The sequence below is a fragment of the Lontra canadensis genome, unplaced genomic scaffold (assembly GCF_010015895.1).
Source record: "Lontra canadensis isolate GAN:19392208 unplaced genomic scaffold, GSC_riverotter_1.0 scaffold44, whole genome shotgun sequence".
NCBI classification, from domain to species: Eukaryota; Metazoa; Chordata; class Mammalia; order Carnivora; family Mustelidae; genus Lontra; species Lontra canadensis.
Genome location: NW_022631038.1, coordinates 1,862,670 through 1,934,758, shown reverse-complemented (window position 1 = coordinate 1,934,758; position 72,089 = coordinate 1,862,670).

The following is a 72,089-nucleotide window of genomic DNA, read 5'->3' as shown; positions in this document are numbered from 1 at the left end:
TTTTCCTTATCCATTCGTCTGTCAAAGGACACTTAAGATGTTTCCAGGTCTTGGCTATTGTGAATAACGCAGCAATGAACATGGGAGGGCCCCTGTCTCTTTGAGATACTGATGTTATTTCCTTTGCGTAAATACACAGAAGTGAAATTGCCCTATCCAAGGGCATTCTTACAGCAGAAATCAAAGGAGGGGAATTAACATCACAAAAGCATAGGAATGTGTAAAACTCACTGGTGATGTGAATATGATCAAGTATGTTAGGTCAGAGGCAAATTCTCTAATACTGTAATGGTGCTGGGTAATTCACTTGCAGTTCCAGATTAAAAGTTAAAAACCAAATATGTTAGGGCCCCCTGGATGGCTCAGTCAGTGAGGCATCTGCTGTGGCTCAGGTCATGATCTCAGAGTCCTGGGATTGAGTCCCACATCCCGCTCCTTGCTCAGCCGAGAGCCTGCTTCCCCCTCTGCCTCCCCTGCCCCCACTCCTACTCTCTCACTCTCAAATAAATGAATTTAAAAAATTTTTTCAAAACCCAAAATTGTTAGAAATAACCATAACTGTGTAATTTTCACACCTAAACCTTGGTAATTATTATTATTATTATTATTATTGTTTTAAATAAGAGCTATGCAGGGAAACAAAACACATCTGTGAGCTGAGTTTTTACCCCATGTTCTTAGCTCTTTGCCAAGAATCGGAGCTCTTTAACCCAGTCGTGGTCCACAATGACTCTTCTCTCACGCAGCAGTGTTCTGTAAGTTACAGAATGTGTCTCCTGAGCACCGATTTGCATGGAATGAATGATTTTGCCGGTGACGCATGGAGAAAAAAGACAAGGCAGTAGCGGAGTTTCTCTGGATGCCTTGCTGGGTCCCTCAGCACAGGGTCCACGGGAGCGATGGGAGGGCCGGCCCGCACACTCCCCATCCCTGTGCCCTCCGCTCGTCTTCGCTGGGATGCGTTGCTTTTTGAGCAAATCTGTGTTCTGTTGGTTTAACTGATGAGGACGTCACCTCTTCCCCAGTTAAAAAATACCCTCCTCCCTCCCTCGGATTCCTACTGTTCCAAAGCTGGTGCCCTCTGCGTGCGGAGACACGGCCGGATGCGGGAGAGCACGGAGGCTCGGGGGCTGACACCACGGGGCTTCTCCAAGTGGAGGACAAAGAAAGCCCAGGCCCATCTGGGTCCTTCTGTCTGTGAGGACACAAGCCCCAGTGTCCTTACAACATAGGGCCCCGGATGCTGCCTCCTAACATGTGCACAACTAAATTCAGATTATAACCCCATTCCGCAGGGTCTGCAGGCATGAATTTGTGTATGGAACGAAAGCTGTGTCTAGACACGGGATCCAGTCAATCACTGTACTTCAATGACTAATTAAATGAGAAAAAAACGCAGTCAAATTGATTGATTGGATTCCCCAGGCCTGTGTCTAAATTGACCGAGCTCATTTAAAATGCCTCACGGAGAGCTCTGTGTAGACACAACTCATATCTAGTTCTGTTTTTCAAACCTTCGGGACGGGTTAGCTTCCCGCACTGTCCTGGGAAAGTGAGACCACGGAGCAGAAGACAGCGAGTGGGCTCTTAAAGCCTGCACTGTTGTTGGCTCATTAGTAAAACGGAGCATAACGGGGAGAAGACATGCCTGCAGAAATGCCTTCCCTCAGTGGCTCTGGGCTGGGAAGAAGGAGGAGCCTTCCACTGACTAGGAAAACGGTGTTTAACCTTTATTCTGAGCATAAATCAAGAGGCTCATTTTTCAGGCGATTCTTATAGAATTCAATTAAAGGTCAGATTTGTAATGGAGATCCTAATTATTAATGTGTTGCTATTTTAATTATTAATAAGATGAAATATTTGCATAATGGATCAAGAAATAGCCCAAGAACAACTTTGTGGCATTGGAAGAGTCTTCAAGATGTTTTATCACTCTCTCTTTTGTGGCTTTACAGAGCTCATGGTTCAAGCACACTTACTCAAAATATTATAAGGGTAAAAGCACTGGGACCACCAAGAGACAATATTAAGCAGATGATACTATGGCTCTGAAATATTTAAGAGGTAATCTGTATAGAAGTCATCAAAGAAAAATAGCAGGGATAGTTTTTGTTATGTATCATCCTAACTTGCTAATTTCTAGAGAATATTTTGGTTTAAGTTTTATTTTAGCTGGAACCAATTTTACTGGACTTCCTCCTGCAAAAATACTGAATGTAAACCTCTGAACGAGGTTTGAACACACAGAAACACGTAACGTATGGGAGGTTCTTAACTCTATGCTATTGGGATTAGCTTTCCTAAATACAATTCATCAGACCCTAGAAATATCTATTTCTGATATAAATAATAAATTGGACATTTATTAGGCCAAAATCAAGCAGCAAGTGGATGATTGATATTATAATGCTATCTGTAGTTAATTCAAACTTCAGCTCAGAGGATGTGATTTTCCCAGTTGCTTTTTTTAAAAGATGGCTTTAAGATCAGGTACAAATTTTCTTTTAAATTTAAAGTGTCATTTTAAAAACTCATTATCAGTATGATTGGATTCATAGAATTATAACTGAACAGTGTGACCTCAAATATTGAGGATAATTTTGTGTTATTTATATAAACACGTAAAAGTTATTTGTTGTAAGAATCAATCAATGACCTTTTTACAGGAAAAAGGAGAGAAAGGAAAAGAGAAAGAATCTTTCCGCTCTGGAGAAATAATTTATGCAGATGTTTGAGGACAGGATTAGTGATACTGACGAAAATGAACTTTTCAATAGCTAATGTGATATTTATTAGGGTTCAGTTTAACCAATGTTAGTAATTATAAGAGACACAAAATTCACTATTAATTAGTTCATCATCAATTATTTACAATAGGCCTTTAACTGATGACCACTCTCAAGCCTGTTATCTAGGTTGGGTGAGGGTTTCTCTGCTACTTTCCTCTGTTCAATTTCTTTGCACCTGGTAAAAATTTCACCTTCCTTGTTTATTACTAAGTATGAGCGCAGAGTGTTTTGTTCTCTGCAGGATTGATAGCAGACAATGCACTCTTTATTTGAGGGAACATGTTTCAGAATTTATGTACAAGGGAGTCTGGTTTGAAAGAGAAAGGCTTTTTTTTTGTTGTTTATTTCTTTTCAGCCTAACGGAATTCATTGTTCATGCACCACACCCAGTACTCCATGCAATACATGCCCTCCTTAATACCCACCACCTGGCTTCCCCAACCTCCCACTCCCCTGCCCCTTCAAACCCCTCAGATTGTTTTTCAGAGTCCATAGTCTCTCATGGTTCAACTCCCCTTCCAATTTCCCTCAACTCCCTTCTCCTAACTCCCCATGTCCTCCATGCTATTTGTTATGCTCCACAAATAAGCGAAACCATATGATCATTGACTCTGTCTGCTTGACTTATTTCATTCAGCATAATCTCTACCAGTCCCGTCCATGTTGCTACAAAAGTTGGGTGTTCATCCTTTCTGATGGAGGCATCATACTCCATAGTGTATATGGACCACATCTTCCTTATCCATTCGTCCATTGAAGGGCATCTTGGTTCTTTCCAGTTTGGTGACCATGGCCATTACTGTTATAAACATTGGGGTACAGATGGCCCTTCTTTTCACTACATCTGTATCTTTGGGGTAAATACCCAGTAGTGCAATGGCAGGGTCATAGGGAAGCTCTATTTTTAATTTCTTGAGGAATCTCCACACTGTTTTCCAAAGTGGCTGCACCAACTTGCATTCCCACCAACAGTGTAAGAGGGTTCCCCTTTCTCCACATCCCCTCCAACACATGTTGTTTCCTGTCTTGTTAATTTTGGCCATTCTAACTGGTGTAAGGTGGTATCTCAATGTGGTTTTGATTTGAATCTCCCTGATGGCTAGTGACGATGAACATTTTTTCATGTGTCTGTTAGCCCTTTGTATGTCTTCATTGGAGAAGTGTCTGTTCATGTCTTCTGCCCATTTTTTGACATGATTATCTATTTTGTGTATGTTGAGTTTGAGAAGTTCTTTATAGATCCTGGATATCAGCCTTTTGTCTGTACTGTCATTTGCAAATATCTTCTCCCATTCTGTGGGTTGCCTCTTTGTTTTGTTGACTGTTTCCTTTGCTGTGCAGAAGCTTTTGATCTTGATGAAGTCCCAAAAGTTCATTTTTGCTTTTGTTTCCTTTGCCTTTGGAGACATATCCTGAAAGAAGTTTTTTTTTGTTTTTTTTGTTTGTTTGTTTGTTTTTTAATTCTAGAAGCTCCTAGTTGGATGAAAACGGAGTACAAGATTTCTGCACCGTTTTCTGATGAAAACGGAGTACATGATTTCTGGAGCAAGAATCTCCGGCAAAGCTTCACCTTTCAAAACAGGAGCTGGGTGGCTCAGTTGGTAAAGCATCTGACTTTGGCTCAGGTCATGATCTCAGGGTCCTGGGTTCGATCCCAGCCTTGGGATCCCTGCTCCATGGGGATCCTGCTGCTCTCTCTTCCTCTGCCTACCACTTCCCCTTCCTCTCTCTCTGTCTGACAAATAAATAAATAAAATCTCAAAAAAATTTACAAAATATGAGTTTAATAATAAGTAACAGCATAAATAACTCTTCTAACCTGATTCCAAAGAAAATATTTAGAGATTGTTCCTTCTTGTGAATAATCTGAACAAATCAAAACTTAGGAGAGTATTTGCATCAGGAGAACATCTACGTGATTTGAGGCACTTCCATTGTGTTTATATTTTAGCAGTTTTCCAGCTTATTGTATGAGTTTGTGTACAACACAATGATGTCATATACAGAGATATTGCAAAATGATTACCAAGATAAGTTTAGTTAGAATCCATCGATTTACACAGGTTTTTTGTTTGTTTTTATTATTTATTTATTTATTATGATGAAAGCTTTTAACATCTACTCTCTAAGCAACTTTCAAATATAAATACAGTGTTAATAACTATAGTCCCCGTGCAAAACGTTGCATTCCCAGACTTATTTATCTCATTACTGGAGTTTTTAACCTCTTCAACCCCTTCACACATTTCCTCTCCACCCCATGCTTTTAGCAACCACCAAGCTATTCAGTTTCTATGAGTTTTATTTATTTATTTATTTTTAGATTTCACATGTAATTAAGACTATACAGTATTTGTCTTTCTCTGATTTATTTCACTTAGCAAAAGGCCCTCAAGGTCCATCCATGTCACAAAGGGCAAGATGTCCTACTTTAACAATGTTTTATGGTTGAGTAATATTCCATGACCTCTCTCTCTCTCGACGCACACACACGCACACACATGCACACTCAGCCATGAAATCTATGCATGTATCTCTATATCAGTAGGCACACACATGTGCCATATTTTCTCTATCGATTTGCCCATAATGCACACAGCTTGTGTCCAGGTTGTGGCTATCGTAGACAGCGGTGTGGTGGTCATGGGAATGCAGATGTCTCTTTGTGACAGGGATTTTGTTTCCTCTGGGTGAATCCTCAGGCAGAATTGCTGGACTGTAGGGTAGTTCCATTTTCAGTTGTTTGAGGAACTGCCGTGCTGTCCCAGAGTGGCTCCCAGTTCTCAGTCCCGCTGACAGCTGTGGCTGCACAGTTTGAAATCCGTGTCCTCCACTGACACCTTCACTCACCCCTTCACCCTCTCATAGCAAGCCCCTGACAATAAATACACAGTAGCAACTACAAAACTGGACGCAACTATTTCAAGTTTCAAGGGGAGGAGACAGCAACAAAAGGGGACAAGATGATCATAATGAGTAGAAAGTTCTGGTAAAATTGCTGGGGGGAGGGGGGTTAGAGGGGGTGGGGTTATTATGGACATTGGGGAGGGCATGTGCTATGGTGAGTGCTGGGAAGTGTGTAAACCTGGCGATTCACAGACCTGTACCCCTGGGGCTAATAATACATTATATGTTTATAAAAAATAAAATTAAAAATAAAGTACTCATCTAAAAAAAAAAAGATCTTTTCTTGTCTGATTTTTTATAGGATTGAAATCGCCTATTTATTTATTTATCTATTTATCTATTTGTTGAAAGAGCTCAGACTTATCTGATTAGATTTTTAAAAATAATACATCATGCTAAAGCATACGTTATTGGAAAACATACGTGAAATCTATTAGCACAGCCACATCTTCCCACTTTGGTAATTTCTCCCAGGAACGTTTACTTTCAGAGTCGTGAATGTCCGTGTTTTCCAAGTGACTGCCCCATGCACACTGCTTGTGTGGCACTTCTTAAAACCATGCACACTGATGTCTCTGAGCCTTGCTTTGAAGGTCACTGACGATTCCATCTTCCTCAGTTGTTAAAAACGTAAGGAGACTTTATTTCAGTCAACCCCAGATGACTGGAACCATCACCAAGAAATCAAATTATCTTAAACTAACAGTTTCCATGGACTCTGCAGTTTTGCCCATGCTGCAAGGCGAGGCTCCCCACATATTACAAATACACGGTAACAAGGCCACTGAGATCTACGTTGAGGCCTTTCAACACAGTTCAGTATCACCACTCACTTTTTCTTACTTACAGTGGCGACAATGCAGAACGGAGAGCTTGTGTAGTGTGTCTTTCATCATTCCAAGCCTCCCATTAGTGCCGGAGAGATGCGCCAGCCTACAGCCACTCGGGAGATCAGGTCCTGTGGTCAGGACTACCGCAGACCGCAGGTGTCCTTAAATACCAAGGTCTGTGTAGAGGTCAAGGTCAGAGGAGAAGCAATCGTTAGGGAAGGTAAGAAATTCTTCTCTGAAGAGGAAGGTTATTGATAGCTGTTCTCAGCTGGTTTAACAGCAGCTGTAAAACTCAACAAATTCTATCTTGAGTTGTTTAGGCAGAAAAGGAAACGATATGAGAAACACAAAACTGGAAGGCTTAGGGTCTCAGAGGACAGTGCAGTCTCACCAATTGTATGATTCAATTTAGAAATGCTTACTTCGATTTCAGAAAGTCTCTTCAGGGGAGGGAGAAATGAAAGAAAGGCCACCATGCTCTCAAAATTCTTGTTTGTTCTATGAGAGCTACAGTGACAGTCTCCCGTCCTGAAGGTGTCCTCTGTGCATTTAAGAAATCTGGGATCTGGGTTTGTCTTACAATCCAGGACACGCTTACTGTAACTTACCTTCCACAACGAGTCCTGTCATTAATTTAATGGAGCATCTCATACTCAACAGTTGTGTAAGTCCCAGCAAATGCGAGCGTGATGGGCACTGCCATCGGTGAGTGGGCCCGTGGGTTTGCACGCTTCACATGGGCGCTGTCCGTGCACGAGAAACCCCAGCGTTCTCTCACTGCAATGCACCTTCTTACAGTTGCCATCTGCTCTTGTCAGAGTCTGTTGGCCGTAAGGCACAGAAGCCCACTGCACCTAGCTGGCCCTCAGAAACCAGGAAGGCCATGGTAGAAAGATGCTGGGAAGCACCATGTCCATGATGAAGACCTGGGGCTGGTCCCTCTGCTTACAGGCCTTTTCCCCTCCCCTCTCTGTGTCCATTTCTCCTTACCTTTTCCCCACTCCTCCTCCTCCTCCTCCTCCTCCTCCTCCTCCTCCTCCTCCTCCTTCTTCTTCTTCTTTTCTTTTCTTCTTCTTCTTCTTCTTCTTCTTCTTCTTCTTCTTCTTCTTCTTCTTCTTTTCTTGTTCTTCTTCTTCTTCCTCTTTTAAGAAAAACATGACTCTTCCTTCTCTCACTTTGGATCCCACTAGCTGTCCTCCATGTCACCTTAGAAGAACTGAAGAAGAGATCATGCGTTCACAAGGATGGCGTGAAGTATGACTGTATAGAATTCTGGAATTCAAAGAAACTTTGAAATAATCCAGATAACATCTCTTTCACTGTACAGCTGAAGATAAGACAGCCAGATAGTTTAAAGGAATAACCCAAGGTCTCCTCGATCACCACTGTGTGACCAAGAGTGACACCAGTGCTCTTGTCACTGTCTCTTGGTGGGGATGAGTAGTTATTCAAAGGTGGATAAAAATGGTGAATTAAATTAATTTGAAAACATGTAAAGAAAATAGTACTTAATTAGGAAATTCTAAATTATAGGATAGTTTCAAAAATAGCTGATTATTATCAGATATAAACAAAGTCATGCTAACAACATTATTTGATAGTTGCTTGACATTAAGAAATACAAAGGAGATCATTTATAGACTTTTATTTGCTCCCTTCTGAAGTATTTCTGCTTCTGAAGAATACTTTCTTTTGTTTTGAAATGTCATTGTGTATACCATTTAAGATATTCGCACACACTGTGTAAGTATCAGCTTTGTTTCACTAAAGAAAACTTTGCAAAGAGTAGATTCCAAATGAATGATGCTCCATTTTGATAAGGAATGAATTTAATAATCTATCCTGTCCAGTTCCGCTCTCTCACCCAATGCAGTCATCGGGGACTCGGTGTGTTTCCCTCTGTGCGTGTCTGTGTGCAAATGAGGGTGTGGCAGGACTTCTCACACAAGTAACAGATCCAGTCCTAAAATATTCCCATAGAAAGCTGAATTCTAGGAATGCCTTGGAAAAGTGACCAAGACGTGTAACCTCTAGCTTCTCACTTATAAAGCTTCTCACAGCCCCACTGAGAAAATAAATGGCAAGTTGTGTTTCCCAGCTGGAGTTCCTCAGAAGATAAGTATTAATTAAAGATATTTTGTTCAGTATGAAGAGTGATGCCTGTTTATGGTGCCCTGGAGGATAATTTTTTAAAGCAAAGAAGAAGGCAAAACCTTCCATATTCCACGAAGACCAGGTTAATGAATAAAATTAAATAGAGGTAAAATTAATGCCTAGGAAACATATGAATATTCTGGAAAACAATTTTATACAAAAAAGTCAATGTGATTGGCAAAGAAATTGATGTGTAGAAAAAATTATAATGTTGTCAAAACGCACAGCTACTGGGGTATCCACATCTGTGCATGAAGAGTTTGGGATGCTTGAAAAGTGTCTGTGCTTTGTGGACATAGTTTCATCTCAATACAGCCAATAAAACCCTTGAAGTATGGTAAATTAGGAAAAAGAAAAATGTCAAATTTAAGATTTTAAAGAAAAATGTGTATTTAATGAAGGACATGGAGTAAATTCATTCTTCCCCAGACAAACCTCCCCTTATTTCAGTGTAGTCAAACTACAAACTCAAACTGAATTTTAAAAATAAATACTGATTCTTAAAAGTGGCCTCGTGGTGGGTACTATGGAGGGCACATATTACATGGAGCCCTGGGTGTGGTGCAGAAACGACAAATCTTGGAACACTGAAAAAATAAAAATAAATTTCAAAAGAGTGGCAAATAAATATGACTTCATCTTTGAAAAATAGATAGAAATTAAGATCAATTACAAACCTTTCGATATCAGGAACAAAAGAGAATGAACTCTTTAGACAATTTTCCCATTCTCTTATTTTATTTAAGCATCAATACTAAGAAGAAACATTATTTGTAGAGATAGAATGTAAAATAAATAAATAAATACAATGTTAAATAAAAGTTATTTTATTAAAAATTAAATAAAAAATTAAAGTGTCCTGAAATCTGTCATGAGATGTATTTATCATTTCACCACTTAATAATAGAAGGGTATGTTGTGTGAAGTGATCAAAACATATTTTTAAAAAAGTATTTGTAAAATTAATTAACTATGAGATATGTTGTGAAAATTAAAGGCATTTTAAAGTCTTTCCTTCCTGATGTTGGATAGAAATTTGGATGCTTGTGAAACCATCTTTAAAAGTGAAAATGACATTTTAAGACATTTTGGGCCATTGCTTTGACTTATTTGAATATCACTTAGCATGGAGTGAGGGAAATTATCATATAGAAATATCTTGTAAGAAGTTTAAGAAGCAAATAATAGTTAACTTTTTTTTTCTATTTTTACATATAAACCAATTTTGAAATGTGGTTTGAACTGAAAGAGGAAAAAAAAAAACGCTTTTGGTTTAAGATCTTCCTTCCTGACATTATATTTTCTGGGAAAGCAAATAGGCTCCAGATTCCTATAAAATTAAGATAAAATAAGACAAAATAGAAAAGAACCCCTCAAAAAAGGCAAAGGCTTCTGCTGATTGCATTTCATGGCTTTACTGATGACCCGGTGAGTGATGGGAAACAAGGAGCCACCAACCTCCGAGAGCAGCCATCACCTGTCACTCATGACACTGCGAGCTGACCTAAGGAAGGAGAAGTTCTGCAGCGTGTACTTTGGGGTAAGTTATGGACATTAAATCACTAGGTTCAGGAAGAAGTCATCCAAGTATCCTGAAGGAACAGAAATGGAAGGAAGTAGATCTGCATTTCCCAGAATAGAAACTGTTTCTCAAGAATGGAAAGATACCAACATGGTACCCAGTCATAAGGAAAGACCTCCATAATTACAGATCACTGAGCCAGGAAACTGACAGAGTATAATTAAGGACAGAATAATCTAACTCTTGTATAAAGTACAAATTAATAGGGCCATGTCCCCAAAACACAGCTAAGATTGAAAACCCTAGAGAAGGTCAATGGAGGCAGTTATAGGAATCGCCAGGGAGAAGTTTCATTTAACTTGAAAACAAAATGCCTGCGGGGGCCAGGGAAATGATTAAAATGTGCATTTAGTTAAATGGAAGCTGTCAAGTCGCTCTCAGATGATAAACAAAGACAAAATCAAAGCTGTCAAACTCTAACTATGAGGACTGTCTAGGAATATACATTAAAAGTGTATAGATGCTCGCCAGCCTCCCGACTTCGAGTCACAGAGAACTCGCTGGGGCAGCGCATCATACAGTCAGGCCTTCGTCAGGAGGAAGACCTTATCGATCAATTTTTTAAAGTCAAAATTTCAGTATAACAAGTCTAGGGCCTGACCTTCAGCATGAAAAGTGGGATCATTTCGAGGATGCCTGTTTGACCACTCATGCATGCTCACCGTCTTCCGAGTCGGGAGCGTAGATCTTGATGTAGAGTTAGTGTGACCGACGAGTCCAGGAGCACATCCGATCCCATGAAGCCAATCAGACGACAAGCGGCCCACAGCACACGGAAGCGCACGTTTTTCTCTAACTTACCCCATAGGCTATTTGAAGTAGTTTTTATTTAGCTAGTAGAAGAACACATTTTCTTTCACAATTAGGCAGTATGTTATCTAAAATAGTTTTCGATATGGACCAATGGATAGTGGATTGTCATGACATAGACTTTCCTTTCCATCAACAAGCTGAAAAAAAATTATAAAACAGAATTGCACTGTCAAGATAGCTAAAAAGGCCCATCATAGATGGCTTCCATTCCGAGCAATAAAGTGCGATGACTTTGCTAATGAGAAAAATTGAAGGAAAATAGTTTTCAGGAGTATCCCATTGCCTGGAAAAAAGGTTTTCATCTTTTATGGAAGTGTTACTGCTGATACATAGTTAACTCTTGGTTGTTTTAAAATCTCTTGAGAAGCGATTGGTGAGAAACCTGGGAGGGAGACAAACATGAGAGTCTCTGGACTCTGGGAAACAAACTGAGCGTTGTTGAAAGGAAGGTGGGTGGGGGTTGGGGTGACTGGGTGACGGGCATTAAGGAAGGCACGTGACGTGACGAGGAACAGGTGTTACATGCAACTGATGAATCATTGAACACTACGTCAAACACTAATGATGGGCTACTATGCGTTGGCTAATTGAATTTAAATTAAAAAAAGAAGTGATTGATGAAACTATAGTAAAAGTCTGCAGATTTTCCAATTCAGTGAAGAATCACCTGGAACACCCGAGGCTTCGACAGGCGGGCTTGGACAGCATGGGAGGTTTCCGGAGTGTCTTAAGTCCTTTGTCATACGTTCTGCATTTCATGGTTACTGTATCTTCCTTATTGCTTCCATCAAGTTTATTAAAAGTAGTGTGCAAGAATGCTTCATCACAGAGGAATGCGGTTAACCAACTTTAAAAAAATACTGTAGAAAAGAGTCACAGTATCCTTAAAGGGGCATATTTGAAGCTGAACTTTAATGTTGTTCGGGGAAAGAAGTCATTTGATAATAGGGATCTATGCCAAATAAGGGACAGTCAAAATAATGATAAGACTTACACTGAGTTGAAATCGTTATTAATACAAATGAAAATTTGGAAAACAGAAATAAGAAAGATTCTTTCTAGCCTGCCCCACCTGCTTCATTAATTGTGCAAAGATACTGATCATGTCTGCGTGAATTTGTAGGATACGGATGATATAATTGGGTTAAACAGAGAGCATCTGCCAGGATTCTGAGTCCCTGGCAAGCACACTGGAGCCCTTCATGTGGAAAAGTGCAAAGCTCTCAGAGAGGCTTCCCCAAGTAATTCCAACAACATTGGGAAGGATCCCATGTTGACACGTACTCAGCCTAAGTGTTAGAGAGAAGGGGTGCACTCCCCCCACCCAGCTGTGGAGACCCCACACGGTGGGAAACAGGACTGACCAAGATTCAGTGCAGTAACTAGTCTGGCTGACATTGAAAGGGGAGTTGGGTAGTTAAAATTTTATATATATATATATATATATATATATATAGACTGCATTCGTTCTCATGACGAGAACAAGAAGAACGTCTTTGGATGGCAGTGTGAGAGTTTGAGGTTGGAATATGGCCAAGACCTTGACATAAACACTGGAACAGGTTATTGAAAGATGTTTTGGAGTCTCCTTCTTTAGAGTGCTAAAGCAATGCCAGAATTCTGAACTGCCAGGGTTCGGCCATGGGGCCATCAAAGCAGAGAGCCAGAATAAGAGGGGTTTTGTTGTCGTGCTATGAGAGTGTTTGAAGTGCACGAAGGTTCCTGAGTTAATCACGTGGTCGGCACCCAGGTGCTGCTTTTCCTCTCATCCAGGAACTGAAGACGGATATTAGAGGGACACAGGTCCTAATGATGCTGGCTATGTTCACTGCTGTATGTATGTTGCTTACATACGACACATGTGGGATGCGCAACGTAACGATGACGGGGAAACCAGCGAGCTCTAATTCAGGGTCTGAACTGACACAGAACCCCTGGTGTCATTTTACAAACTATTAAAGAGGTGAACGGGGACACACTGTCATCTCACAGGGTCATTCTGAAAATAAAACTAGCAAATCTGACTCGTTGTAGAGATTTAAAGTCATAATTATTTTAACGAATAAGGCAACAATATACAATGATGGTATAAATATAGAAGGGCTGCTTAAGAGTTGACGGAAAATAAATGATCCGTAGAAATTTATCAAAGTGGTGAACGTCGGAAAGGCATTATACAGTGGAGGTAATGAACATGGGAAATAATGAGGTTGTGCGCAAGAGTTTTACTCTGTGAGAGGCTCCGGGGTTTGAGGAAGTGCTATTAAAGTGAACAAGGAAATTAGCATGAACACAACACAGAAGTAGGAACAGCTAAGAAAAGATGAACTGTCCCCAAAGTACCAAATTGACCATAAATGAAGTACGTAGGCAGGAGGGCGAGTCTGGAGAGAGAAACATTTTAACACTGATGTTTAACTGTCAAAGTCACTTTAAATTGCAGACAAGAAGCTGCTTTGTTTGGGAAGCTAATTTTGCCTTTGGTTCTGATGCAAGAAATGATCACACATCTGGAGGGGAAAATGCTATTGACAACAGCACTGAGGCACACGGCCGTCCCGTCACACCTGCTCGTCACGTGCCCGGTGGCAGGTGGATTTCCGCTGATCCATACCTTTCGGGAAGAAAAGTGAACACAGTTGCAGAAACTCTGATAAATACGCTACCTTGACACAAACAATGACATCTCGTAGGTGAAGGAACAATTATTTCTGTACAAGTTATTCCACTAGGGTGCGTCGGTAATTAAGAATATGAACCTTCTGGGGGCGCCTGGGGAGCTCCGTCGGTGAAGCACCTGCCTTCGGCTCAGGCCATGATTCTGCGGTCCTGGGATCGAGCCCCACATTGGACTCCCTGCTCAGAGAGAAGTCTGCTTGTGTTCTCTCTCTTGCTCTCTCTCTCTGTCAAATAAATTTAAAAAACCTTTTTTTAAAAAAGATTTTATTTACTTATTTGACAGAGAGAGATCACAAGTAGGCAGAGAGGCAGGCAGAGAGAGAGGAGGAAGCAGGGTCCCTGCTGAGCAGAGAGCCCGATGCGGGGCTTGATCCCAGGACCCTGAGATCATGACCTGAGCCGAAGGCAGAAGCTTTAACCGCTTGAGCACCCAGGCGCCCCTAAAAACAAAAAAAAACAACAACGACAAAAAAAAAACTTTTTAAAAAATATAAAGACGAAGATGGATTGAAAGGAAAAGGAGGGGAAGGACGGACCATGCAAACACCCAGGGAAAGAAAGCTTAAGTCATGATTTCAGTATCAGAGGAGAGTCTGGAACAAGGACTATTCTCAGGGATAAAGGAGGACAGACCACATCATGGCAAGAGTGCTGGTTCTGCAAGAAGACCTGAAGCAGGTATCGCACAAGCCCAGGTAAAGAATTAGGTCCTGGGGTGCCTGGGTGGGTCAGTGGGTTAAGCCTCTGCCTTCAGCTCAGGTCATGATCTCAGGGTCCTGGGATCGAGCCCCGCATTGGGCTCTCTGCTTGGCAGGGAGCCTGCTTCCCCCTCTCTCTCTGCCTCTCTGCCTACTTGTGATCTCTGTCTGTCAAATAAATAAATAAAAATCGTAAAAAAAAAAAAAAAAAGGAATTAGGTCCTCGTCAGTGTCCCCAACACCCTCGCTTCCCTGACAGGACAACAGCCAGTCCTCATGCCTGTGGCCGCCGTGTCCTTCTTGTTCTTCACGATCTCCTCACATCTCCATGTTTACTGAACTGTGCACAATGTAGTTTTCGCCTGTTTCTTAACTTGATATGAACAGGACTATCCTGCATTACTTGCTGCTTTCCTTAGTCTACAAACACTGTTTTTACAGTTCATCTATGTTATTTGGCTAGATCTAGATTCTAGATTATTTATGCCTGTGTTTCTAGAGTATTCCATTAAATTAATATTGTGCAAATTATATTTCTGTGCTATGCTATGTCCACACTTGGATTTTTGAATTGTTTTGATTCTTGGCTCTTACAAACAATTCTGTCATTAAATCAAAACATTCGTATCTACAGATAGAAATACACGCACTCGCAAACATACAAGTGTGCACAATATATATCCTAATTCACATCTGCCTCTCTAAGACAGGCTTAGAAGAGAGATTGCAAACTTCTAGATCTTCCTTTTTGCCAAATAATGCCAAGTAATTTTCCAAAGTGGTTATATTTTTCCTGTGAATTGATCCCACTGTAACAATTCTTCAGCATCCCTGGAACTCCCAATACATTTCCTGATTATCCACAAGAAATGGGCCCTCGATACTACTCAGAGGCTCTTTCTCATATTTATCTGGTAAACTTGCTGTCCTAAACTTATTTTTACCTAAAAAACTCTGCCCGTGGGCCCCAGAGCTCTACACCCAATGACTTAAGATACCCTCATCTCGTCATCTTGGGAAGCACTTGAACTCAACGTGGCCAGATCTGAACACAAGACCCCTTCCTACCTGGTATTTCTCTCTCGCTGCCTTCACGCTGGTCCAGGAAGGAAAGGCAGGAGCTCTTCCTCCATCCCCTTGTCCCAACCCGAGGCGCTCCGCCACACAGGTGCCCTCTCCCACGAGGCGAGACATTACGGACGCTTCCTCACTGTCAGCCAGCCCACCTGCTGTCCACAGAAGAGCCAACTGACTCTCTGCTCAGGGCAACCGCCTCCAGCAGGCCCCCTCCTTCCGCCCGGCCCGTGGAAACACGCCCTTCCCTGCTGCTCTCAGGATAAGCACCGAAGTCCTGTTCGTGACCCACGCGGCCCGGCTTCCATTCCTCGTTTCCTCCGCACTCCCTGCCTCCGACCAGTCAGCTCTCCTCCGCTTCCTTCTGCGCACCCTGGCTTCCCAGCACGGCACCCCCAGGCATGCCCTCCCCTGCCTCTCAAATCTTCTGACCTGTCCACAGCCCTGCGGACCCCGGGCACGCTTCTCAGGCTGGGCCTCTGCGCACCTCCCCACAGCTCTGCTCCTTCCTGTAGGGAGTTTATCTCGGAGGGCCGTTTGGCGTCATGGGGAGGGTACTACGTGATGGTTTCTTAAGCTGGTAACAGCGTGACATCAGTTTGCCTACTGTCGTGTACCACACGTGTGCTTTAAATGGGAAAGCGCGGCTCTAATGTCAAGATACTTAAAAACCATGGGAACACGAACACTGCCCCTAAATAATTATATGCTGGTGAGAGAGATGCCACGTTTCAGGCGGACGTGAAAGTGCCCTCAGGGAAGCCCAGGTGCCAGGGAGGCCAGGAGGAGAGTCCCAGCAGCATGGGTGCATCAGGCTTCCTGGGTGAGGCTGACCCAAACTGAGCCGTGAGCTGCCAGCAGGGACACTGTACATCCCCGAGGGGCGAGTGGACAGTGCTGCACGGTGGCAGCAAGTTGAGGGCCCAGAAGACGAGTGAAACGGAGCATCTGTGGACCCCACAAGGCTAGGGGTGGATGCAAGTGGGTCAGCAGAGACTAGAAGAGCTGGTGGTGGAATTCGGGATCAAATCTTGAAAAAAGGATAACGATCTCGTGTTTACAGAGAACTCACTGTGATTCTCTGCTTGCCGCACGTCATTCAGTCATCATGGAAACTTATTCCAACTCCGGGTCTTGCCGCCACCTGTCAACACTGTTTCACACATCTGAAGCCGGCAGGCGTCCCCTTCACTGAACCGTCATCTTGGCAATGGTGCGACCCTGGTCACCTCCATACACGGTTGGCGAACGGTCAAGGCTAACTTGCCCACAAGTGTGAAAAGGTGTCAGACCCTGCAGAGGGAGGATGCCGAGCTGGCCGGTCCCGTTTCACGTGCGCATCTCCAAATCGTACCCCTGGTGACGAAAGAGTCCAGACCCTTACCCTGCCCAGGAGCCCCTCCCTCCACTGGCTGCACCTGCACAACCTTATTAGCTCCTTCAGGGGTGACTCCGGAGGTAACTCCACATTCTTCAGCAGAACTTCAATAGATTGAATGCGTTCGTGGGTTCGTCTACTACTTACTGAGACAGAGACAGATTCTGTGCAAGAAATCTCCCAAAATCCCCATGTGCAGATCTGGACACACCCGTCCCTCTAAGTATGGATCTTCTCTGTTTTCTTCTTATTCTATGAGCCGGATCCTCTGGGTCTTGTCTCCTTCTCTCTCCTTGTAGCAGTAGAGTGGCCAGAGTCCTGGGAGCCTGGGAGACACTCAGTTCCCTTCCTTCAGTAATTGTCTTCATGTAGCCTTCATAAGAATTACAGAGAAAAGAGTGATTTTGAGGAAGAGTTATAATCGTAGGACTTGGGAACAATTTTGCAATGTGCGGTATCCCTGGTGTATAGTTTCTCTTCTTTCACTTTTTATGAAGACTTTTGATTAACTTTTTCAGAGGCCAACTATTTTCCCCAGCATGCTTTCTTGTATTAAATTTAGTTTATACAGCGTGCAAGAAGAGTCCTCCTGTTAAAAAGATGATCCTAACACAATTGGGGTAGCATTCTTGGGAACTCTCAGCTGAAAGGTCATGTTTTCTTTACAGATCTCCAAAGCACTTAGTACATTACATGTAAGAAAAAAAGGTGACTCAACCTCTACGTATGGCCGGACTAGAGCTCAGAGTGAAAGGTGTGCAGAGGGCAAGCAAAGGTCCTCCCGCCCAGACCCCAGGCTCGCCCAGACCGCAGGCGATTGGAGCTGCACTTTCGGAAATGCCCACCAGAGGGCGCGGGGCCCAGGCCGGGCGGAGGGCGGGTCCGACTGGACACGTTTAAATACGGTAATTGACACTGATGGTTGCCAAGGTGCTGGTGCGCAGCTCCGAAGCTCGGAATTACCACGATTTCCTCCTTCTTTTTAAACACGCTTGGATAAGGGCCACGAAATGCCAGCTTCAATTTTTTTTTAATAATAGTGCTGCATTTAGGAGAAAGTTACATTTGCATTTTTAGATACAAAGTTATTCCGTAGGTACCGATTCCTATAAAGAGGAAACACACAACCGCAAACTGATACTTTCTCAGGAACGGCTGTGCGCGTGTGTTGATGGAGGCTCACGGCTGCCGTCCCGGGGACCCGCCGTCGGGCACAGGGAGCCCAGCCCGCGGCCTGGCCCCTTCGTCCTGCTGCTTCGCCCGCTGTCCGCGCAGGCCGCTGCGCCACTGGAAGGGATGGAAGAGGTTAGCAACGCGGGATGCCCACTCCAGGGCCCAGGGCTCGGGCGCAGTTAGCATTTCAGAGTCACCGCGCGCGTCGCTGCGGCTGTCCAGCGCCGTGCACAGAGCCCGAGGAGCGGGGGCGTCGGGCACCCAGCCCCGCAGCAAGCCCGGGCGGGTGTGGGGGGTCCGCCTGCGGCCCCAGCGCCTCGCAGAGGGCGGGCCGCGGCCTGGAGAGGGACCCCAAGGGCGCGGAGCCCAAGGCGCCGAGGCCCGCAGAAACCACGCGCCACGCGGGGCAGGGCCATGGCGGGACGCAGCTCCTCCGGCTCGAAGCCGCGCGGACTCGTGAACGTTTTGGAACACGAGACAAGCCCAGAGAAAGGAAGACGAGGTGTGAGCTCAGGCCCAGGTCACAACGGGCCCCGCAGTTCTCCTCCTGCATTTCTGCCGTCGCAGCCGCGTTTTTGCGTCTTCCGTCCGGCGACGCGGACCGGGGTGTTCACTCCAGGGAGACGCCCCTCCCCGAACGCGCGCTGCGAGGAAAGGCAGGTGTCGGCGCAGACTGGCCCGGCCCGAGCCCGGCAGGCACGGAGGCCTGGCTTCCCGGTGCGCTGGCCTGTCCCCCTGCGCCAGGTCCCGCCCTTCCTAACGCTCATGCCGTCCAGAGAGGAGGCGAGCTGTGTCCACACCACTGGGCTTTCGGATCAGGGAGGGCCCCGCGCAGGTAAAGGTCACCGTGCGGGTTCGTAAGTGGAGGCTCTTACCACTGAATTCAGAGACTCCCTGTCTTTCTTGGGAGACCGAGGACAGAACGCAATCCCAGCCTAAAATAACCAAAACAAAGGTCTTCCTAATAAATTAATACATTTTTTAATTTAAATAAAATCTATTTAATTTAAAATAAATGAATAAATTAAATCGACGTCTAAATGTCTTCCCCACAAAGGAGGTGTAGGGCAGGAAGTTTGTTGATGAGGCTGCGGCTGAAACTTGCCAATCCAGCATCGTGGGGGAGAGAGACCGCCAGTGCTTACCCGCTGCATTATTCATTACTCGTTTTAATGGGCTCTTTGGGGACCTTTTATCTGCAATATGTAACAATTCACATGGAGCCTATTAGGGAATTTCAAACAAGGTCACCTATGGAAATGCTGTAAGGTTGTGGACTTGGGCTGGGAGACGGCAAGACGCTTGCCTCGTTCAGCAGAGCTGGACCTCAAAGGCACAGGTGGGGGAGTGCGAAAAGCCCACAGGAGTAGAAGAGGTCAGTGGGACGCTCAGAGTAAATGCCTGGCACAAAGGAAAGAAGACCAAGGCTGTGAGAGTGACCGCGTGGACAGTTTGGTGTCCTGTCCTGGGGCACACAGTGCCTCTGAGTTCACACCCACCCAGAATCCTGGAAGCGACCGCATCTGGCAGTAGGGTCCCTGCAGATGTGGCTGTGACCCGGGGGACGCGGGGGGATGCCTGTGGCTGGCATTCTTACCATAGAAGACACACGGACACTCACAGCAGAGACAGAGGAAGGACATGGAGGGAGGAGAGCACGAGCTGGAGCTCCTGCAGTCAGGAAGACCCTCCCTCAGAGCTCCAAGAGGAGCCAACCCTTCAGACACCTTGACTTCAGGCTTCTGCCTCCTGAACTGAGGGAGGATAGATTTCGGCTGTCTCAAGCCACGTGCTCTCTGTGGCATTCGTTCAGCATCCATGCTGCCCCCCCCCCATGTGGACTCCCTTGCTGGGCTCTCGCAGGGGGGCTGGGGGTTGTCCTCCGAGCCTCTGGGCACGAGAGTGCCGGTCGCCCCGGGAGCCCTGGGAGCAGGTGAAGACGCACTCAGTGTCTCCCACACAGAAAAGGCTCAGACCCTCTACAACCGTGTGTTGCTTGAAATAGATCTTTGATAGCAATCTACCCGGTGGGTTCCTGAAAATGTTCAATGAACTGCAAGATAGGAATCTTCGGAGAAGTCTGTGTGGGCCCGCACGTGATGGCCCAGTGCTGGGAAGCTCCTGAGAAGGAAGAGCAGCTGAGGGGCCCGGAGGAAGCCTGTGGCTTCGGCATTTCTCTGCGACAAAGTGTGGTTCTCTCGGAATGACGAGACCAAGTCCTGGAAGACACTGCTGCGTTCTGTGGGCATTTAGGGAGTAAAACCATTAGACTTGAAGGTTGATGATGTTCACGATATAGATTTCCCTGTAATTTTCTTTTTGTTCTTTGCTTCTTTATAATGTTGTTTTGAAAATGACATCGTGTCCCTGCTCTCCTAAGAAACAGGAAATGATTTTCCTCCTGTGTTCAGACCAGAGTTGAAAGAGCAGGGACCACAGAACAAGCTCACCGTGTCAAGCAGAGAGAAGCAGACGCCCCTGTGCTGAGAAGCGCCCCTGCGGTCATCGGTGCCCCCTCCGCCGCACCCTCTCAGCCTCAGCGGCGGGTAGAGCATCACACACAAGCCTTCCGGAAGGCGATGGTGTTTGTGTCTCACGATCAGGGAGGATAGAACACAGCACTCAGGTAGCTAGAAACTCACGCCAGACAGGCAGTCCAACCCTCTCCTTCGCCCAAAGAGAAGCAGGAGGTGATGAGTTCTTCCGTCTGGAGCTCCTCAAGATGGAAGGGTGGCCGCCAACCCACAGGAACGCGCAGATTCCTCTGGAAAACCAGTCAGTGGAGCAGCTTCTGTGAAACTCTGGGTTTGAGGTGGAAACTGGGTATTTCCCATGAGACACAGTAGTAACTACACAGCGGTCACAGCTAAAGGTCGACCTAGACCCCGGTCCTCAGCCTCCCGAGACACCGACGGAGCCACAGATGGAGTTGGTCAGTGCCAGGGAGGCATTTCAGGAAACGTTGAAGGAAGTGGTTTAATCAGGTTAAGTACAGATTTTAGATGGTTTGGGTATTGTTCTTTTCTTTTCTTTCCTTTTTTTTTTTTTTCCTGTTAATAGGTAGAGCCCATGTTTAGGATGTTTGGGAGAGTAGTAGACAACCCCCCCACTCCCCCCCACCCCCCCACCCCCACCCCCAGTTTTTAAAGCGGGATTTCAGGACCTTTGTTTAAGATTTTCCAATTCCACAGATAATTTGACAGCCCGACGGTGAGACACACAGCCCAGCCGGGTCTCCTGGAGGGCTCTGGGGCGCAGGCACATCCCCAGCCCGCTGAAACGCCCACATGTGACGGGGCTGGCACACGTGCAGGGACCGCATCTGTGGCATAGGAGGGAGGGCACAGATGTGGTCAGAGCGCTGAGAGATGGCCTCGACGGCAGGAGCAGCCGTGCGAAGTCCCTGCACACTGGCCTCTGCACCTGCTGCCCCCAGACAGGTTCTCCTCACCGAGATGCACGCTCACTCTGCACGGCGTCTCCCACAGGGCACTTTCGTGCACCTGTATGCGCTGACTTATTTTTACCTCCCCTCACGAGGCCGTACACACATGTTCCTTCAGGAGCTCCTCCAGGAATGCTCAAGGCTGTGTCTAAAATTAGTCAGTTTTAGAACTGGGTATGATCACAGCACCAAGTCTCTTGCCTTACAGAGAAGGAAAGTGAGGTCCAGAGAGGATGGGGTGTTCTGGGACCAGGTGACCGATCACAAAGCTGGCCCCTAGCTTGCGTCAGGTCACAGGATGTCCCAGGAAAGACCAGGCACAGGAGGGATTGTGTTTCTATCTTGGCTTTCCATTCATAAACCCAAAGTTAGGGCATTTTCCAGGACTTATGAACAAAAATGCAAGAAACCATAAAGCACAATAAACAAATAAGTGTCAGTGAAAAGCTAAAAGCCACGATGACCAAGAAATGTAACTTAGCAATGGAAAGCAAGCCTTCAGTTTTCTTTCAACGTTCTTTATAATGTATCTTTATCCCCCAAGTACTGGGGTGTCCGTCAACCTCAGAAAAAGCACTCAGCTCTTCTCTTCATTTAGATTTCAAAGTGACCTCTCCCATCCTGTATAACCCTTTTCATAGTATCATGGGAGGATAACTAATGTTTCCAAGGAGGAGAGGGAGAGAGCATCACACACACCTCCAGGGACTCTACCCATCCAGTAGAAAAGTGCTTTCTCTCATACTGGAGTAACGATGGTAGTAACATGACCAAGGACGTCTCTTCTGTTGAGCCAGTACCCTCAAGTTGTCATTAAAATGTACACTCTCCCAAACCACAAAGAGCAGGGAACTGGTGGACCCTGCTGGTGTCCCACTGTGTCCGAGTGGGTCTCCGTCTGAAGGTCCCCCCACCCCTGCCTGCGGTGGGTTCCAGACCCCGTGCTGCCCACCCATAGGTCCCCGGGGACCAATCTCATGGGGCGTCAGGGCATCAGAGCTCCCTGGTTTATCGTGTTCTCTGTCTGGCCATGAGCGTTGCTTTAATGCATTTGTTCTGCATTAATAATATGGACCAGCAAGCAAGAGGTTGATTAGCTGTATTTGTTTTGCATTGGCAATTATTTTAAATTGGATGTTGGGCATTTTTTTAAATTAGACTTGCTTACTGTGAACAAAAGAGAAGATATCCCACATGACGTTGACTACTTGAAACACACAACAATAATAACACGTGCGATGATAAAATCGGGGTGTCACAGCCCCAAAGATTCCCACCTAAATCAGGGCAGAGAGAGACATCCTCGGGTGTGAACTGGGAATGGGAGGCTGTTTACTCCGCGATGTAATGGACATGGCCTGTGACCTCGAAATGTAAATGTGTATGTTTGCAAACGGAGATGATCCAGGGCTCTCTTCCACCAGGTAACTCAAATCGCATCACCCATTGTGGCAATGAGATGTAAAAAATAATTCCCTGTATCGTGAAGCATCCCAGCCCTAAGTGGATTGCTGGCTCGGGCCCACGGAAAAGAATAAGGTGACGTCGCCAGCACGGCCACGCTCGGCAGGGGCGCTCTGTACCCCCCTCCCAGCTCAGTGGGAGCAGCGAGCTTCTGCCTCCAGAGAAGCCACCATTCTGTGTTAGTGAAACAAAATGTAATGAGTCTTCATTACGATATTGTGACTTAAGTGGTAGCTTTTAGCTCTTCAAAATCATGTCCGCTAATTAGAGGCGTGGGATCCTCTCTGTTATCTCCCAGCTATAAATTATAATATATATTCATAGTTACAGGAATTTCACCTTCTGTGAAACAGCCCTTATGCAAACAGTCATAGTTGGCATGTCATTGGAGCATATCGGCAATTAATTCTCACAATGATCAATGGGAAGAACGTCCTTTCCCCCATATCTGGTTTATTTATGTGCTCCCATTAATTATGTCTAATTTTCTGTTGGCACTTTTCTTCCTAATGTAATTCAATTTAAGCATATCTTTCTAGAGACTTATTAATAGGTAGGGTCATTTATATTGTGTAGCACAAATATTTTATAATCCACTAATCTTGACAAAAAGGCAATGCCTTCCTAATAAAAAATACATGGGGAATAATGGCTCCCTATTAATAACTTATTAGGTCAGATCGCCCAGTTTGAAGTGTCCATTACGCTTTAATTTTATCAGATCTCTTCCTTTGGAATTTACCACACTTTCTTTACCTTTGGATTTCGGCTACTCCCAGCAGTGCCCCAAGTCTGCGCCCGTCAAAAAAAAAAAAAAAAAAAGTCTGCGCCCCTCTTGCAAAGCCACAGTCAACTGTGGCTTTGCAAGAGGGGGTGCGGGGAGGACAGTGCGGGAGGGGTCCTCCCAGAAGACAGCGGTGCTGCTTGCCCTCCGTGCCCGCTCCTCCTTACAAGAGCTATTAGTGATCGGTGGGTCCTTAGCTGTTGGGACTCACACAGGCTTCCAAAATCTCACCATCGCCGCGGAGCCGGTCCTCTGAAGCACGTTCTCACCCAGCCCTTTCACACCCCACCTCAGAGGATTTACAGAAATCTCAAAATGTATCCGTGGACTTCTTAGGAATCAAAGAAACACAGTTGAGCACCTCTGGTTACAATTTGCCATGTATTAATTACACAGAGATATTTCAACTAATAACGCACCTAACTTGGATAAACATGATCTGAAACCTCCATGTTATGCCGTGGTCGGGTGCACGTGTGAGATGAACATGTTCATGTGGACGTGAAAGGACAGCTTTCATGTTCTTCGCCCCAGACATAAACATTTCCAGTGAGATGCAGGGGTTTTCGTGAGGTCCTGAGAGATGATTTGCCGCAGCCCTAGCCTCCTAGCTGAGGGCTCACATAACAATCTAGAGAGGAAGATGAGACATGGACAGGAAAATAGTGACAGAATTTCTTAAGCAAAACAATTAGCCTTAACTAGACTTCTGTTCTCTCGTCTGTAAAGTGAGGGCATGAAGAAACCAATTTAAAAGGCCCCTTCTAGGGCACCTGAGTGGCTCAGTGGGTTAAAGCCTCTGCCTTCAGCTGGGGTCCTGATCCCAGGGTCCTGGGATCGAGCCCCACATCAGGCTCTCTGCTCAGTGGAGAGACTGCTTCCCTTCCTCTCTCTCTGCCTGCCTGTGATCTCTGTCAAATAAATAAAATCTTAAAATAAATAAATAAATTAAAAGGCCCCTTCCAACTCTGAGTTTTCATGGCAAGGGATCTGATCAAATTTTACGGATGTGTAAAAGCAGAAAACCGTACTACTAATAAGAGTGTTCCAGTGACAGATGTGGGTCGAAGTACTTTATGTAAGACGTGGTCAGAATCACCCTGGAGGAAGCCAGGAGTCCTGCAACGATGTTTCTGATGGTCTACGTTATTTTAAAATATAACATGTGGGCAAAATTATAGTCTGGATAACAGGTCATTTAGGTTGTTTTGCTCAAGATGAGATCTTCATCGGGTAGACCTGTGCTTTGAGACTCCCTGCTCGTGATGTTACTCAGGTGTGGTTACTAGCGACTCCAATGGGCTTTGGGACTTTGGGGATAATGAAAGGTTAAGAAGAATGTCCAAATCAGGTGAAAATGAAAATTTCACATTTGTACATATAATTAACAGCTCTTTCTGGAATACTAACCTTTGGAAGGATCATGGGTGTGAAACTTCTTTACGAAATCATATTCAACTTTATACCATTATAAAATTAGGTCTGATTTCTAATAAAAATCATTAACCAAACTCTACCTTAAGGTCAAAACCCATTATTTTTTAGAGCTTTTATTTTGCCTATTTTTCTAACATGTTTATGTTTATTATTTTTGTGTTTATTATAATTATCAGCATCTACCTATAAATCTTCTGGTGATCTGAAGATTCATTTGAATGAAAGAAATGTGGATGATGTTTTATTGGATATCGCTACTATTTTATTCATGATATACCCATTATCTGGAGTGTGAGTGACTGTGTGTGTGTGTGTGTGTGTGTGTGTGTTTTCCCCAAACATTCTTAAGTTCATCATTTGGGCAAAAGCCCTAGACTGATGCACGTCTTACAATTTAATTCCTTTGGACTCTGCTCGTAATTATATCCGGTAGATGTGTTCTCAACACGCATGCCCTGTGCTGGGTCCAGACGATCCAGACGCAGAGAGAAGCACATTCACAGAGGTTCCTGGTCCTGAGAAAAGGAAAGAGTGCAGCTCTAAGCCCATACGATGTATTGAAGTCCTTGTAGGTAACATCCGTTCATCCCTCCTTAACACCATGAAGTTATAAGCTCCCCTCTTGTCGATTTGGAGCAGAGAATGTATCTGGTGAAATCATTCACTCAACCTCACATGGATAATAAATAATGAAGCCAGAATTCAAACCCAGATCTGCCGTGATTGAATAATCCCACTCCTTTTTTTTTTTAAGTAGAACAATCACATAGCCGTAAAGACAGCGGTACACACCTGGATGGCAAGAGCGTGGTTTAGATCGCTCTCGTAGATTGTCAGGACGTAATGCGCTTGACTGAAATGGTCAGAGCGAGCTTCATGGCGAAGGCTCGTCTGCGGGAAGCACCCACGTGGGTGGAGGCCTTTCTTTGTCCCTGAGTGAATGTGTTCTGCCTTTAATTTTAGAACTATAGCACAGGTCTCATGGATACAATGAAAATGTATTCACGAACATTCATGAATATAGTATCTCTTTGATCAATTTTTATTCACATGCAGTTGACAATGTAATATTATGCTAGTTTCAGGTGTACAATGTATCGATCCAGCAGCTCTACACGGCGCTCACGCCCAGGAAGTGTGCTCACCGTCTGTCACCGAACAGCATTGTTACAATGTTACGGACTCTATTCCCTATACTGTACTTTCCCTTTCTTCCCCTATTTTGCCCATCCCTCCATCCCCCTCCCCTCTGGCAACCACGCAGTAACTCTCTGTGTTTAAGATCTATTTGTTGCTTGTGTGTTTTGTTTTGTAGATTCCACATATAAATGAAATACGATATTTGTCTTTGTCTGACTTATTTCAGTTAGCAGGATACCCTCCAGGTCCATCCATATCATGAATGACAAGGTTTTACTCCTTTTTGGTGGCTTTGTAATAGTCCACTGTATACATATGCCCCATCTTTATCCATTCATGTATCGATGGGACTTGATTGAACAAAAGAGATAGCAGCGCATTAGGTCCATTCTGGGGCAAGTCAATGGCTTTGTTAGGATTTAATGAGAAGTTAGGGTGTGATATTTACAGAGGACCTTGAGCCCTGAGCTAGGAGACTCATAACAATTTCCCTGCAAGAACTTAGGGTTTTTTTCCAACCAGCTTATTACGTGGTCGTAGCAGGATTGATTTCCAATGATCTTCAGAAAGAGCTAGATGGTCGTGAGACAACACTCAAACAGCAGAGGTATGGAATCTGTGGAAGACCAGGCACAGTGGCTCACAACCCTGCAGGAAGGACGCAGCACCTAGAGTCTTTGTGAGGAAACAGTGCATATGGCTTTCAGCAGAGGATGAGGGCCGTGGAAAAGGAAGGAATCCCAGCAGATGAATGTTCCCACCTGTGCGATTAGTGAGAAGTTGAAACTTCCCATGAAATTAAGTGGTTTGGAGTTGGTGTGCAAGACAAGATCGAGAGTCCAGATTTGATGCATGGAGTCTGGGAGCCTCAGAGGCAGGGACCTGACCTCAGCAGCCTCTCTGGGTCTGAGGGTCTCATGGTGGGAATCCTGAATCAGCACCCATGTGCACTGATGGGATGGTGTAAACCTGCAATGTAGGAGGCTTCCTCCCACCAAGAGAGGAGCATACACACGGGTGAGCTCTGGCCATGCCCCGGTCTGCAGAATGGAAGCAGGGGCACGCCTGAGAGGTCAGTGTGGAGGCCCACAGGGGGGCACGTGGACCCCTGGAAGGGAAGTATAGGGATTGAGAACGACTGTTAATTTGCTCATTCTGCGATCTGGTGACCTCTGGGAGGAAATGTAAGGAGAAGGATGGAGAGCCAGACTGCATGGAGTTAAGGGTCCTTGGCTGGTGTGTGAGTGGAGACCACGAGGAGGCCTTTTGTCTGAAACAGCTGTGGGCCAAAGGAAGGAGAAGGTCAGTGGACTCCAAGATCCATGGAGGTAAGGTCCATAGGGGTTTTCTAATCTTTCCCCTGAGTCTGCAAGACAAAGCTTTGAAGGCCAGCGTAGCGTAGGACGGGGAGGGACAGAGCCAGAGGACCGGTTACTCAACATCGGACAGAGAGCGAAGAAGCAGACGTGTGCAGAGGGCATCCCGTTTACCCACATATTAGCCTTTGACATAAAGAAAATCCTTCTTCAAGCAAGGTCGGTGAGATGACGAAACGCCGCAGCTGCTGTCCAGACCGGCTTTCCCGTGGACTGGGGTGGCTGCAAGTTCCCTGGGAGCGCAGTCAGAAGCCTTTGGTGGCCTTCGGCAAAGACCTACTGTGCGCCTCAGGGCGAGGGCTCAGTGCGGGGAAAGGCATCGTGGCCCTGGAGTTGGGGGGGTCTCCCATGTGCTCAGCACACGCGTCAGCAGGGCTCTCACACGGCGGGGTCCAGAGGGGGATTGGAGAGCTGAGATGCTAAACGCTGGCCAGTCGTTTGGGCATTGATTTAATAAACAGGACAAAAGTCGAGTGGGCCCAGGCGTCTGGGACATTATCTGGGATATTATTTAAGTAGTTGATTACAACATCTGATTGGTGACGAATCTATTACTTTCAGTGAGTGCTTCAGACTTTATAAAGCACTTACGCATTCTTTATCTCAGAAAGTCAAGTGTCACTATAAAGAGGCTAACGGGCTGAGTGCAGTCAGCCAGATTTGGTGATTTGAGATCTCGGCCAAAACAGGGCAGACTCCTAAGAAGAGTCAATCAGGGGCCTTGAGTTGGAGCTAGTGGGTGGGCTAACTAATGCAGCTCGGGACCCAGCAGGTGGACTGGCCAAGATTCGGGCTTCCTGGGTCCGTTTGTGGACGTTCCCTGCAGCCGAGGGAGGGTCACCCACCCAGCCACAGGCGAGCACGTTAGGATGGGGGCGGGGCGGCGCCTGAACCCCGTCAGGATCCACACTGACCGTCCTCAGGGCCTGCGTGTAGGTGCGAGCATGGAGGTGGAGCTCAGGCCTTTCCAAGCCGCCTGGAAAACCAGGCCGGGCTGGGGGGTCCAACACCCGGTGCTCCCTGGCGCCCAGCACCCGCTGGCAGTGACCGGGGCCGTTCCAGCTCCAGGACCAGCAGGAACGGCTCACACTTGAGCTCCTCTGTGAGCAGCCGCGGCCCTGAGTGTCGGCCGCAGCGGCAGGAGCCACAGGGCAGGTCCTGGCCCCGCGAGGGACCTTGAGGGAGAGGAAGCGGCAGTGTAGACAGCTGATAGATGTCATGCCAACACCGACGCACACGTACAATCTTCTTACAGGTGGAAATGGGCTCACGGGTGTAATTCCGCTTCTTCCACTTTGCTCTTTTCTACACTGAGAGTCTGAACACAAAGATTCCACGGTTTACCTCCTCAGATCCCTCAGATGGTCATCGCACCGGAGGAGCCGCCAAGACACGGTGCCAAATGCCTCTGGAAAGCAGACGCTTCTCAAGGGACAAGGGACCAGCACTGAGCCGGTCGAGAACGTGCACGTAGACGGTCCTCAGGGTGGTCTTCCAACCCGCGACCGTGGCTGGGACTTTCCAAGTCCACGGATATTGTGACTCAAACCAATAACCATGAAGGACTCCGTGATTCCCGAGCACCGGTTCCCTGAACATGCTTCCTGCGGAAAGAAGTCAACTCCTTCTTTTCATTAAGAAGCTCGTTCTGGGTTAAAAAAATTCAATTTTGAAAAAGCAGGGCTTCAAAATATGAAAAGTCATTTCCTCAAATTTTAAGGATGGGGTTCTGTAATTTTCCTCATAATTTTTCCGTGATTACTACTTTGATCCGATCGGTTGATGCCCGCAAGCACCACTGATCACTCCCACTGCAGGGATTTTAACCTCACAGGCGCACGCACCGTACAATAACATCTAAAACTACGGGCCAAACCCGTCACTGCCGGGGACATCACTTCGGGGTGCCGCGTGACTCACACACACACACAGATCCGCTTCCCCAGAGCAGGGCACACTGCGGAAATCCTCTGCATTCCTCGGCGGTTCCTGACTAAATTCCAAGCCTGTTGTTTAGGCAAGTGTACGACATCAACAAAATATCGTTCCTCCACGACTCCATGGCCCTGTCCACTCCCTCCCGACACCCTCCCGGGGATGAGAGCCTGGCAGCCCTCAGAATGTCATTCTGGAAAACATCACCTCTTCCTCCCTCTTGTAAGAATATCTAGCAGAAAATGTAAACAGCAATCTAGCAATGACGGCCCGGAGCGGCCCTCCCACGGCACGGAAAGTGGAACAAAAGCCCTTTTCTGGCGTTTGCACCATCGGCAGCTGCGGGCTGATGCACTTGGCTTTCTGTTAAATAGAGGTTGGGGTATAAAAATAGATACTGGCATTTATTGGAAGCCAAGGCCTGTTGAAGTTCCACAGATTTAGAAAGTTCACTAATCGCCATCAATTACAAGCTCTCCCTTGCTGGTGTATGAATTATTCACACGAGTGCACACAAGAGCAGTGCTCTGGGAAATACTTATTGCAGCCAAATGCAGAAATAGTGAAATTCAAACTGATAAAGATGAAAAAGTGTTTCCATTTGTGAATACAAAGAAAAGGGTGATTCTAACACGGTTGCTGGAATACCGCTCAAGCAGTGATGGACAGAGAGCTGTTGTACAAATATCTCTGATCCCTGATACACTTGTAACAAATCTGATGAGAGTTTCTTTTAGTCTTTAAAATCAAAGAAATATTACTTAAATCAAAACATCAGTCTGGGGTTCCTGGGTAGCTCAGGCGGTTAAGCATCTGGCTCTTGATTTCAGCTCAGGTCAAGACCTCAGGGTTGTGGAATCGAGCCTCGAGTTGGACTCTATGTTCAGTAGGGACTCTGCTTGGGATTCTCTCTCCCCCTCTCCTTCTGCCCCCCACCCCTCCTCACACGCTCATTCTTTCTCTTAAAAAAGACAGTATAGGGGCGCCTGGGTGGCTCAGTGGGTTAAAGCCTCTGCCTTCGGCTAGGTCATGATCCGAGGGTGCTGGGATCGAGCCCCACATCGGGTTCTCTGCTCTGCGGGGAGCCTGCTTTCCCTCTTTCTCCGCCTACTTGTGATCTCTGTCAAATAAATAAATAAATAAAATCTTTAAAAAAAAGTCAGCATATTAAAGCTGTAAACATGCAAATGTATGCATATATATACAAACCATGGCTATGTTTATATAAGTAAGTGCACATGTATTACTATTAGTTACTCTGTGTAGTCTGCATGTTTTATCAACAATTAGAATTAGAAAGATCAAAATGAGCCAAATGCTTTTTCTGAAGAAATCTAACAAATAGTGTCTTTCTATTTGCTTTCAGACTTCTTGTTTGCCTCTGCCGCCATTCTGTCGGTGGCCACAGGACTGGCTGCCCCTGGCTTTCAGCCTGCACCATCGTGCCTAACACTGCAACCTTTGAGACACTTTCCTATCAACCAGCACTGTCCTTCAGGAAAATCACGGTAATATCAGCTATCTAAGCATAGAGTTAAAGACATATCTCCTACCAAAACAGTTCAATAATTCTTGTCTCAGCAAAAATAGCACACCTACAATTGTGAAAATATGCAGCAAGCATTGTCATTTTGTAAGTTTTAAGAATAATGTTGAAACTCATAGAAACAGAAGACAAAATATTTGGTAGTATGTTATGACCGATTTTATGTGTTACATATTGTATTTTTGACTAGAAATTAAAACCTATTTATGTTGAAAACGTAGGCCACATGTAGGAAGATGCATTTTACACCACATGGATCTATTTCCGCACACCTCTCCATGGCCACTGAACGTCACGAGGCGTCCTTTCTGTCTTGTTGTCATTTATATTCATTTTATCTCCTAAGGACCTCCCAAACCTCAGTTATCCATAATTGGCATGGCTTTGACCTTTGTTACTAAATGAATAAAATGCCTATTGTGGAGATCAAAGAGTCAATGAATCAGTTTCCTGATAACAAGAAGTTGATAGCTCTTTTCTGAAATTAATTCTAAAGAAAGGCAGCCTTGGCGTTTAAATGTGTTTAATGATTGTTTTTTTAAAGGAAGTTTAGGGTACCCTTTCTTGTAATGACACAAATTATTGCCCATCGTAGTTAACTATTGCCTGGAAGGCTTCACTGTCCTGAGCATGAACAGCCCCGTGGGGGCCCATCGCCCTCCTGCGGGCACATGCCAGGGCCCACCTCCAACCCACCGAAGGCCTCAGGAGCCCTGAAATAGTTCACACACCTCTGCTCACTGCCTGCTTCTCAAGCCTGGGGCACTTTTTAACTAGCCTGACAGCGGAGGATGAAGAAAACCTCTGACGTGATTTTCTATGTCTATTCTGCGTTACAAACAATAATTTATTTCTGCTCTGCCTTACGGAGACTCTCGCTCTCCTTATCTTGATCCGCGGCCTCTGCCCTGAGTTTCTGCCTGAAGTTGCAGAGGGTGAGCTCAGGCCCTGAATTCCCTCGGAATCTGCTCCAGAGCCATCCCCCCGGCAACTGCCGTGACCTCCGGCGTAGCTTCTACTGTTCTCACTCCAGGAAAGGTGGGCATTGAATGTGCCCACACAAGAAATGCCTGGGCCCTTCCAACAATGCCTTTCTTGCCCACTAACACTTCGGGGGGAACGTGTCGTCTTTAGCCTGACTGTCTTCTCTCTGCTGAAGACAGAGCAGGTGCACACAGACCTCTACGCATCCGTGTCTTTGGATTGCAAATACCCCTTTGATGTAGGGAATCCGTCTTTCTGAAAGCGCGTTACCACTGGGCTGCGTGGCGCGAGTGCGCCATGCGGTGGCAGCATTGCACCGGCGTGGGGGGCTGCCGCCCGCGCCTTCCCGGGGGACAGCAGAGCGGCTCTGGGCTTCTGAGAGAGCATCATGGGTACACACGGGCGATGCCAGCAACACTGCACACAGCCAAACCCACGGCATTTTTTATAACACAAACTTAATTGTTGGAACGGGATTGAACTTGAGTCTTATTTCTAATTACGAACATGGATGGGCAGCATGTGAGTTACACCATGAATGACAACAACAAAATCACAATTTTATTCCTAGCCACCTTTTTAGCATAGATTTTTTTTTTATATATTTCAAAGACCTTGTAGGAGTTTAATTAGAATAAAGATACAGTAGCTCTTCATGTTTATCTCTTCCTTATTCCCGCGAGAATGGTGACATAAACCAACAGAGAGCTTCGATAATATTGAATTTGCATTCTGGAAATGCTCAGCCCCATTTTTACTGCTTGACAGGAATAATAGGTATTATCTGGGAATTAATTCTATATGAAAGGATGAAGAAATGTGTTCATAAAAATTTAAAGATGCACATCCTCCAAAGGAAAGTGAAGTTTTATGACCTAAACCGAAAGCTCAAGTTACCTGTTGAAAGGGGGACACTTATGGTTAAATATTATCTATAATTAATGAAGTAATTTGGAAAAAAAAACATGCCTGAGAATTTCTCTCCAAGTTAGCTTTTACTACAATAGTCGTCTAAGTATAATATTCTAAGGTATTTGACTGTTCACATTTATTTTCAAAAAAATTTTCTGAGACAGTGTCAGTTACAACTGCCCATTGTAAATAATCAAGTCCGAGAGGAAAGCGTTCTTTACAAAGAGCAGACTGACGGGTCCAATGGCCGGGCTGCCACCTGCTCTGTAAGTGGCCGGGCATGTGTGAGGGCGGCCCCTCACCCAGCCCCCTCCGAGCTCACCGCTGCACCACCTGAGAGGCACGTCGCCAGAGCGTCCCCCCAACCCTGCACTCTCCTCCTCTCCCTCCCCCTTATTTATCACCTTTTCCAGTTTCTCAATGAAAAGGAAGAAAGAGAAGATTTTTCAAAGCCAAATGCTTCAAACAAAACCTTGTCTGGAACGAGCCTGAGGAGGGCAAAGGGCAGCACGAGACGCAGAAAGTGGGTCTGGATCCGCCACCTGTGCGTCTCTGCAGCGCCCCCGCGTCCACGGCCCAACGAGCTCGTCTAAACAATGGTTATTCCTGGAATCACCATTTCCTTCAAAAGTACAGGTTAGCTCCCTATTCTTTGCAGACAACCGAATCCCTGTCAGCTTGGACTAAGGCTGGGCTCCCTTCACAGTGATTTGTCCTTCAAAGGTGTAGTTCTGTGTTTTGAGCCTTTGAGTGATACAAGGTATGAAAACAATTTGAAGAAAGAAAAGAGAAGCCTCTGAGTCAGCTTCTGTTTTAAAAAAAAATAGTTTTACAAATTCTAATCCTTGATCCACGGATTGGGGTTTAATTAAAAATATCTAAGGAAGCAAAATCATTCCGATGGTAACTCACAGAGAATTCTTAGGGCCGGAGCTACACACACGAGCCCCGCGCGGCACAGAGGAGGCCATGGGGAGATGTGCAGAAGAACCAGAGGAGAGGCGACCGGAGGACGGTGTTTGTTACTGGGGCTTCCAGGTGGTCCCTGCCCGGGGCCCTGAAGGAGCTCATGCTGCGCCCAGGGCACTGGGCCAGCTGCCCACGTGGCAGTGTGGAGGGCATCACACGGGGCCCAGCCTGCTCCACTGGCCCTGACTCCCGTGGGCTGTCCCGGCCCAGGGCCCCTCTCCCCACGCTTCCACCCTGCTGCAGAGTGAGCGCACCCAGCGTCGCTGTGGGAAGCAGGAGGCTCCCACACTTTCTGTTTCACATGAAGTTTGCCTTGTCCTTTGGCTTGAGGGCCATCGCAGGGCTGTGGGGATCTCCCATCTGTCCGGACGCCATCAATTCCTCAACAGCCCTATCGATTACAGGCCGCCCGAGGGATCTGAAGAACAAAAATGATGGGTTATGAGCGACCACGCTAAAGACTCCTTCTTGCTTTTCTGACTGCATGGATCTTCCTAGACCTGTGAGTTCTGCAAATGTGTATCTTCAAGCCTCAGTATGAAAAAGAAGTAGGTAAATGAAATATAAATAAAAAGTGGTCACGTTTACATGGAATAATTTGGGAAATCTACAGATATGTCTAATATATAGTCAGTTATAGACACACATATCCAAACATGTAAATAAACACCTATCGTAACATATATATACATACTTACAAAGAACGTTGTTTATAGTGTACATACGTGACATTCATGTAGCCACAGAAATCACATGTATGTGTGTGTCCTTATATACACACAGTATGTAACACCTTGTATGGAATAGAGAATATATTATGTGATAAGATCTTACAATGTCACACTTATATGAAGGAAGGGAAATATGGCAACATGAGATCTGAAATGTTTGGAGACAGAACACGAAGACCCAGAGACCCCATTCCTTTGTTCATCAAGTCTATATGGTGTGTCTCCCCTTTGCTGGTCCTTGAGTTGGAAGCTGGGGATACAATAAAAAAAAAAAAAAAGTGGTCCCTGAACTCAAGGAGATGAAAACGGAGAGAAGCAAATATGTACCAAATAATTCTACAAAAACTACATAAATCATATTTGTAGTAATACAACAGTAACCTGATACAGGTGAGAATCCTTCTGCATTAGTAGCACATTGGTAATACAGGCAATTTAATTCCTTTATTAAATAATTTGGATGCATTTCTCAAGAACACACACCTGGATAAGGTCAGTAGGGAAAAAAAAAACGGTAGTGTTTGTGATAAAAGGAGAAAATGTAATTTTATTTTTTCTGCATATAAGGTGCAGTAGTTGGACGAAATTATAAAGCTGTGTCAGTGAATGTAGTGCCTCAGACCCCGGGAACATCGGGTGGGCTTTAGCAAGTGGTGTCGTGGCGGAGTCTTCTGTAGGGATTTCATACTGTCCATTAAAATCGCAGGCATGTTATTAAATTGGTGATGTTCTCTGTCCCTTGCTAAAGTCTGTTCCTCTGTTTCCTTTTTTTATTTCCTTCCTTGGACCAGACTGAAGATCTTCTGCAGAGATAGGACTTCTGGGGGCTTAATCTTCACACGTATTTAGCATTAAAATCATGTTGACCTGAATTCTAAATTACTGTTATCTTCCCTGACACACCAAATCCCCTTTTGAGAACTATTTTTTGGTGGTGTGCTGTTCCGAGTGTCCAGATCCTAATTGCATGACCATCAGGAGAGTGATATACAGTATATTTAAAGATCACATGTTGCCGTAAATCTAGGGCACAGTGACGTGGTTTATAAGGCAAATTACCGCTCTATTGGAGCCCTTCAAAGCGATTAAGATTGTTCTTTCTGTTGACTCTTCTTGGCCACTGTAGGTGATGATAAAAACAAACAAGAGAAAAACAAAACAACCAAGTGTGGATAAAAAATAAGTAGGGATGGAATAAAGAGTTCTCAGCTTAAGAGACACGGGTGTCTTCCCTTGGTTTTGCTGAATTTACACAGGAAATCAAGAGTGTTTACTGAGGCATTATGCGCCGCTCCTGCTCTGGACGTGTTGTGCTCTGCGGCTAACACAGGGGAAGGCAGAAGCACCGCTCGCTGTGGTGCCTGAGCTGCATAAAGGGTCCAGCCACCTGCCCCGGTCTCTTTCCCCTGCCGGATGTGCCCCTTCTTCTCGCCGCTCTTCCAAACACTTGCTGCTCACAGAACTTGGGCGTGGTTTTCGAATGGTAAGACTCTAAAGTGAATTCCAGCACCACAGAAAACCACTGGGCATTCGTGTTTGACTTTCATGGAAACTTTCAGGGGACCAGTCATGGCCCCCACGCAAATTCAGTACCCAGGACGGAGGATTGCCCACACTGTCTGTAAGATGTTTACTGTCCCTCTGACTCGTCGGTCATGACGCACTCAGTGGGACGTCCTGTGTGCTGAAAGACACGGTTTTGTTGGAGCCCAGATCCCTGAACACACGTCGGCCTCAGCCACAGCGGGCATCACATTTCTGGATTGCCCGCCGTAATTCTCAGTCAGGTCCTGGCATTTCTGAACTAGGCCTGTGTTAAAATTTGCTGTGGTGCCATCGTGAGCATGTAGGACACAGGAAACTTTACCCCACATTGTTACCTATCTGAAAAATAACCCACTTTACAGATTTTCTACTTGGAGGCTGATAGGTTGTATTTTGCTTTAAAAAGTTTCCTTCATTTAAGGAAAATCCAAAATGGTAATTTTTGTCAATAGGGATTTCTAAATCTGGCTTTTGAAATAAGAAGATGAAACTTAGAAAACAAACTAATGTAACGGACACTCCAACGTCAGGGGGGCGATTGTTAGTTTCAGGTGACTGGGAGGCAAGCTAATGTTGTTTCTATTCTATACCACTTGATAAAAGGGGCAAAAGGCGATGATTTCAGTGAACTAAAATAGTAATAATAATATCCGTTCATTAGAAAAATATGTCTGTGTAAAAACGGTCATGCTGTAAGTTTGTGGCGCTAAAACCTCAATCCTCTTTAATTCATTAGTAACATGTTCCACAAAATTTCTTGATTTCTGTTAATTTTCCACTTCAACTCAAAATGAAAAATTCGATGATAATTGACCATTTCAGTAAACAATGGACAGGGGATCTCAGGACGGTGATCAATACAAACGTCCTCTCCATTGGTTCCCCGGAGCCCCTGCAGAACAACTAATACAATTCGATATTGACGGGTGGCCACATGCTTCTTACGATGGGCCCAGAGCTCCAACCCAACTGCGCTTCTGGAGTGCACCTTCCTCACAAGCTCGGACTCTGATGAAGAGAGTCCCTCACCGGCCAGCTGTGGCCTCAACCCCACAGCTCTTGCACAACTTGACTTAGCTCGGATCGTCTTGATTCAAATGACATCATGAGACGGATGTTATCATAAGCAGGTGATGTTTATACTCAGTTCCCACTCCCAGGGACGGGCCACCTGGACACCATTTGGCAATCTGGTTGTGGCCATAGGTGCTGGCCTTAGAGAGCTTTGGCAGCCTGGCGTCTGAGGGGAATGGCGTGTTGGTGACGTTCCTCAGACACCCATCCCACGTGCACCCATGTTCTCAGATCCAGCAGGTCCCAAAGGGCCCACCATACACAGCCCTGCTGTCTCGGTACTGTAACGCAGGCCTGCAATCATCAGGGCTCCTGGTAAGTTCAGGAGTAAACCAGGTTTCGATGAAGGCCAGTTTCCCGCTGCAAACATTCAACCAATAATTCAGAATTTGGGGCTCTGAGGAAGGTGTGTGCTGACACGCTGTGCAGCTGGATTGGAGCGAGCTTTGCCTCTTTCAACTCTATATCCTACCGCAGATCAGCCTGCAATCTGGTTTCCAGGAAGAAGGAAGCTGACATAGTCTCCTTGTGGCCAGTGTTCCCTGGCCATGAAAATACATTGGAACTTACAGCTTCCACATCTTTCTGAAGAATTTCCCTTCCCTGGTTCCCACGTAAAAGATGAATATATACGCAGAAGACACGTAGCAGTTTCGCTGAGTGTGTGAAGGAGCTTAGAAATGAGCAGAGCCTGATAAATATAAACCCAAACGGCTATAAATGTGTGCATTTCTGCACTTAAACATACAGGACTCACATACTTGGAGAAGTAAGCAGTTTATACCTACAGTTTACCTGGGGTTGGCGTACGCCTGGCATCCAGCGCCAGGACACCCGGGATGAGATTCGCGCCTGACGAGCACTGCCGGATGTCTGTGCGTCACTGGCCCTCCATGAGTCTGCGTCAGGGAAAGCAGAGCTGCTTTTCAGGAGGCTAACGGGCGGGACAGCTAGCTGCACGCTCATTTTCCAAACCTGGGCTCGCCAGAGGTCAAGTCTCAACGAGAACAAATCCCATCAGGGCACTAACGTGAATCCACAGCATGAGGCGGCTGAGCTCACGCACACTGCATTGTGTTAGGGCACAGCACACGCCCTTCCATCCCACCGAAGAAGCAGGTGCACAAGTATTGACATGGTTCCTTCTTAATCCGAGAGAGCCCTTCGGTCCCACCCACCCAGGACACAGAACCAGGGCTGTGACTTGTAGGAAAATTTCACGTAAAGAATGATTTTTTAACTGTAACAGGAGGTTGGAGTGACTAGGAGGAAGCTGGGGAACAGGAAAGAGAAGGTCAGAGAAGGTGGTGATGGCAAATGTGGGCAGCGGCCGCCACCCCAGGGCTGAGACTGAGCTGCCTCCAGGCCATGGAAGGAGGTGGAGGGTGACTCACTGGTGGATGGAGTCGCTGGGGTGCCCTGCTGGCAGGACTTGCTAGAAACTCCCCCTGCAACACGGGTGGAAAGCTGCCCGCCACACGTTGCCATCCTGAGTGCCGGGCGGGGGACCCGGCCACGGGAGACCCTTCACTGCAAGACAGCTGGAAGCAGGTGCCAGTGACACGGAGGGCTGGAGGTGACTGCACACACTGGCCTGAGCACGGAAGCCCGGGGACCCAGCAGGAAGGAAGCCTCTTCTGCCCGCAGCATCTTTCCAGCAGCTTCTACTGACAAAGCTGAACTTTGTGCCAACTGGCAAAGGAAAACTACCTTAGCACCCCGCCCCCCACATTTACCCAGAGCAGCCAGTGAGAGTGGGTTTGGAGCAGAGAAGCAGAAAATGGGTAACTGCCACTAACAATAAATATAAAATGCTCATCACTTTTTGTGCCCAAGCCTCTGTGATGTAATTGAAATCGTCCAATAACAAGCCTTTAGTGAGCATCTATTCTGGGCCATGCACCAAGCTGGGCCTTGAGAACAGGGGTGTGGGTAGGAGCTCATGCCCTCTGCAGCTCGGAGGCTGTGCAGGGCAACGATCTGGGACATGTAGCCCAGCCATCGTGGGGTGGTGACTCATTGGTCACCATCATTGGTGGTGACTCATTGGTCACCATCATTGGTGGTGACTCATCCCACTGAGGAGAAAGACGGGGTCCAAGTGGGGCAGCCAAGACTTCTAGGACAATGCCATGTCTGAACTGGGAAAGAAGCAGAAATAGGGCACCACTGGGCACGGAGTAGGAAGACAAGCCCGTGGGGACTGCTAGAGCGGCTGCCCAGACTCGGGGAGCAGGTGATGGATTCCAGGCACCGAGGCGCTGGGCAGGCAGGCGAGGCCGAGGCCACTGACACCTCAGGCCTGAGGTCCTTGTCAGGAACAAAAAAGACGTTGCCACCATAATGCTATTTACAGCTCTTGCTTCTAGGCCAGCCACAAGGAAACTTAGCTTCCACGCTAAGAACCGGAAGGATGGCACAACAGAAATACTGGGCTTCCCGTATTTCTCCGCTTGGACCCCCTGACCATGCTCCGCGGCCTTGGGCCACTCACCTGTCGTTTGCCTGCAGCGTCCGAGTATAGTACAGCCGCACTTTCTCTCCCTAGACGGGCACGCAGGATCGGTTCTTAGCACCTTGAATGGCTGTGTTTTCTGTGAAAGGCTGGGTTCCACATGGTTATACATTTTATGTATTTACTTTTTATTTCTTTAGTGGTTGTAATTTTTTAAAGTTAAAAAAATGTGGATATCACATAGTCCCGCGTAATAGATTTAGGGAACTTCTATTTTCCACTGCAGAAGTGTTCCACACCGAGCTGCTGACTTTTCCCTGGGAACCTGGCGTTGTAAACGTATGTCGTGTGTGCTCCTGTCTTTACCGGGGTGAAGATCTCCATCAGCCAGCCCCACAGAACTTTCTGCAGCAGCGGGACTGTCCTACCTCTGCACTGCCCAGAACTGCTGTTGTCCCATACCACTTTCCCAAAGAAACACTCTGTCAGCATCGTCTTCTCCACCGATGCCCCCTAGACTCCTTTGGAAAGGGCTGGTGGGCAGGCGTGCACGTAACAAGTCCCCGATCAACATTCACAGAACTGAATGTGCAGCCATCATGTGAATTCTCTAGATTTATTAGAATCTGGGAATATAGAATTTTGAGTAGACATTCCCTTATTTTCCAACCATTCATTCAAAAACTATGCTTTTTGAGTGCCTGTTTTGTTTCTAGAATTGGCTTTGCCTTAAATTTTTACATAAAGGAAATCTTCATCAATTTATTTTTGATTAATGAGTTTCCTTATTAGTTTTGGTTAGAAAAACGATGCTGACCTCTTAAAGAAGAAAGAGATAGACAATCGCTCTTACCAGACAGCGATGAGAATGATATGGCCTCTCTCGGCAGGGTGGAAGTGTGTGGTCCAACCTGTTGCCATCTTCAGGACGACTGCGGATCTCTGATCAGTTCTCAGCCCACCCAGCCTTAGATTTTTTGGCCTTGCCCATGGGCATCAGTCATTCGTGTATCTGTGCTTGAGGTCTAAACTCCATGCTTCTGCAGTATTTGTTCTTCTTCCACAGCTGACTTCGTAGACCAACACAGACAAGCCTCTGTGCTCTCCTTGCACTCAGCTTCTTAAACACTGTGTGGCTCCTTTTGACTGAACCTTTGGGACTCCATCCCACTCCTTCCATATTGATGATGATCACCTTGTGACTGACAGAAGAAAACTCATCCTCACATGATCCATTTTGGTTTTCTCTGTTGGAAATCTGTTTAGAACCTGGGAGGAAGATTTAGGGAACTGGGTTTTCTTAAACAAAAAGTGAGAATATCACTGATTATTCTAAGTTCTCTCCAGAATTAAAATACCAAATGGACATTTATTTTCCTTGTGGATGGGGTCATTTGGGTTTAATGCACCTGAGAAGCACAGTGATGTGGTTCCCCTTGCACAACGGTGAGGGCCCTGCCCCCACACTTCTCAGTGCACCTCCCTGGGATGCAACTGTGTGCTGCATCTACCTACGAAAGACTCCTTTACAGAGAAAATGTGCATTTTCTTTCTTCCATGCAGAGATGTAATAAAAACATATTATAATCTGAACTCTTCACTGGGCTGTACAGTACTGGAACAAACTTAGGGGTGACCCTAATAGAGATGCTAGCTAGCCAGCCGAATAACATAGAATGCAAGATCCTAACTGAGTTTATGTTGTACTTAACCAAACTTTGTTTCCATTTGAATTCTTATCGATGGCAACTTTGTTAATTAATTGTTTTGAATCATTTTTTTCTTCCCCATATCTTGTAATGTCTCAGCATTGTAACCATCTCAAATTACATAAAAATACTTTTGTCTTTATTCAGACTTAATCCAACATAGAATCCAAGACAATTCAAATGCATGATGTCCAGTATCTGTAGATCTATGTCTGTGTGTTTATTTCCATAGCTCTGCATATTTATATCTCAATTAATTTATCTATATCTGTATGACTCTAGATATATTTTGGTTTTAGTAGAGTGGTTAAAGTTGACACAAAGCACTTGATAAATTTTCTGAAATCCATTTCTAAATCCAGATGTATGCAACAAATTTAGTATTTTATTATTTCGTAAGTTCCAATACCATTCCATGACATATTCTGACACAGTTATTTCATACTAATCTGCATCATCAAGTCTTTATTTTTGAGTTTGGATTTTTGTTTGTTTGCTGGTTTCCAATCTCAACGTTAGTCAGCTCAGCTGTGTACTCTTCTTTCTCAACTAACCACCATACGATCCCCAAAACAAAGTAAAGAAAAGGTCAACACTTGTGACTTTTGGGTCCGTTTTCAGGAAGAGCTAAATATTCTACCTCCAAGGACACAGCCTTAGGTAGCTTGTGGAATATAGCCATGGGAAGGGGATGAAATAACCTGACTTTTTAAGGAACACTTGGTAAGTGTTGGGGGTACATGACCTCCCCAGCCCTCCCATCAACCCACAGCTTACAGTGTGTTGACACTCTGCCCACAGTGTAAGGTTTGTGTTCCAGCTGTGGCAAGTTGCATACCAGCGTGTCACTCCACTACCGTTTCACGTGTTTGTCCTTCAGTCTGCATTTTGATTCATTTCAGTTAGTTTACTGATGACTTCATGAATGATGTAAGTACTATTTCCAGAGAAGTCATGATCTATTAGAGAAGTGAGAAGACTATGAGATTAAATGTGATATGAGATTAAACATGATAAATCTATGTGTACAAGATATTCAATGAGAATCCAAGGAATGGCCATTCTTTCAGGTTGAGCTTGCAGATGGAAGTGACCACTGTGCTATGTCCAAAGGAAAACTCTGAGTTGTTCACTTGAAGAAGGGAGATGTTAAGGCAGGTAAGAGAGGCAGGAAGGTAACATCTTCCCACAGAATCCAAATTATATACCTAGAAGTGAAGAAAATCATGGTGTGTCAAGAAATCACAAAGAGGTTATAGTTGTTATAACATAAAATAAAAGTTAAGAGCAGAAAATGAAAGACATGTGAATGGAGAGGACATCATGGACTGAACAATGTCCCACCTCGCTCATGGGTAGACCAATTTATGTACAATCTTGACCATGGGTAGATTAATTCATGTCAGTTCTTGACCGAGGGTGGACTACTTCATGTCTGATCTTGATCATAAGTGCACAAATTCAAGTCTGATCTTGAGCATGGGTGAACTGATTCCCATATGATCTTGACCATGGATGGTCAAGATCATGGGTCCAATCTCGATCATGGGGTGGATTAATTCATGTCCGATCTCGATCATGGGTGGATTAATTCATGTCTGATCTTGACCATGGGGGGACTAATTCATGTCTGATCTTGACCAAGGGTTGACTACTTTATGTCTGATCCTGACCATGGGCAAACCAATTCACATATGATCTTGACCATGGGTGGGCTGATACATGTCTGATATTGTCCATGGATGAACTGATTCACATTGGATCTTGATCATGGGTGTGTGCTTTCACTTGTAAGAATCGGGGAGCCTTGGAGAGCAACTGGAGAGTGAGATGGCAGATGCTTATCTAGGTGAATTCTCCTGGCTACTTGGGGGCTGTTTTAGGAATCCCTTAGTTGATAATGGCTTAAAGAGTGGAGGTACCCTTGGAAGAGAAAGATCAAGACAGACTGGTTAAAAATTCAGAAAGTAAATTCTGGAGGATTTAGTTACTAACTGGCTATAAAGGATTTTTAAAAATTGGTTATAAATGTCAGTTTTCAAGTTTGAGGGAATGGGTAGATCATAGAAGAAGTGTAGAGTAGGGTAAGACAAATAGAGTGATAAGGAACTCTCTGAAGGGAAAATACATGTTCAGATTGAGTTTGTTGAATTTGAAGTAGTTGTAAGTATCTAGATGACAGTGACAAGATGTTCGGTAGGTGGAAGAGTGTGACTTGTGAAGGAGGGTCTGGGCTGAGTTTGTGAGCAAAAACTGGGGAAGACAGACCCACCTGGGTGGGTGAGTGGAAAAGCTTATCCCAGGAAAGCATCCACTAGGGGAGGTCAACAGTCAGGAGAAGTGATAGGAAAAGTTCCAGTAGACCCAAGGTCCAAAAAAGTAGAGTTACAATGAAATATAGTCAATATTTCAGGCCATAGATGGTGAGGTAGGAAAATAATGCAAAATGGCATTCCAGAATCAACCATTAGAGGGTAATGGACCAACATGGTGGAAATAACTTCAGCCAGGTGGTGGAGTTGGAATGACAGGATGGGTGACAGGATGCCGAGAAATAAATAAGCCATCTTCATAGTGCAGAAGAGCTCAGGCCTGGAGAGGTTTTGTTGGAAAAGGAGGAGAGAGATGGTTAGGTGGAGCTCTCTGCACGGTGTAGGAGAGTTTTCTCTGGGTGTGGGTGGAGAGATCTCAACATGTGGATGGAAATCAGAAGGGAAGGGAATATTGATCATACACTTGGGAGTTTTAAAGGGATCCTTCTCAAGGCCTGAGTTTGGAAGCCATGAGATGAAAGGCCAAGCCTGCAGGAAGGTAAGACATTTATGCCTGAGCCCAGGGGGAATGAGGTGAACGCTACAGATACAGGTGCAGTTACTGGGCAGACACGGGTGGGTTCCCTTCCTTCAATTAAGTAAAAGGAAAATTGTTTTCCGAAAATGAGTGGTGGAGCTTCTGGAGAGTGCTGAAACTCAGATTATTCTGGAGAAGATGAGTTAGTTAACCAAGCAAGGACACTGAAAGGGTTGAGGGTAAAAGTGAAAGCTCACAGATGCAGATGATCCAACTCACAGGTGATACAGACAGTGCCTGGTTGACGGTGTTCTCCAGGAGTAGGCTGTTTCACTGCCAGCAGAATGGAATTGGGGCCCTCCAGAAGAGGATGCCCTAATTCCTCAGTGTGTTGAATCACTATGCCTGGGAATAGATCATGTTATAAGGCAAAAGGGATTTTCAGATATATAGAGGTTACAGATAATTGAGGTTATTATCAATTAACCTTACAATAGCATATTATCCTGAATTATGCAGGTGGGCCTGATGAAACCCCACAAGCTCGAAAGGAGAGCCAGAAAAGAAAGTCAGAATGGTGCAGCAGAAGACGAAACCAGAGAGATTTGAGGCATATGGCAGACTGGACACTGGCTTCAAGGGGAAGGATTCCACAGACAAGGAATATGGAGGCACGGGAAGCTGCAGATGGGCCACAGTTTCACAAACACAGGACAGCAAATATGTCCCACAACCTGAATAATCCCAGAAGCAGATTCCCCCCCACCAGATACTCCAGATATGTGTCCAGTCTGGGTGGTTCTGGGACTTTAGTCTTGTGGGAGCCTGGGCAGGGAACCTTCTCCTCCATGCTGGACCTCTGACTTGCAGAAGCTGTAAGATAGTAAACATGCTGTTTTGTAGTGCTTAGTTGGTAGTGATTTGTTACAGCAGCAAGAGGAAACTAATACAATCCCTTTTGTGGAAATAAGTGACAATTATGTTCCTATTGTATTAAAGTTTTTTTGGGTGGGTTCAAAGGACAAACAGGTCTACGTAAATTGAGGGTGCCATTGGGTGTGGTGAGAAAACTCAAACTGCGGTCTGGGTCATGGAGTGAGAAAAGCTGTGGCCGCCTCAGGAGATGGGTGTTTCGGGGGCACTGAAAAACTGGTCTAGTGGCATCTAGATCATTTTTCCTCCAAATCCAACTCTGATTTGAAAATAGTCATTGACTCTCAGTTTTCACAAAATCGTGTTTCCTTGATTTATTCAGACACAAAATGTCTTTTAATATCTGCTTTTTCAACTATCTTATTGACCACTCAGTGGCTACACCCCATATTAACCATCTGCCAGCCAAGCCAGCTGTGCTGGGGAGAAAGAATATTTTCTCCTAAATCTTTCCTCCTCTAGAATGGTGCCATGGGTGCACGTGTGTGCCTCGGTGCCTTGGTGGCAGGACATATTTTAGGCTCAGACATATGACACAATTGGGGCATGGGTATATTGACCAATACAGATGGCCTGGGGCTGGAGATGTGAACCTGCGCTTGGGCCTGCCTTCTTGAACTTCCGCTTTCGCCATTTAAAGAAATGCTTGGACAGCCACTGCCACTGCTCTCCAGACATGGGGTCCAGGATATGGCAAAGCCATCCTTACTGGCTGTCTTCATCACTGGGATCACGGATTTCCCAGCCTCCAGAACCGCAGGACTGTTGTTCATAGTCTACCCAGCTTATGGCATTTTGTTGTAACAGCCCAAACACACCAAGACTCCTCCTCTGTGAATAGACGATTTTCTTCATCTAGAAAAATCTTAGTATTCTTCATGTTACAGACAACATCTCTCATTACCCTCTTGAAAGCCATTTCATCCCTAGAATCCAAAGAAAATGCCTCCAACGGCATATTTTGTTTCTACTACAGAATTAATCTTTACACATTATCTAATTTGACCATGAAACAGATTCTGTGGGGATAAGTGGGGCAGACACCATTACCTCGACTTTGTAAATAATGAGAAAATTAGTGCTCACACAAGTTGAGTCACTAAATCCTACTGACACAGCCCGTTGGGAACATAGATGGAGTCTCAGTCCAGAAGATAGCATCTCTTTGCTGGGTGTCCACACATATTATGGAGTCTCTCTAGCCAGATCATAAGCTCCTACAAGGCTCATCCTAAATGTGCTTGTTTCTCATAATATTCAGCCTACGGCTTGCATAGAGCAGATGTTTATTAGGTGCTCATTTACTGAAATAACATGAATGAAAGTTAATTTAATTAGATGCAAATAGCTCAGCAGAGTCTTTTCATCATCCCCACTCAATGCAAGCTCTAGGACACGGTTTTCTCCACTCGGCTTACAAATATCGAGCCTTGATTTTCTCCTTCCTGACAGAAGCATGCCCAGCGTTCCCTGGAAAGGGTTTGCTTCAGGTCTCCATGAAGCCGTACTATTACCAACAATGAAGAGGCTGAGGGTTGGGTGTTTTTAGTCTACCTGCTTTCCATACTGTATTAAGTAGCTAGATGAGTTGTAATCAGTCACTATTATGTGCTGTCGTGTGAATTCCTCATCTGGATTTCAAGTACTTGGTGGGGGCTCAATAGTTATTACCTGTTGGCTGACAGACTGACCTGCTGACATTACTTAATTTTGAATCGTGAATTATAGGGACTACAGAAAAAGTTTTCCTCTGAGATGTTGTGCTATGCAGAGAAATAAGAAACACACCCCCCGCAAGCACTAAACGGTATCAGTGTTCACTGATATTACATCTATTTGTGTCAGAAAGTGCCCCCATTTGTCCTTAGTTTCTTTTACTTACAGTTTTATTGAGATATTGTTCATATCCCATAAAAATTCCCCCATTTAGAGTGCACGGCTCAGCGACTGTCAGTACACTCACAGAGTTGGGCAACCGTTACCAATATCTAATTCCAGAACATTTTCATCACCCCAAAGAGGCATTGTCTGTTAACTGTCACTCTTCATTTCCACCCCCTGTTGCCCCAGGCAGCCACTAATCTACTTTCTGTCTCTATGATTTGCCTATTCTGGACATCTCACATCCACGGAACTGCACACTCTGTGGCCTTTCCTGTCTGTTCTTGCTCACGTAGCACGTTCAAGGTTCATCCACACTGTAGCTTGCTCTGTTGCTGGGAGACATTCCATTGTGTGGTGTACTGTATGTTGTTTATTCTCAGTGGATGGACGTCTCAGCCTCCGTGTTGACACTGTTATTATGAATAATGCCTCCAGGAATGAACATCTGTGCACAAGAGTTTGAGTGCTGGTGTGTTTTCACCTCCCTTGATTACGTGCCTGGAAGTGGAATTGCTGATCCCTGAGCGACTCTCTGTTCAGCATTTTGAGAAACTGCCTTTTCCCAAGTCATTGGGTTAATTTCCACATGTATGAGGATTCTTAGTTGCTTTTAGACTCTGGCTTCATCGATGTTCTTTGGCAATCACATATTTTGTTTGTTGACTATTAAGCTAAGAATTTGCTTTCCTGAAAACCATGATGGGGAAGAGAGGTCACGTAAATTCTCCAAAATCCCTGTGGAATCCAGTGGTGGTGATTAGATTTGCCCATTTATTTACAAATTTGGAGTAAATACATTAATGGCAAAGAGCAAGACAACCTCTGAAGTCCATGTGTCTGCTTGGCTACTGTGTTCTAATTCTGAATGCAACTGTCTCCAGCTTCTGAGATAGTTAATATGGCTGGCAGAACATGGGGTGTGCATTGTGAGAAGCTTTATTTAGTGAATTCCTCTTCCTGGAAAAAAACATGTCAAGAAAAACCATCAGAATCATTTTTGCAGGCCTTTTGAGGTTCCAGATACTACATTTGAAAATTGATTAAGTTGCCCTTGTTAATTACAGAACCACTTCCCTGAGAATGTAGAGGAAGTGACAGCATGTCCAGAGGTCACATCTGCTACCATTCTTGTGTCACTGACATCTGAACAATAAAAACGGCTGATGGCCAAAACAGCTGGGCATAAAAAGAATAGAATCGTCTAGGGATTCTGTGATAGGATTCTTTGCTGGCAAACACCTATGGAGATAAATGATTTAAAGGACCATCTACTAGATCTCTTATATAAATTGCATTTTAGGCCAATATCTCTCAATCCTGTATGAGTTTCACTTTCTAAAGAAAGTGAACATAGTTCACATGGCAGGATGAATTTGATGGCTGTGTCAAATTTAATTATTCAGTTAGATGAAGCTGGCCATTGATGGTAAAGTGAGAGAGAGAGAAAGAAGACATGTGTATAAAAAAGGCATTTAAATACTGAGAAGAGTAATCTCAAGGAGAACGAATAATCAGATACACTAACACCCCTCAGAAGGGTCTGTAGGACCTGGTAGATTTCTAAATTCAATTCAGGAAACCCAGGTTGGTGAGAAATCTCAGTGGTGGCCAGTTTCATTCCCTTATAGATTCTTAAGGATGTAATGATATTTGATGAGCCCATCAGGACCTCCTGGGACCAAAGTTTTCCAGGAAATGGGAAATGTTAGAGCAAGTACTGCTCACCTCTCCTTGCCTTCCATTCTGTGTCTTCTAAGGGAAGGGTTGCCTCTTCCCCACTCTTACTCTTTTCAACTCATGGCTCTGCGGGGTGCTTCATGCCACTGACCTGAGCCCATCCTGATAGGCAACATGGAATTCCTGAATTTGTATTCATGTAAATGAGTTCTTCCTGGCATGGCTGACCCTATTTCTCACTAAATAGAATGTATCCCCCCCCTTATTTTTCCTTGCAGGCACAGAGAATGTAAGAGACACACATTTTGCTGCAATTGCCCATCATGGGAAGCAGCACTCCTTTCCCTTCCTCCTGGCTAGCAGTGCTCTCTGTTCAATGAGAGAGACAACAGCAATTCACAGAGAAAGCAGAATTCCCTTCCAGAACTTGGAGAAGGAGCTTACAGATCGCTCTGTCAAGCCTAGCCCAGTCTGGCAGGTTCTTCTTGACTCAGAAGAGGCAGGAAGGTAACATTTGATCTAATACTTTCTTAAGAATCCTGAGTGAATAAAGTGGCGTTGAGAGAAAGTTCCCAGATATGGATTACCTATAAAAAGAATAAAAGGAATGAACATTGAAGATTTTTCATCACCGTAAACAAATAATTTGTGATCGCTCTACACTCCAACCACAAATAGAACCAAGAATTAGAAGTGCCCCTAGCTGACCGGCATATACATATATCATTGGTCTGGTGTAATGAAGATTACCTGATAAAGATCACAATATGACAGTTTTCCTTTTGCATTCGCTGCTGAACAGCCAGAAACGGTTTCTGCGGCCGGCCAGCTATCGATCCAGCGCTCTCTTGTCAGTGATGCAGTTAATGGGAATTCCACAGGCAAATAAAAGCTACATTTTGTCTTCATTTTCATCTGAAATATGAGCTGGTCCTTTGTACTCTAGACAGTCATTTATTACTCATTTTCCTTTATTGATGTTTATGAGCTGAAGCATAAAATGATTCTCCAATGCAGTTGAACTCAGGCAGCGGTGGGCACCGGCCCTGATTGCTGACGCCCCATCAGCGGCACCAAGTCCATGAATCAAGGTTTGCTTCTCATTGGTCTTGGAGGCAGCACACAGTGGAGACTATCCTTAAAAAGCTACCGAACTGGAGCTGGAGAAATATGTCCATTTATCTTCATAGGTAGCGAGGGGGAGAAGAAAGCCCCCATCCCTAACGGCACCCAGGCCGCAGAAAAGGGCGTCTTGGTCCTTGACTTCTGGGGGCTGGCTTTTCTGCTGTGTGGGGGAACGTCTCCTAAATTGGTTTATTATTTTAAAAACATTTGGAGGTGAATTATTACAGTGAAAATCTTTCAGCGAAATTAGGAGTCCTGGAAAGCACAGGTGGACGTGTCATCAGACCCAGCCCACGCAGCCCCACACAGCGATGAGGGCAGCCCGGTCACTCAATTCATTCGTAAAATGGTAAGAACAATCAATACTGCGGAGAAGTATTTTTTTTTATATGCAGTTATTAACTCATAACCTACAGTATATCTCAGCTCATTTCGACAGCAGCTGAGGTCTCCCCCTGCCCCTGGAGACCCCTGCAGGTCCCATTATGAGAATCGTAAATAATATGTGCTAATGAGATATGAATTGATTATGTTGGGAAAGCTGACATTTTCATCCATCATTCTAAATGATGTTTAACAATGGATTACCAGCCAGTAATTCCTCTGATATGAGATTAAATAAAATAGCAGGCTGTTTCGGCAGGCTAGCTCAAGGAGATGGCAATAAATCTGCTCAATTACTGTATTACCGACCCGTTTTTCACGGCTAAGGATATTATTATTTCATTTACGCTTGTTCATGCATCATAGATTATTTTATTCCAGGCAGTCGATGGGAGAAAGCACAGAGTTTGATTCACTGAGCCACGCGGCAGCGGGCTTCGCCCAGGACAGTAAGTGCCCCTCCGCGGGCCCCAAACGCACCCGGGAGAGGCCACCCGGCTGCCCCAGGCGGAGCAGGCGGGCGAGCCACAGCTCAGAAAGACGCATTTTGCTTTTCAACCTAATTTTCTTTACTTATCTGAAAAGTCTCCACCAAAGGATACCGCCTAAGAAACTGATCGATCGAAACGCGATTATTAGACCCGTAAGATGATTTGGTCTTCCTCTCAATCCTGTAGCAGATTGAGAATTAGGTCACAGAGACTATTCCTTGGCCTGGCGAATTAGATTAGCCGCCACGGCCGCACAGAGGGCGGCTGGGCTCCTCGTGCCAAACACACAGACAACACGCACACTTTATTGATGAGAAAACTGCATCGGCAGGAAGCATCTCCCTGGCGTTCCCGGGGTCACTCATCATGGCTAACAGCTGTAATCAAGTTCTGGGCCTGAGCTCAACGCTTGTCTATGACGGCAAAATGAAAGCAGGAAGAAGTACCTTTAAACGAAGAGCTCATCCATCCATCCCATCGGGCCGTGACCACCTACGTATTAATTGACTTAACGACGTCGGGATGGGCACCTGCTGAGGCTGGGCACCCGGACGAGAGGCCCCATGTGACAGTGGCCTGATGGGCAGCTGCAACGGGACGCAGCCACCTGTCATGGCTCCCCGGGCTCGCTCGCACCAGCAAGGTGAGGAGCGGCAGCCGATCCTCCACTGGGCACAGGTCCACGGCCGGACTCAGAGCCGCTCACACCCACACCTCTTGCCTCCTGTTTCAGGAATTCTTCACTGACACGGAGACTTGAGATGCCCACTGGGACCACCAGTGCCTGCGAGGCCCGGAAGTGGAGATGGGCGACACACCTTGGAGAGAGCTGCTGGTCCGGTTCCTCCCTCTTCTCACTGCAGACTCTCTAGGCAAACCCTCTGTGCATCCCCCCGGAGGCGGCCCAGCAGGTCTGAATAAGCGGAGGCCGGGTGCGTAATGCACACTCCAATCGCCTCTCCCTCCTCCCTACCCTCATCATTCCTATTCATTGGGACCGCACCCCTGCAGAAGTCACCACAACCAGGAAGCCTTGGTCTGGCTCTGGTTTCTGGAGAACTCAGACTGACATCAAGAGTGACCCCAGAATTAGACTTCAGAGGAGATGGTGATCCGGGTTACTCTGTGATCTGGCAGTGACCAGGAACCCGCAGCGGGTTCTGGTCGGTGGTGGCAGCCTCTATGAGGCTGCAGCACAGCCATTGCTAAAGATGCTGCTGCCTAATTCTGGGTCGTGTCCGACAGGTGCGATGCGGGTGGTGGCCTGGGATGGGCCGCTGATTATTATGAGATGAAGGATAGTGGAAAGGACGGGCTCTGGACCACTTGGCAAACCAAACAATAGGTTCAAGGGAGCCCAGTCCTACCCCGACATTCTGTGACAGCCAGCTGGAGACCCCACTACAGTGTCCCAGGAGACCCTGACTCCAGCAACAGCAGGAGGACTGGTGTGAACGTGGGAGCCAGGACCCAGCCAGAATCCTGTCGCAGGTGTCTAGGGACAGAATGCAGGCTAGTTCTTTATGCAAAGAAATGTGAGGTGCCCTGACACCTGAGACAGGATGGGGATATGTGAGGGTGAGATCTGAAACTCTCAAGCCCCAAATTCTTCCGAAGCTTCTGAGTTAGGAGTAAAGCTCCCCTTCTCCTATCTGGTGGAGAGCCGCCTTCCCGTGCCTGTGAGCTCTGCTGGTCTCCCCGGTCAGGTGCTTTATAAGACAAAGGCCTCCTCAGGCTTGGCCACCCCAAGCTGCCGCAGCCAGACACACAAGGAGGGAAGTCATGTTTCAGCACAGTTCATGTCAGAAAACATGGTCTGTGTTCGAAGAGGAGGCAGCTTGCCTGCAGGAGTGAGCCCACAAAATGTCCCTACGTGGCTCAGAGGCAGACCCAGAATTCTTAAGAGAACAGTAACCACAGTTTTGTTCTGATCAGTGCACACGGGACTAAGAGAGACTTGCCCTCGTTGTCTGTACCAAGATGAAGTTAGGTTGCATTTAAAATATTTTAAGAGGGTAAATACGTATATACAATAAATCATATTGCATACACCAACTTGGCAATGTTCAGGATAGATATTTTCATGTTGAATTATACGCAAGGAAAACAAGGTTCAGAATGGTAAAATATCCTGTCTAAATTCACCAGAATAACACACAGCAGAGTTGGAAAACTGACCACTTCATTTTCCCCTTCTTCTCTTTTGAATTATTTACATTCATTTTATGAACCAGGATTTCAAATTGCTCATAGAGGCTGCTACTTCTCTGTGAGGACCATTTAATCACATGAAAATATCCTGTAAGTAGTAGCTGTATTAGTACCTCCCAGCTGCAAGAATATGTGGAAAATGACAAAGAACTAAAAGAAAATTATTATTTTTCCAAATTAATATGTATTTGATTACTTATAAAAGCATCAATATAAATTTGAAAGATGTAATCATTATGTATACACACATGTATTTAGATAGAAACAACAATTTTCACTTAGTTTTATAGAGGCTTGTCCTAGGGTTCTCAGAGAAACATCAAGGGATGTATATATATGGAGAGACATTTATTTTTTTTTTAAGATTATATTTATTTATTTGAGAGAGGGTGAGAGAGAGAAAGAGAGAACATGAACAGGGGGTAGGGCAGAGGGAGAGGGAGAAGCAGACTTTCCACTGAGCAGAGAACCCTATGCAGGGCTCTATCCCAGGACCCTGAGATCATGATCAGAACTGAAGGAAGATGCTTAATGATGGAACCCCAGGTGCCACTGGAGAGATATTTATTGCAAGGAATTGCCTTGTGTGGTTATGGCAACTGACATGCACCAAGATCCATCACCTGCTAGCTAGAGACCCAGGAGAGCCAGCAGCAGCTGGTGAAGTTGAGTTTCGAGTCTGAAAAGCCCAAGACCAGGAGAGTCAATGGTGTGGTATAGCTCAATTCCAAAGGCCGGTAGTCTTGAGATCCAGGAACAGCGATGTTTCAGCTGGAGTCTACAGATGGAAAAAACAGATGTCTTAATTTGAAGATAGTCAGTCAGAGGAAGTCCCATTTACTGGGAGGAAGGTTCAGTCTTTTTGTCCCATTCAGACCTTCACCTGATTCGATGAGGCCCACCACATTAGGAAGAGCAATCTGCTTTACTCCATCTACCAGTTCAAACACTGGTCTTATTCAGAAATGCTCTCACAGACACACCCAGAATAATGTTGGGCCAATGTTGGGGCACCCCATGGGTAGCCTAGTCAAGGTGACATGCAAAATTAGCAATCATAAGATAAAGGTTTTTGCCAAAATTATTTCGTGCTATCTGGTTAAGAACCAGATTGAGGGATGTTAAGTGTACCTGGCAATTCCCATTGCATTCTGTGCTTGTCGTATCTCCCAGTGTAACCAGGAATGAAGGAATTACCAGAAGATAGAGTCGGGCAGCTGTGGGCATGGTAGTCATTCATGGCGATGTGGCAGGTGTTTTATATGGATGTGGGTGCACATGTGCAGTGCTGAGCAGGGGAGGTGTACGGGGGATTTATTAACGACCTCCAGTCTCCATCTCTCCTTTGATCTACACCTCATGCAATGAGACTTTGGAGCTTAAATTGGCAACAGAATTTCTACTGTGATAGGAACTTTGAGAAAGCAAACAAGGAAAATAGTCTTCAGTGAATGTCTTTCTAAGGTGGTGGCAATCGAGATGAAAGCTTAATGAGAAGGAACCAGTATTCAAAGACAGGAAACTTTCCGAGACACGGGAAAACGGGCTATGGAGAACACAGAGGAACATAGCTGTGTTTATCACAACTCCCCCAGGAGTGCAGGGGTGAAACAAACACAAACAGTGGTTTTGCAGAGTGGTGGGATTCTGATAGAATATTATTTTTTGTTCAAGGTGGCAGGGGGTTCTCTTTAGAAAAAGCCTTCAGGACTTCTGGGGGAGCCAACAGTGAACACTGAAGGATGTTCAGAGCCCAAAGCCCTATGTGAGCAATGGACGGGCACAGGTGCTTAGTCTCCTAAGATGCACCTATTTTCAAAGAAAAATGTCTTTGGTGATGATCTTGGCATTTGAGAAGTGTCAAGCTACAGTTCCTGAAATTCCTGCTGCTTGGTTTAGGATTGGAAGAGGAAAGGGCTGCATCTGAACTTCTGGGTAGGGAGAAGTTGGGTACAAAATGACACACAGAACTAGAAAAAAAAAATCAGGCCTTAAAGGGCTGGTCTGATTATTCTTCTCTGAATGTTATAATTTAAAAAGAACACTAAAAAACTTGACCATTGTGGAGAACCTCAAAGGTCAGAGGCTAAAGGTCAATGCGTTGTCAACCAATAGAAGAGGGTCTCAGAGGAAAAGACGTCCAAAAAAAAAAAAGGTACCAAAATCACCTATTTTTAAAAAAAAATTTTTTTTAATTTATTTTCGGTGTCCCAAAATTCATTGTTTATGCACCACACCTGGTGCTTCATGCAATCCGTGCCCTCCTTAATACCCACCACCAGGTTCACCCACCTCCCACCCTCCTCCCCTGCAAAACCCTCAGTTTGTTTCTCAGAGTCCACAGTCTCTCATGGTTTGTCTCCCCCTCTGATTTCCCCCAATTCTCTTCTCCTCTCCATCTCCCCATGTCCTCCATGTTATTCCTTATGCTCCACAAGTAAGTGAAACCATATGATAATTGACTCTCTCTGCTTGACTTATTTCACTCAGCATAATCTCTTCCAGTCCCGTCCATGTTGCTACAAAAGTTGGGTATTCATCCTTTCTGATTGAGGCATCATACTCCATAGTGTATATGGACCACATCTTCCTTATCCATTCGTCCGTTGAAGGGCATCTTGGTTCTTTCCACAGTTTGGCGACCATGGCCATTGCTGCTATAAACATTGGGGTACAGATGGCCCTTCTTTTCACTACATCTGTATCTTTGGGGTAATTACCCAGTAATGCAATTGCCAAAATCACCTATTTTAACAAGGAAAGATTTGCATACTTTTCTAATAACAAGATTATTTAGAATTAATTGTGGCAGGAGGAAGGCTTTATTCTTTTAGCTAGTTTCACTAAACTCTTCCCAATTAGCCCCCATAATTCTGTGACAAGACCCATTAGCAGGCTGCAGGGCCTGGGGTAACTCAGGTGTCCCTCAGTCACCTCTCAGAAGCACAGCTTCAAGACCCATCCTTCCACATCTGTGTGATTCCCACAGCCCTGCGCTGCCTCACCCCTACACTGCTGCTCCTGCTTCATGGTGCTACACCCCTTTCCTACCGCCCCCACCCTGTGGCATCCTTACACCATCACCCCTGCCCCACCCTGTGCCATCCCTACACCATCACCCCTGCCCCAGGCTGCTGCACTCCCTACCACACCCCCCTGCCTCACACTGCTGCACCCTACCCTACCTATCATGTTGGTAAGTGTGGAAAAATACTGTATATGATTCCACAGCTGTCTTTAGATACGGGATCCTTCTTATCCCTGTCTGTAAAGTTTATGTAATGAGGAATAAAAAAGGGAGGAGGGGACACAGACTTTAGTTATGTGGACTTTCACTCATATAAGCTCTAGCTAATTTTTTTTAATTTAAATTCAATTAGCCGACATATAGTACCTCATTAGTTTCAGACGTAGAGTTCAGGGATCCATCAGTCATGCACACACCCAAGAGCTAGCTAGCTCTTCTACGGGTTTCAGGTCATGGTGCATATGGGGTGGGGTGCTACAACTTTAATTTATATCGAATGTGAATGGGTCATCTCAAGTATCAGTAACTTATAAAGTAATTTATCATGTTATCACTGCATATGTTATTAAAATGAGTGGAAAGCCTAATAATCATAGCCCTCTACCCCTTGCAAATGCCAACTTGAGAGACAATTCATGAGTGAAAGACATAGAAAGTAGCTTACCCTGGGACACCTGAGTGGCTCCTTCCTTTAAGCATCCCACTCTTGGTTTCAGCTCAGATCACGACCTCAGGGTCATGAGATCGAGCCCCGCGTGGGGCTCTGTGCTCAGCAGCGAGTCTGTTTCGGATTCGTTCCCTCTCCTTCTGCCCCTCCTGCTCATGCCCTCACTCTCTATAAAACAAAATAAAATAAAGTAACATAAAATAAGATAAAATGCAAAATATTTAAAACAAAAAACAAAACAAACAAAAAAGCAAAAGTAACTTGTCTTAAGAGGATGAGAAAGCTCCTTTGTCCTGAGGAAACTCTTGTTGTCAAATCCCAAAGAATGTCTTGAGGTCTATGAAAAAATAGGTGATTGTAGTTTTAAAAACTTCCGCTCAGCAGTAAGAAATGCTCTAATCTAAGCACCTTTTCTTCCTTCTTGAGTCTAACCCTCTAGTGATGAGACATGGTTAGTAACAGAAAATTCCCCTTGAGGAGAGCCTGTCGGTGTTGGTTGCGTGAACTTACTCTGGGCAGAGAGGAGAATGCTCTGCTGTGGCCGCTCAGAGAGATGAAAGTGGAGAGAGACTGCGTCAGACTCCTGTGCCTGGCTCGGGAGCACTGCGTGAGGCCATCCAAGTCCACAGGGCTGGGGGCTGGCCGTGGTGACCCAAGGGCTCAGTGCCATGACTTTAATCAACATTACTGTGATTCTGAGGGTGGGGTACTTGGTGTGAACCGCAAGCTAAGTTCCAGTATGTAACAACAAACAAGGAAACCTAGTATGTGATAAGGTACTGACCCCAAGCTGTGTGTCCCATGATTCAGTCAGGGAAAGCCCATAATTTTCCTGTCAGCTGTTCAGAGATCTCTGTGCTCATTAACCAGCAGTCACCTTCTGAAATTAATGAATCCTTTTTTTTGAATTCTCAAAACCCACACATTTTATTTTTCCTAAGAATTTTACATATTTATTGGAGAGAGAGAGAGAGACAGCACAAGCAGGAGGGGCAGAGGGACAAGGAGACACTAAAGCAGACTCCCCACTCAGTGTGGAGCCAAACATGGGGCTTGATCTCACAACCCTGAGATCGTGACCTGAGATGAAACCAAGAGTTGCACGCTTAACCAACTATGTCACCCGGGTGCCCCCAAACACACACGTTCTATATATATCTACAAAACATACCTGAGAATGTGGAAACTAACGCTAGATCTATGCTCCACAATCATGACGGCACACAGCCAGTGTAGAGGCTCTACTGTCCGAATGGCCCCCGTGCTGGGTGGTAACTCGCCTTTCAGGTGAAGGAATAATATGGCGACGACCACATCAAATAAATGGATACCGTCATTGAATTTCGCTTAACTTTACACCGAGAAGTAGCTCCTGTTTTTGCCCCCATCTTGAAGATGGAAGTGGTGAGGCGGAGATAACTGGTAATCTAAGATCACACACGCCCTGAGAGGTGGAGACGGGATTGGAATCCATGTGTTTCTGACTCCGAGGCCTGGTGCTTGGCAACGAGCGGCTACGAGCTACTGGAGTTGGGGACTCCCTCAATTTCCACTCAGGCGTGGTGTCTGAATTCACCTCAAAATCAAGTAGTTCAAGTCAAAGCAAGCCACAGAGAGTTCATTTAAATCTTTGTGCAAACCGATTGTAAAAATCTACTCAATCAAAGCGATCAAACACTTGCCATATTCAGGTACCCTCCCCCCAGCTACGTGCTGAAGAAAATGCTGGTGAGGCACAGCGCCCAGACTGGAGGAGACCGGGTGGGAGGAAGAGACACTTCGGGAAAGGGACCATCACAACCGTCCGTCAAAGGATCTGAGGACGGAAGAACGTGCGTCTCATCTCATCCTGGTCTTTCCTACCTCACGTCTTGGGGCTGAGTGAGGTTCAGGACGGAGAGTGCAGGAAGAGCACTCAGACCAAATGGGGACCATTTGTAAAGGGGAAAGGTGGTGCGTGGTAGAGACCAAATCCAGGAGCAATACAGGAACACGTCGGTGTCGGCTTCATTCCTTCTGCCCTGTTCAGTGATCCAGTGCTGCGGGGAGAAAGATAAATATGAAATATCTTTTCCGGATTCCATGGTCTGTTTTGAGGTACTTTTATATCAGATATGGGTTTGGGTCAAGGTTCATATCTTTGCCTGTAGAAGAAGTCAAATTGCTTCAACAACGTTCATTCAAAGGCTGTTCTTCCTCCTTTGAATTGCTTTCTTATCTTCATCAACAATCCGTGGCGTATCTGTATGGTTCTCTCTGGGCTCCCTATTCTGCTCCACTGCCCTGCGTGTCTGTCTTTGAGCCACACCTTCTTGATTGACTCAGCGGTGTCGTAAGCCTTGATGTGGACGAGAACACTTCCTCTCAGTTTATTTTTCCTTTGAAAAATGACTTCAGCTACTCTAAGGCCTTTCTCTTACACGTAAATGTCTGAATATGCTTGTGTGTATCTACAAATTACATTGCTTACGTTTTGATAGTAACTGCATTAAACTTGGAGATGAATTTTGGGAGAATTGAGGTCTTTATGAAAACTTGCAGTAGATGAGCACCGTTTCTCTCTCCGTTCATTCAGGTCTTCTTTTGTTTTTTAGGAATTGTTCTCTGACTCTTCATGTACGGATCCTGCCCATGTTTTCATAGATTTACACTAAATACTTCATTTCCTCTGGAGGGTTCTTAATAGCATCACGCTTTCAACTTTTGTTTCTGCATGTTCATTGTTAGTACAGAAAAAGGCAAGTGATATTTTGTATTGAATTTGTATTTTTCAACTTTGTTGAATGTAGCTCTTGAAGTTTTGTTGTAAATTATTAGGTTTGTTGTAAATTCTTTAGAATTTTCTACATGAATACTCATGTCTTATGTAAATAGGGTTACTGACCTTCCTTCTTCCTTTCCAATGTGTAGAACATTATTTTCCTTGCCCAAACTTGTATTGTATTAGCCCAAACTTCAGTGCTCTGTTGTGTACCAGTGGGGACAATGGACATCTTTGCCTCACTCCCCATCTCAGAGGGAAAGCATTTAGCCTTCCACCACTGTGGCATTAGCTGTAGCCTTTTTTGTAGATGTTCTTTATCAAGTTGAAGCGGTTCCCCTATGTTTCTAGTATGCCGACTTTTTTTTTTAATCATCAGTATGTTTTGAATTTTATTAAACACTTTCTTTGTGTTGCTTTATATGATTATACTATTTTTATTACTGAATTTTATGTGAGGTTACATTGATGATTTTCAAACATTGAACTCGTCTTCCTTCCGTACTTGAAACGAGTCCTGCCATCCATGCTGTCTTACGCTATGCACACATGCTGGAGTCGCCTAGCTAATATTCTGTTGAGGAATTCTGTATCTAACTTCCTGAGATATGTTTGTCTCCACTTTTTTTGTACTGACTGTGTCCATTTCTTTTTCAAGATGATATTGGCCTCATAAAATGAGGTGGGAAGTATGTCCTCTTACTCTGTTTTGACAGATTGTGTAAAATTGGTGTTACTTCTTGAAATGTTTGGTAAAGATCTTCAGTGGAACAAGATGGATATTTGTTCTCAAGAGGCTTTTAATTTACATACACACGTCTTTCCTGATTATAGGAATACTCCAGTCATCTATTTCTCTGACTGAGTTCTGGTAATTTGTGGACTGTAAAGAATTGGTCATTTTCTTCTCTATTGTTGAATTTATGACCATAAAGTTGTTCACAGTAATCTCTTAGTACCTGTTTATCGGCTGCAAGAGCTGTAGGATCTTTGTGCCATTCTTTGGTAATTTGTGTGTATTCCTTTTTCTTATTTGTCAGTTTTGCTAATGATTAGTTGATTTCGTTGATATTTTATTTTTTTCAAAGAGCCAGCATTTTTGTTTTAGGGAATTCTCTACTGTTCATATTTAATTTCATTAATTTCTATTGTTATCTTTATCATGTTCTCTGATGGTCGGTGGTTCTACCCTTTGTCACTCCCACTCTCTAGACCACCTAGCGAGGTACAGTTTTGATTGTTGTATTTTTCAGTTCCATAATTTCCAAACGGATCCTTTTTTCAAATGGCATTTCTTTGCTATATTTTTAAAACATTTGAAATATGTTTCAGGACAATATGTAATTGTGTATTCAAGCCATTTTATGATGAATGCTCTAAAATTCTTACTGGGTATTTATAGTGTGTTCTTCACCTCAATGCTGGAGTCAATTGATTTTCTTATCTCAATGATTTTTATCTCTAGATTCTATTTAAATCTTCTGTTTGCGTGTAGTCTTTTTAGGTCTAGTAGTAGGTCCTGCACTGCTTTTGTGATCTGTAGTCCCAGTGACAATTTCATTTCATTGCTGGAGCCCTTTCAGTGTTATTTTGGTCAGCTTCATTCTCTTGGTGTCAGTGGAACTCCAGATTCCTTGTCAATGGCATCCTGGGCTGCTGCTGCCATCAGACGTCAGGCTCAGGAAACACCAGGCCTGGGTTCTTTTCTGCCCCTGGATGGAGGGCCAGGAAGTTCTGGGCCATTTGGTGCATTGGGTGTCAGCGATGAGGCCACTACTACCCTTTGTGTGGGGGTTGGATCTCCACCTGCACTCTTCTGACCCTGACCCTAGGGCAGATTGAGCCACTACTCCTTGGCTTGGGACAGCTGATGGGTTCTGCTAACACTGCTTCCAGCCCTGTGTGTGGGGCTGGCATGGGAGGAAGAGGGAAACCTTGCAGATGCTCCAGCAAAGTGGGCTGCTGATGCCAGCTGGGTATCCAACAGAGGATTTCTCCATGAGATTTCTGCTGGGGTGCCCCTTTCACAATCGTTGGCTGGAGACAGTTTTTCTGTGGTCGATTGTCCATATCTGTTGGTGTTTCTGAGTGACGGGACTCTCCAGTGCCCACACCAGCATGAAAACAACATCCAACAAACACATTGCTCCTTTGTTGTCTGAGTCCTGAGGCCCTGGCAGTCTGTTTTCACCCACCTTTCCTTCTATGATGGTCTGACGATTATATTCCCAAGGTACTCAGGAGTCTTCAGAGGAGAGGGGCAGGGAAAGGTGAGTCTGTGCTATCTTGTCTCAAAACTTGAGCTTTTTACTTTTAAGTTCAGAATACTTTACCTTCATCCTGAAGACTTTTTGGCTTTGCATCAGATGTCAACCAGCTTTAATATCTTGTAAATAGTCCCACCTTTAAGGAGAAAGAGAGAGAGAGAGAGAGAGAGAGAATGGGTTCAAGATGCTAGCCAGGTCCTCTATGTAGAGTCAGAGGTTGATGAAGCCAGAGCAAGGGCAGAGGTGCAGGTCAACTAACCGGTCCATGTTCACAGGGACCAGAAGAGAAGCCCAGCATCCAACTCAGTGACCCAGGGAGGAGGCAAGGGTGTGGGAGAGCCAAAGTCCACACAGAGCCAGCATGCTCCATTCTGACACAGGGGTAAGGTTTTCCTTTGTAGGAAACATAGATTTTCCATAGTAAGGGAATTAAAATATCCACTTGTTAGAGTTCTAAAGGCAACATATTAAAAATAATGATATGAAGTAATGAAACTGAAAACGTTATGAAATGGTCATGGTTGGATGCCAAAAATCAACGCATACGAGGAAGCGAAGCTGAAGCAGGGGCAGAGTCACGGGAGATGGAAATAAAACCAATACTTGCGCAGTGAGCTCCAATGGTAATGATGCCTATAAACAATATTTGGGTGACAGGACCATTTTGCATTTTCTTCAAGTAGTGTGACTGCCCTAATGACAGCCATTTTATTTTTCTGAGGTAATTCTTCATGGCAAATTAAGTTTAATCACACCATTTTTACTTTATTTTGATAGGCACGCACCTTACCCCAAGACCTGTGGGCTGGTGAGCACCAGTGAAAGCGGAGAAGTCACGCCCACAGCAGCGAGGGCCAAGCTCCTTATTTTCTCTTACTGAGGTCAAAACATGGCCCCAAGTTTAAAGGTCAAGGTGAAGGTCTTGTTGCTGGGGAACAGTCAGTGAAGCCTGAAATCTGTAAGAACTTAGCCAAACGTAGTGACTGTCTTAACAACAGCAATTCCTTGGTGAGGAACTCCACTCACGTGAGAGGGCTGAGGAGAAGAAGAAGAAAGCCCAAGGTCACAGCCCCTGAAGGCAGTGTTGGTTAGCAATTAATACTGATTCCAAACCAAATATTTGTTCGCCAGATTGGAGAAGATGGGACATTTATGGATATCACATACTTCCAATTACAATAATGAAAAGAACAGCCGACCTAATTAATTAATTAATTTGCAATCGAGAGAGAGCGTGAGGGGGTAGTGCAGAGGGAGAGAGAGAGAATCTCCAGCAGGCTCCCCGCGGAGCACAGAGCCCAGCGTGGGGCCCCACCTCAGGACCCTGAGACCATGCCCTGCGCCAGAGTCGAGAGTCCGAGCCTTAATGGACTGAGCCATCAGACACCCAGAGCCAGTCTCCGTCAGCCCACCCAGTACCTCAGTCTGTGTGTGGTGCTGGACGTCTCTAGCACTCTGTTCGAACGTGGACTGCACATTTCCCTGTCTGTAAATCAATCTGGGTAGAACTAGGCAAGTGAAAGCGTCAGGAGCTGTAAGAGTACGCAGCGGACTCCTCCAGCACAAAACAACACCGACCAGAACACACAAGCATTGGGCCACAGCATCCGTGTGGTTCTGAATCTTAAGCGCCTAGAGGGAGATTGAATTACTTAAAGTGAGTCATGCTAGAAAAAATTATTTCTATGTAACGTGTATAAAGCTTGAAAAGAAGGTCCTATTTGAAAAATATGCAGAAAATACAAAGAAACAGAAAGGCAGTGAAACCAAATAGTCTTCAATGTCTGCAAACCAAAACTGGACCCAGTGTGTTTTCAGAGGCTCTGGTAAAGGACGTTAGCCTCTCGTGGGAAGGTTTCTGTCCCCTCCTCCTGGAATATCGCAGAATGACAAAGAAGAGAAGCAAGTGCCAAGACACCACTGACAGAAATGTGTTTGCTGTTGTGTGATTCCATTTCTTTAAAAAAATTACATTTCACAAACACAGGTTAAAAAGTAAATTGTATTATTTGTATTATTTAACACAAGAGGGCTTACATCTTTTGTCGCATGACCTTGCTGAACTCATTTATTTGTTCTAGGAGTTTTTCTGTGTCCTCCTTAGTATTCCTGGGCAGACAATTATGCCATCTGCACTGGGGATGGTTTTCTTTCTTCCTTTCTGATCTGTATGCTTCCCCCCGCCCTTTTTTTTTTTTTTTTTTAATTTAACAGACAGAGATCACAAGTAGGCAGAGAGGCAGGCAGAGAGAGAGGAGGAAGCAGGCTCCCTGCTGAGCAGAGAGCCCGATGCAGGGCTCGATCCCAGGACCCTGAGACCATGACCTGAGCCAAAGGCAGAGGCTTTAACCCACTGAGCCACTCAGGTGCCCAGGCGCCCCTGCCTTTCCTTTCTTTTCACAGACTTAATACACTAGACAGAACTTGCAGCTTTGTGTTGAATAAGATGGTGAGAGCAAATATTCTTGCTTTATAGACCTTTAGAGAAAGCATTCAGGCTTTCCCTGTTATGTATATAGTTAGCTGTAGGTTTTTGTAAACATTCTATCAAAACGACAAAGTTCCCATCTATTCCAATTTATTTGAAGAGTTTTATCATGAACAGGTGTTCAATGACGTCACATGTTTTTTCTTCATCAGTTGATATTATCATGTGATTTTTCTTCATTAGCTGGTTAATATGGTTGCTTGCATTGATGTATTTCCAAATACTGACTGCACCTTGCATCTCTCAAATAAACCTCATGTGCTCACAGTATATTGCTGAATTGTATTTCATACTTTCTTACGGATTTTTACAACTACACTCCTAAGTATTTTAACTTTCATTTCTTTGTTTCTTTTCTTTGTACTATCTGTGTTTGGGTATCGGAGTAATATGAGCTTCAAAAAATGATTTTGGATTTCTCCTGCCTCTTCTACTTCTTGGAAGAGATTGTGTAGAATTGGTATTAAAATTTCCTGTGAAACTCTCTTGGTCTGAAGATTTCTCTTTTGGGAACTTGTAAATTGTGAATTTCTTTCCCTCAATAGGTAGAGGCTGTTTTGCTCATCTATTTGGTATTCGGTGAGTTGTAGTTTGTATTTTTTGAAGAATTGGCCCATGTCATCTGAAGTGAGACATCTATGCTATCAGTTGGGGGTAGAAGTCAGGCTCCTGTGTTGCCCTGAAACCTTTGCTCTGCTCTCAGCCTCCCCTGACCACACTTTGAAGGGAGTGGGATGCCTCGGCGAGCCAGGAGGCAGCCGTCCAGGCTTCCCATCGACCGCACATCGTAGCAACGGCTCAGCTTACAGAACTTGGGGGTTTGACGACGTCCCAGCAGCTTTTCTGAAAGTTTGATAGTGTCAGACTTGCTGTGTTCCCCCTTCCCCCAGTCCCCTCTGAAATGAGGCCCTCAGGAAGCCAGGTTGCTTCTTTGTTTTCTCTCTGCCTGCATTTTGAGCAAACCCCGGGCATTTTCCTCCTGCTTGTCACAGGCAGTGGAGTTGGACTGGATCTCTCTTGCCCTGTTAAGTGATGCTCAGGGCACATGACTTCATCTGTCTGTCCCTGGCTTCTTAGGCTTGAACCCCACTTGCCCTGGCTTTGAGCCACCCTCCCTCTCAGCATGGCTTGCTCCTACCTCTGAGAAGAGCGGGTGCTAATTATCCAGGTGCCTACCGTTAAAGGAACCGCAGTGGAAATTTCTTTTTACTCTATCAAATGAAGCAAAGCTCTCACAACTTTGCCAGTCATTCCCCATTAAATTCACTTTGTAAGTGTGTGCCGAGTGGGTTCATAAACTGTGCTGACATGACAATTTTGGTTAAAAGTTGGGAGATGAGAGGTGGGTAACTCGACAGGTCCTGTCTCTGTCCCTTCGTTTCATGGTGTTTTCCTGATCAGACCTCTGCAGGTTGTCTGAGCCACACCAACCCCCACCCCCTCCTGGGCATTTAAATCAGAATATCTTAGAGGTGGCATCTGGGATGAAACCCTCTCTACCAACCTATAGCTTAGAAACAGAAGTCAATTTCTGCACTCTGCCAACAAATGAGTAGGATGCGGCAAATTCCTGGACTTCTGCTACAATTTAATTTAGCATTTCAAAATGGTTAAAATGGAAAAACGTCTTGATGACATGTGTCTATAAAAAAGATGACTGAGAATTTATTTGATCTTATCATTCGGATCCCATCCACAAACAATGAAAAAGCCATGATCTCATCCCTCCTGCAGGAAACTCAGCGGGGCCCATGTGTGCCAGGTGCCTTGCCGTTAGGTTGGGGGCACATCCTGAGGCATCCTTGGTCCTCCCAGACTTGGTCTTCAAGAAGCACGAAGTTGTAGGTGGCAGGTGATCAGCCCTGTCCAATGCAGAACAGGGAGGTACTGACTTCCACGTGGGTGAGCCCTTAGTCTTACTGCTTTGTTTCTCTGAGAGAAGATGCTGGGGCTGGATTTTGCACGGAGGAAATGGTGCCATTAGTGGAGGCTCCCGTCTTCCGTAAACCAGAGAGGGCTGGGAAACAGGCATCGGTGATGTGTCCCAGCAACACCACAGGCCCTGCCATGGGTTCCTGCATGACTCCTGGGGCTGGCTTCCTAGGGACTGGAGGGCCTCCTCCGTCTTGCAGGTGAGGGGCTCAGACTCAAACGCCCCTTGATAGAGTAAGAGCAACCCGGTTGCTCTGGTCACCAACAGTCCGACTGGTCGGGGGGTAACCGGTGACGTCGCGCTGATGCTGCCATGCCAGCCTTGCCCCAGACACGGTCCGGATCTCTCTTCCCTCCCGTCGTCAGGGCTCGCGTGCTGACCACGTCCACAGCCCGGCTCCCTCCCGGGGGGCCGCGATTTAGTGCGCTGCCCTCGCCCCGCTGGCATGTGCATGGGGCGCGGAGGGTTAAAGGCTCACAGGGCCAGAGGCGGTCCGGCCAGCGTCCTAGCGCTGGTTCCGAGTTTTTCCGCAGCGCCCGCGGGTCTCCGTGGTCGGATTAATACGCGGGCGATGGGCACTGCCGGGTCTGCTGTCTGTGTCCTAATGAGGGATGTCAGACTGGGAAGCCTTAAATCGGCTCTGCAGCCCTTAGAGGTCCTCCACGGTCTCCCCAAGGTGGGCGCCCCGGGCGGGACGAGATGCTCATTTCCGGCGCGGGGGCCGGAGGGGAGAGGAGACTCGCAGATGCCATCGAAGATCATTGCGTTTCCGCCGCGTCCTGTGGTTTTAAGTAAAACCCAAAACTGTCTGTTCCTCTATTTAAACAAAAAATAAAAAGAGAGACAGAGAAAATTTGGGCTCCTGATTCTGGTATCTGTGCTTTCTTCCAGGCGGCCCCATGCCCACTTCGGGGTTCGCTGGAATAAATTCACACACGCGCGCGCACACGCACGTTCACACTCACACGCACACGCACACATTCACACAGTCTCACACTGACACACTCACACATCCTCACACACTCACGTACACATACAAACATATTCATACACACACATACATATTCTCACGCACACTCACACACATGCACACTCACACGTATTCAGGGTGAAAAATTAAACCTAGTGTGCAAGGACGGAGCCTTATCCTGCATTCCTGTTTCTGTCGGCGACAACATGGTGGCAGCCAAGCAGGGCAGGTGAGGCATGAGCTCGACACCTGCTGTAAACGCCCGTCCTCCCTTACAGCTGCTTCTGTAAACACGTATGAATAATGATTCTCTTGTGCTTTAAGCTGAGCAGGAGTTGCTGTTCTTGGAGCCTGGCCAGCCGCTAATGGAAGTTGACTCCCTGTGCGGACACTTCCTACTCTTGCCCTCAGCACAGCCCATCGCCCCATCCTGGGCTGTGCACCCCGCCTTGGGTAGCCACAGGTGTTAATGGTTTCTTCCTCATGAGGGACTGGAGTATGTTCATTGGGAAAGTAAAGGAAAAAATAAAAGAAGAGAAAGGAAAAGGAAAGAAAAGAAAAGGAAAGAAAAGAAGAAGAGAAGAGAAAACAAAAACCAGCAAATGCTGCAACAAGTCCAGGCTTCTGTACCCATTCATTTATTCAACTGGTATTATTGAGCACATGTCCACAACAATTCTATAGTCTTGGGCATCACAGGATAAATCTCACACTTGCCAGAGCTCATGTTCCAGGGTGGGGGAGGGAGGGCAAGAGGACAACAAGCAGTAGACAACGTAAGATTAGGTGGTGTCCAGGGAGGAAACGTGCTCCAGACAGTGGAATACGTCGGGTAAGATGAGACAGATCAGCAGTGGGGGCAGGAGGCAAGTATTTTAATAACACGGTTGACGTTGTTGGGGTAATTTTCCTCCTCCTGGCAGACCTGGGAAGGCTCACCTGTGTGCAACTCCTTCCCAAGCCTGGGGTGAGGTCACAGGGGTGAGGCCAGTGTGTTCCTTCTAGTTAGCACTGTTGCTGACCTTCCTTATTCCTCATTACTTCAACTTTATAGAGTCAAGTGCTACTCCCAAAAAGGCTAATTTAAAGAGCAAATTCACCCTGAACAATAAAAATCAATTCCCCTCTTCACATAGGGAACCCAAGGGAATTGATACTTACAGATCTTGGGCGTTTCTGTACTGGCTTTTGAAATATGTCCTAATGGAAAAGATCAGTTGTCTTCCCTTGGGCATGGATTAGTGGAAGGTCTAAGCAGCTATGCGTTTACAGGACTGTTCACCTGTTAGGAGCAGACGTTGCTGGAAGTGCCTCCCACCTGACATGTACCAACTAGCCCAGTACACACCTGTGCCTGTCGTTGATCTGTTCTTCTTAAGAAGTATGAAGAGGAACAGGGAAAGCTACCAACAGTGATGCCTTTTGACGGACAAAGGCCAATTCAAAGAATTTGCTGTAACACTCAGAATGGTCAAGCAGGTGTAATTCATTGTAATTCATTCTAGAAAAGTTTGGTGGGGAGGAGCCTGTGACTTACACAGTTTTCTTACACTGCCTGATTCGGGTTGCTGACACGTTTTCTTTAACTTCGTTTATTTCCTTATGAGAGTAATGTACAAACATTCTGTATTGGACTTTACACATTTTTCTTCCTTTTCATGGTCCTACCTCAGGCTTTTGTCACTCCATCCTTGAATTTAAGAACAGTCTCCCGGGACCTACTCACGATTAGCCTCTGCATCCACTTTGCGTTTCATTGCCGGATAATCCATGAGTTAAAAACTCAGTTAAAAAAACACACCATATCATTTTCCCTCTTAAATGGAGCTCTCTCCTACAGTTCTTGCGAAAGATTTGTGGAGTCTTTCATATTTTTATTCTTTTTTTTAAATTTTTTATTTATTTATTTTTTAAATTTCTTTTCAGTGTTCCAGAATTCATTGTTTATGCACCACACCCAGTTCTCCTTGCAATCCGTGCCCTCCTTAATACCCCCCACCCCCTCCCCTCCAAAACCTTCACTTTATTTCTCAGAGTCCGCAGTCTCTCATGGTTCGTCTCTCCCTCCAATTCCCCCAACTCCCTTCTCCTCTCCATTTCCCAGTGTCCTCCATGTTATTCCTTATGCTCCACAAATAAGTGAAACCATATGATAATTGACTCTCTCTGCTTGACTTATTTCACTCAGCATAATCTCCTCCAGTCCCGTCCATGTTAATACAAAAGTTGGGTGTTCATCCTTTCTGACAGAGGCATAATACTCCATAGTGTATATGGACCACATCTTCCTTATCCATTTGTCCGTTGAAGGGCATCTTGGTTCTTTCCACAGTTTGGCGACCGTGGCCATTGCTGCTATAAACATTGGGGTACAGATGGCCCTTCTTTTCGCTACATCCGTATCTTTGGGGTAAATACCCAGTAGTGCAACTGCTGGGTCATAGGGAAGCTCTAGTTTTAATTTCTTGAGGAATCTCTACACTGTTTTCCAAAGTGGCTGCACCAACTTGCATTCCCACCAACATTGTAAGAGGGTTCCCCTTTCTCCACATCCCCTCCAACACACGTTGTTTCCTGTCTTGTTAATTTTGGCCATTCTAACTGGTGTAAGGTGGTATCTCAATGTGGTTTTAATTTGAATCTCCCTGATGGCTAGTGATGATGAACATTTTTTCATGTGTCTGTTAGCCATTTGTATGTCTTCATTGGAGAAGTGTCTGTTCATGTCTTCTGCTCATTTTTTTGACATGATTATCTGTTCTGTGTGTGTTGAGTTTGAGGAGTTCTTTATAGATCTTGGATATCAGCCCTTTGTCTGTACTTTCATTTGCAAATATGTTCTCCCATTCCGTGGGTTGCCTCTTTGTTTTGTTGACTGTTTCCTTTGCTGTGCAGAAGCTTTTGATCTTGATGAAATCCCAAAAGTTCATTTCACTTTTGTTTCCTTTGCCTTTGGAGACGTTTCTTGAAAGAAGTTGCTGTGGCCGATGCCAAAGACGTTACTGCCTACATTCTCCTCTAGGATTCTGATGGATTCCTGCCCCACATTGAGGTCTTTTATCCATTTCGAGTTTATCTTGGTGTACGGTGTAAGAGAATGGTCGAGTTTCATTCTTCTGCACATAGCTGTCCAGTTTTCCCAGCACCATTTATTGAAGAGACTGTCTTTTTTCCACTGGATATTTTTTTCCTGCTTTGTCAAAGATTATTTGACCATAAAGTTGAGGACACTCATGAAAGAAATTGAAGAAGGCAAAAAAAGATGGAAGACCATTCCATGCTCATGGATCAGAAGAACAAACATTGTTAAAATGTCTATACTGCCTAGAGCAATCTATACTTTCCATGCCATTCTGATCAAAATCCCACTGGCATTTTTCCAAAAGCGAGACAAACAATCCTAAAATTTGTATGGAACAAGAAGAGACCCTGGATTGCTAAGGAAATGTTGAAAAAGAAAAACAAAACTGGGGGCATCACATTGTCTGATTTCAAGCTTTACTACAAAGCTATGATCACCAAGACAGCATGGTACTGGCACAAAAACGGACACATAGACCAGTGGAACAGAGAGCCCAGATATGGACTCTCAACTGTGTGATCAATTCAATATGTTTGTAAAGAAACTCAACCTATCTTCCACCAAATCAGCTCCACCTCTGACTCATGGATTAAGGTGGTTCCCTTAGTCTGCTGCGCTTAAGTGCAGGAAGCCGTGTTTGATCCCCCTTTAATTTTCACCCATATCAAGCCAGTTACCCTATTCATTCATTCCTTCTTTTGTTCATTCAATCTTCTTTCTTTTACATTTCCGATCTAATGGAATGGACTGGGGCTCTCTCCAGCTCACATGGCAACATTTACAACAGCTTCCACGCTGGTACTCCAACTTCTAAACCATTCTGTCTCATCTGTGAACACAAAACTGACAGATGCATTTAACAAAAATTCTACCGACAGTTCAAACTGCCAAAGAAGTAGGAAAAATATGTGGAAGTTCGTACTCTTTACCTGGTCATGCCAAGTCATTTGGCCTCAAATTTGGCCTTACACTTTCCTACCTAAAAGCATCAATTGAGCCAAATATAGTTCTTAATATCACTGCATGAACCCCTACTTCTGTTTCTTTGACTCATATTCATTAAAAAATACATTAAAAAATCTTTGTGTTCCTGGAATTTGTCAGGGACTATTGATACGAGATGACCAGAACAGGCATGGTCACGGGCTTCATGGAGCTTGTGCCTCGGTAAGACTGAACAGATTAAAAAATTGCCATTCAAATAAATACGTTACAGGAATAAAAGGTGGTGGCCAAGAAAGCTCTCTTTGAGCAGACACCCAAATACAACACTGAAATGCGTTGTCTCAAGTTTGTTGGTTAAGTAGGTAGTTTGTGTCTTATCTTTTTTGGATTTATTAGATTACTATAATTATTTTGCTTTGTTTGATCTATCATTTGCTAAGAAAAGTTTGATAACATCATCCATTAGAATTATAATGGTAGGTTTTGCTCTCTTCATTTCACCTTTTTTTTTTTTTTAAGATTTTATTTGTCAGAGAGAGAGAGCGAGTGAGCACACACGCAGAGGGAGGAGCAGACTCCCTGTGAAGCAGGGAGCCTGATGTGCGACTCGATCCCAGGATCCTGGGATCCTGACCTGAGCTGAAGGCAGAAGCTAAACCACCTGAGCCACCCAGGCGTCCCATTTCATCTTTTTTTAAGTTTGGTGTGTTAAGTTTAAACCTGTTACATTTCCTGTATTTTTAGTATTTTGTGTTTCAACAACTCAACATGATTCCTTCATTTCTAGTACTACCCATTATATTAAACTATTTTGAATGATACTAGTAAAGCCACACTTAATTCCTTTCATTTGAAAGTTTATTTATTTGC